Here is a 72089-nt window from a genome sequence, read left to right on the forward strand (position 1 = left end):
TCCAGGTTGGTGGCACAGCACGAAGCATCAGAGACTATCCATGTGCAACTAACTGTGGGTAAAACTGCCTTCCAGTTTATAGCCTGCTACAGACCACCCTCCCAAACACAGGAACCCCACTTGACCTTCCTGAGAATACTGGAAAATATGAAGGTCTCTCCAAACACCATTATATTGGGCGACTTCAACTACCCAAACATAGACTGGGAGCATTACTCTAGCTCCAACACCCTAGCCCAAAGGTTCCTAGAATTTATAAACTCAAATGCTATGGAACAACTTGTTACCACTCCCACAAGAGGGGAAAACATACTGGACCTGATCATCACCAACATGGGGACACTATGCTCCAGACCAGAAGTGTATCCCTCACTGGTAAGATCAGACCATAAACTAATCTCACTGGATATTCACATCCCGACCCCACCCCCTGCCCAGAAAACCACAGTGAAAAACTTCTCTAAAGCAAATTTTACATGCCTTAAAACCGAGGCGAAATCCTTCAAAGCCCCCGGGCCTGTGGAAAATACGGCCCAGACCGCAGAAGCCTTTATAAACGCATTCTATGAACACCTTCAGGAATGCATGGATCATGCAATCCAAAATAAAACCAAGACCCAATCCTCCAAAGGCAGACGTCCTGTCTGGTGGACCCCAGCCATAAACAAACTATACAATAGAAGGAGGAAGCTACTACATGATAGAGCAAAATCCCAAAAAGGGAAGGCATCTCTGATCAGTATTAGCAAAAAACTACGGGCACTCATAAAATCGTCTAAGGCCAGCTTCGAGAGAAAAATTGCACAGGACACTAAGGATAATCACAAGGCTTTCTTTAGTTATGTTAGGAACCTGGGTGGAAATTCCCAGATATGCTCAGAATTAGTCCAAAATGACAAAAAATACACCGAGCCCACAGACATTGCCAACATCCTAGCTGACAGGTTCAGTGCAAACTTCTCCCCCTCTCCCCACCAAAGGGCAAATATCTATCCCAACAGAGTGCTGCCCCCCTGACATCTCAGATGCTCAGGTAAGAGACGCCCTCTCCAAAGCAAAAAACACAGCATCAATGGAACCAGATGGTGTCCCAGGCTGTGTCCTACATGAACTCCAAGAAGAGCTAAACCCAAACATAAAACTACTGTTCAATCTTAGCCTTACTACAGGATATGTACCCAAAGAGTGGCGTACAGCAACAGTGGTCCCTCTCCACAAAGGTGGTGCCTCAACGGATCCTGGAAACTATCGCCCCATAAGCCTGACTAGCTTGCTCTGCAAAGCTATGGAAAGGATCATCATGGACCTCATAAATAAGGATATTGGGGACCTACAGACACTGGATCCTACCCAGTTTGGCTTTGTTAAGGGCAGATCCTGCCTCTTAAACCTGGTCGATTTCTTTGAAACAGTCACCAAGGCCATTGACGAGGGGAAGGTGGTCCACACAGCCTACCTGGACCTCGCAAAAGCCTTCGATACAATACCCCACTCGGGCATTATAGATAAGCTCACCAGCTTAAATATAAACCCCTATGTCACTAGATGGGTTGGAAACTGGCTCAAGGACAGAACCCACATGGTTAGAATTGCTGGAGCCATGTCAGACTCCAAACCAGTTACAAGTGGCGTCCCACAAGGCTCAGTCCTGGGACCTCTCTTGTTCGGTATATATTTCTCGGTGGTACAGGCCAACACGGAAGGACTGTTGCTGACCAAGTTCGCAGATGATTGCAAACTGGGCGCCATAATCAACTCTGCAGTCGACACAAGCATCCTCCAAAAGGGCCTCATAGAAACAGACAACTGGTGCCAGAGCCATGGCCTCAAGCTAAACGCCAAAAAGTGTATAGTCATCCCCTTTGGCAAAAACAAAGTGCCCACAAATTACCACATAGGTGGTAATCCATTAAGTACAGAAGAAGTCATTAGGGACCTGGGGACCCAAGTTGATAGCAATCTCTCATTTGACAACCACGTGGCCAAAGTGGTTAGAAAAACATTTTATATAGCCCACCTAATCATGAAGGGATTCACATCTAGATCAGGGAGGTCATCGCCTCTTTACTCATCCCTCATCAGGCCCATAATTGAGTACAATGCCCCTTTTGGGATGTACCTTACCAGACACCTGCAGCAACTGGAAAGACCCCAAAAGTACCTCACCAAGAGGATCAAAGGGCTCAAACAGATGCCATATGCTGCCCGGTTAAAGAAACTCCAGCTCTACTCAGTGGCATACCGCCTGCTCAGAGGCGATCTGTGCCTGACGATAAAGCCATGTCCAACCCGAAATTAATGGACATGCTGCACCTCAGAAAATCCAAATCCCATCGAGCCACGCTCGAGAGACTTGAACCTCAGCACTGAAATAAATAGGACATGCTGGAGGGACAGATTCATAACCCAGAGGCTCCCTTCACTCTGGAATAAAATCCCAATCCAGGTTAGGCAGAGTCCCACATTGACTCTCTTCAAGAGGAATCTTGATGAGTGGATGGGAGATCATAGGTTTACCCCGGCTATCACTTCTGTGTCACTGTTAGACAGAGGCACAGTATACTAACCTCAAAAAAAGGCATAGCAAAATTAATTTAAAATGGGTGGCGAAAGCCAAACACACTCTGGCTAGGCTTATAAATGCCCTAGGGCAGATAGCCTAGTATGAACCTATGAACCTATGAACCTAATACATACTGTATCATGTAGATATGTGATTACTGTTCATGTTACAACTGTCTTGTCTGTGTGGTGAACGTACATTGACATGCCCTCATCTGTTGTACATTATTGGCGTAACCAGTCAGGAGGAGAAGGAAATCACACTCAGTACAATTCCAGTCTCACATAGAGCTGCTGCTCATCACTCTAACATGTACACTCTGTGTAGGCTTCACGCTAAGCCTACATGGAATTTATTAAATCCCCAGGAATATTTAACCTTCTGTTTTCCATCAGAAAAGCAATGCACTCATTGACAGGGTTCAACAAATTCCAACACATGTGAGAGATGCATCCATATAGCCAAACTGGAGGCTAAGCTCTCTCAACTCAGTACTGGCGTAACCAGTCAGGAGGAGAAGGAAACCACACTTAGTACAATTCCAGTCTCACATAGACCTACCATGACAGCAAACCAAACACATAAACACACAAAAACATACTCGGAGGCTCTAAATAAAAATCTGCCTAAGCAGCAGAGACCTCCAAAGCAGACACCCAAGCAACCGCTACCCCAAAAAAAAACACATGCAACACATAGCTCACAAAGCCAGTGTGCCGAACAGTCACAGCCCTTAAGGCTAAACAACACACCTGATACACTTGTAATAGGTGACTCTATCGTCAGGCACACTGACGTCCCGCTCACCAGGTTGAACAAGGAGAAGGTCACTGTGAGCTGCCTGTCGGGCGCTAGGATCCGCCACATAACACAATCACTCAGGTCACTCCAAGGCAAGTACAAATATGACTCAGTCATTGTCCATGCTGGTGTGAATGACCTGAGACGTACCTCCCTGGACTACATGAAAAGAGACATAGAGGAGCTCTCTGAGCATGTGGCCCAGGCCGGTATGACCCTGACCTTGAGTAGCATCTTACCCTCACCAAGAATGATGCCACAATATGAAGACAAGATGATCAATTTCAACAATTGGCTTAAGTATTGGTGTCATTCAAAGGGGATCCAATGCCTGTCAGCCTGGGATGACATGCTCGACAAGCCACGATGCTTCGCTAGGGACGGCTTGCACCTGTCACCCCTGGGCTTTTGGATATTGGCAAAGGCTCTTGCTACCCCTATAGTGCCTTTTTTAGGCAAGGCTCAAAAGACAAACTCACCTCCATAGGTATCACAAGGGATAAGAAACTAAGAGTAATGCTACTCAACGCCAGAAGTCTAAACCTCAAGATGCATGCACTCAAAACTCTCCTTAGCATGGAGAACATTGATATCTGTACAGTAACAGAAACCTGGTTCAAGGCTCCCAAGAGCACCCCAGCACTACCAGGTTATACCTCATACCATGCTTTTCGGCCCCAAAACTTGGACCGACCCACAAAAGTAGGGGGAGTATCAATATTCATCAAAGATACCCACACCTCCAGGTTGGTGGCACAGCACGAAGCATCAGAGACTATCCATGTGCAACTAACAGTGGGTAAAACTGCCTTCCAGTTTATAGCCTTCTACAGACCACCCTCCCTAACCCAGGAACCCCACTCGGCCTTCCTGAGAACACTGGAAAATATGAAGGTCTCTCCAAACACCATTATATTGGGCGACTTCAACTACCCAAACATAGACTGGGAGCATTACTCTAGCTCCAGCACCCTAGCCCAAAGGTTCCTAGAATTTATAAACTCAAATGCTATGGAACAACTTGTTACCACTCCCACAAGAGGGGAAAACATACTGGACCTGATCATCACCAACATGGAGACTCTATGCTCCAGACCAGAAGTGTATCCCTCACTGGTAAGATCAGACCATAAACTAATCTAACTGGATATTCACATCCCGACACCACCCCCTGCCCAGAAAACCACAGTGAAAAACTTCTCTAAAGCAAATTTCACACTCCTCAAAACCGAGGTGGAATCCTTCAAAGCCCCCGGGCCTGTGGAAAATACGGCCCAGACCGCAGAATCCTTTATAAACGCGTTCTATGAACACCTTCAGGAATGCATGGATCATGCGATCCCAAATAAAATCAAGACCCAATCCTCCAAAGGCAGACGTCCTGTCTGGTGGACCCCAGCCATAAACAAACTATACAATAGAAGGAGGAAGCTACTAAATGATAGAGCAAAATTCCAAAAAGGAAAGGCATCTCTGATCAGTATTAGCAAAAAACTACGGGCACTCATAAAATTGTCTAAGGCCAGCTTCGAGAGAAAAATTGCACAAGACACTAAGGATAATCACAAGGCTTTCTTTAGTTATGTTAGGAACCTGGGTGGTAATTCCCAGATATACTCAGAATTAGTCCAAAATGACAAAAAATACACCGAACCACAGACATTGCCAACATCCTAGCTGACAGGTTCAGCGCAAACTCCCCCCCCCTCCCCACCAAAAGGGCAAATATCTATCCCAGCAGAGTGCTGCCCCCCTGACATCTCAGATGCTCAGGTAAGAGCCGCCCTCTCCAAAGCAAAAAACACAGCATCAATGGGACCAGAAGGTGTCCCGGGCTGCGTCCTACATGAACTCCAAGAAGAGCTAAACACAAACATAAAACTACTGTTCAATCTCAGCCTTACTACAGGATATGTACCCAAAGAGTGGAGTACAGCAACTGCGGTCCCTCTCCACAAAGGTGGTGCCTCAACGGATCCTGGAAACTATCGCCCCATAAGCCTGACTAGCTTGGTCTGCAAAGCTATGGAAAGGATCATCATGGACCTCATAAATAAAGATATCGGGGACCTACAGACACTGGATTCTACCCAGTCCGGCTTTGTTAAGGGCAGATCCTGCCTCTTAAACCTGGTTGATTTCTTTGAAACAGTCACCAAGGCCATTGACGAGGGGAAGGTGGTCCACACAGCCTACCTGGACCTCGCAAAAGCCTTCGATACAATACCCCACTTGGGCATTATAGATAAGCTCAACAGCTTAAATATAAACCCCTATGTCACTAGATGGGTTGCAAACTGGCTCAAGGACAGAACCCACATGGTTAGAATTGCTGGAGCCATGTCAGACTCCAAACCAGTTACAAGTGGCGTCCCACAAGGCTCAGTCCTGGGACCTCTCTTGTTCGGTATATATTTCTCTGAGGTACAGGCCAACACAGAAGGACTGTGGCTGACCAAGTTCGCAGATGACTGCAAACTGGGCGCCATAATCGACTCTCCAGCCGATACAAGCATCCTCCAAAAGGGCCTCATAGAAACAGACAACTGGTGCCAGAGCCATGGCCTCAAGCTAAACGCCAAAAAGTGTATAGTCATCCTCTTTGGCAAAAACAAAGTGCCCACAAATTACCACATAGGTGGTAATCCATTAAGTACAGAAGAAGTAATTAGGGACCTGGGGACCCAAGTTGATAGCAATCTCTCATTTGACAACCAAGTGGCCAAAGTGGTTAGATAAACATTTTATATAGCCCACCTAATCATGAAGGGATTCACATCTAGATCAGGGGAGGTCATCGTGCCTCTTTACTCATCCCTCATCAGGCCCATAATTGAGTACAATGCCCCTTTTGGGATGTACCTTACCAGACACCTGCAGCAACTGGAAAGACCCCAAAAGTACCTCACCAAGAAGATCAAAGGGCTCAAACAGATGCCATATGCTGCCCGGTTAAAGAAACTCCAGCTCTACTCAGTGGCATACCGCCTGCTCAGAGGTGATCTGTGCCTGTCGTATAAAGCCATGTCCAACCCGGAATTAATGGACATGCTGCACCTCAGAAAATGTAAATCCCATCGAGCTACACACTCGAGAGACTTGAACCTCAGCACCGAAATAAATAGGACATGCTGGAGGCACAGATTCATAACCCAGAGGCTCCCTTCACTCTGGAATAAAATCCCAGTCCAGGTTAGGCAGAGTCCCTCATTGACTCTCTTCAAGAGGAATCTTGATGAGTGGATGGGAGATCGTAGGTTTCCCCCTGGTATCACTTCTGTGTCACTGTTAGACAGAGGCACAGTATACTAACCTCAAAAAAGGGCATAGCAAAATTAATTTAAAATGGGTGGCGAAAGCCAAACACATTCTGGTTAGTCTTATAAATGCCCTAGGGCAGATAGCCTAGTATGAACCTATGAACCTATGAACCTATTATGTTTCACCTGTCCTCCTGTGTTTCTTGCTACAATTCATGTATTTGAAACTTTTCAATACACACACTTTCCCTGAATACTTATTTCTAATGCAGTCTACGTACTCTTACTGATTACTAGCAAAACATTTATTCAGTATGCCCTGGACAGGTTTGCGCACTACTCTGTACTGACTACACTTTCATATAATGTGTTAGAATTGTATATATTGCTGTATATTAAACCCTGATAGTTATTGTGGCTTTCTGCACAATCCCACAGACCTATTTTGCCCGTAGGTAAAAAAGGGTAGCATGGCTGCAGATGTTTGGATTGCTTTACACAGTTTCCTGGCTAGTAACACTGTTGTTGGCCATGAAACCCTGCTTGTATCAGTGTAAGTGTGGTGCACAGCATGCATATGTAATTATCGCTGCTGCTCATCACTCTAATATGTACACTCTGTGTAGACTTCACGCTAAGCCTACATGGAATTTATTAAATCCCCAGGAATATTTAACCTTCTGTTTTCCATCAGAAAAGCAACGCACTCATTGATAGGGTTCAGTCCTTTTCAGTTTTGTTTGTGTCTTTCGGCTTTTCCCGGTTAGGGGTCGCCACAGCGGAACTCCGGTCCGCTAATGATTGGCAGTACATTTTTATGTGCTGGCTTGCCGAGCCTAACGCACAACCTTCAATGAAGGAACGCCCATTCACGCATGTCGACACACAGAAGACGCTCTAACTGAGAATCGAATGGGCAACATCTAACTGTGAGGTGACAACGCTACCGCAGCACCACCACCGCAGTAACCATTTAAAATGCTGGAACCTGCAATGCAAAATCTTGAAACATAGAGACTGCATGACCAAAAATCCAAACTTATATTATATGCCAGAGACTATCACAGATTGTTAGATATTGCCAGAGAAACTTGGGAAGATGAGAAAATCTTATTTAAAAGTGTCATTCATATAACATTACACCATTTTACAAGACAGGCTAAAAGTCATACTGTTTTTCATATTGGACCGCATGGAAAGAGCCCAGTCCACACAACAAGGAATAGAAATGCAAAGATCAGAAAATTCAAAGCTGGAGACCAGGTGTAAGTTTTGGGCCACTATGCTGAAAACAAGCTTTTGTCTAAGTGGCAGAGTCTATGTTAACTAGTGGAAACATTAACTGATGTAAACAACAGGGATAATCAGATTGGTAAGGGAAGAGCAGAACACATTTAGGTGTGTTTGTGTGGTTGTCATGCGCAGAACACATTTAGGTGTGTTTGTGTGGTCAGCATGAGCAGAACACATTTAGGTGTGTTTGTGTGGTCAGCATGGTCAGCAGGGAGCTCAAGGAGCTGACTGAAAATACTAAGGTCATTTTTGTTTAATTTCAAAGATTATATTTGGCTGAAACTGCTGCTTGGCTGTGGCCTGTAAGCTAAAGATTTTAAAGGCTTTGTTTTATCCTTTTGTTATTGGTAATGCATGCAACTGATAAATATTGGATAGAAGATTTAAAGGAACATTTTAATAGAATGTAACATTTTGTAAAATGTTTGCTGATTTGAGTGAGATGGCAACAACAAAAAAAGTATATAAAATGCTACACAGCCTTTAATCATGTGCATTATATACCAAACCCTATTATTGCTCTCCATATATTAATGAGAAAGTATAGACAACAGCCAACTCATTAACATCATGTAAGTGGGATCATCATGATAAAGATATGTGATTGGTTAGTTCAAACTGAAATTGTTTTTGCAGTAGTAGACAATCCCGTACACATGAGGAATAAACTAATAACTTTTTAAAGAGCTGCAATTAACAAAGTCTGACATTTTTAAACTTCTCAATAGAGACCGCTTTATGTAGTGCTAGGCTCAAAGAAGAAAAAGCTGCCAGGAAGCTGATGTAACTCAGATCATTGCCTTCAGTGGGGTGGTTGGTGAGGGTATAAACTCCAGTTGTACTTTATAAGCTCAGTCAGGACCTCAAACTTTAGCAGTGAATGAAGTGAAAAGAGTGTTCAAAGAATAGTAAGGCATGGAGAGGTAGAACTAAAAGACAACAGACAGAAGATGAGTCATCAGACCTGGACAACAAAATCTATACCAAATACAGAAAGGAATATAAGAGTAATCTCTTGGACAGACAATTTACTCCCTATAGAAGTATCCTCAGATATTATTGTTGAAGATGATTATATATTCAGAATAACCAGTCCTGCTGTTTGTTAAAATGCTATCAGAGGAAAACCAAAATAAGCAGGTATTGCACAGCTGAGTCACTTAGCATGATGTGACATGTGCTGTTGAGAATTAAAAGACTTAATCTTTTTAGGCCATCATATTTAGTTATATCAGTTTGTGGCTGTCACAAAGGTGTATTAAAATATTTTATTTCAAATGCAAGGTGGTTGAATAACAAAACATAAGAATTAGAACACTGAAGAAGTAAAACATGGTATAAAAATGAGAACCCGACAGTGACTAACCATACCAGAATATCATAAGCATAAACGTGAAAAATATGTAATATTGAGATGTCTTTGTTTGTTATAAATTCCTCAAATTAATTCTTTAAACCAGGGAATTATAAGTACTAGTAGGCTTTAAAGACTGTCATAGTACTTTTTCTGTAACTGACTGAAAATAGATAGGTATCGCTCTCATATGTTTGTTATAAAACTGCAGCAATGTTTTCAAAGCAATCTTTTAATGACTGTGGGATATTTGTACACCCAATACACCTGTTGGCAAAACCTTAAATCCAGGCCTCCTCTTGTTAATCAGCTTCTAAAATGAAGCAGTAACAGCAACTACAATCAGATTGTCAAACAACCAGAAAGGAAAAAATATAGATGTTGCATGAATGAGTGATAAGTATTTAATTGTATTTACCAGCTAAGTGCAATGACCAAGTAACACTTTTCAGGCATGACTCAGGGCTTAGATAAGGGAAACTACAAGGAGTAAATGGTTACAAACAGAAGAAACACACACTAGAATAAACAAATACAACATGTATACTATTTTATTAAAAGTCCGAAAAATACAATGACTATAAAATTAAGTGTAGCAGTCCATGCAGAATAGCTAATGACAGTACTGTATTAAGCAGTAAAGCAAATACTAGCTACACTTGCTAAAATACCGCTTTCAAATTGAAATTTGGTGGTGCTGCGGTAGCGTTGTCGCCTCACAGTAAGATGCTGTCCAGTTTGATTCTCAGCTAGAGTGTCTTCTGCGTGGAGACATGCATGAATGGGCGTACCTTCGTTGAAGGTTGTGCATCAGGGCTGGTAACTCGGCATGTAAAAATCAACTATCAATTATTAGCAGACCGAAGTTCTGCTGTGGCGACCCCTAACCGGGAAAAGCCGAAAGACACAACGACAACTATCTCAGCTGGTACAGGGGATCAATTTCAGTCTTGTATGTGAAAATGAATGCGAGGAGTATAGTTAGAAATGTATACAGATGAAAGAAAGAAAAATTAAGTCAAAGACAGAGAGATAGATTGAGATATAGGGGGAGGATAAAAGAAAAGTTCTGAGTAGTAGAATGAGTAGTGAAGTAGGAAAGGTGTGTAAAGATCTGTAGATAAGGAAAGAAAAAAAACATGAAGGAAAAACATAAGACTAACTTAGACTCAATTATTTTTTGCCTCCATTGACAGGCTGAAGAGTTTATTGCAAAGATATTGGTTACTAAAGGTCTTTTAATTAGCTTGTGCTCCTGAAGCATTTGCAGGAATTAATGGTGCAAAGGTGTTTTTTGAGTTTATACTGGCATGTTGAATACTCGGTTTGTCATCATAGATCTTTGGGGAGATTGTTCCAGTTTGCCATAGGGTAGAATATGAATTAGGTAGCTCTTATCACTTAAGTGCATTCTGAAAAATTCCATTATCCAAACCTTATGTTACAAAAGCAATGTGTTATGGAAGCAACACTATATACCAGACTATGCTTGGGTAGAAAATATAGTTCTGCAATGGAATTTGAAAGAAAGTATTAGTAAATGCAACATTAGTGACAGCTGATTTATGTTTTATGATTTTTTTTATTAACAGGCTAGTAAAGTGCCTGCCCCGGTTGTCCTGTACAAAAGAAAAGAAAAGCATAATTGGGCAGGTTAGGAGATATGTCCAAGTGTTAGAAACAAAGTTAGATACTCCAAATCTACAATAGAAAGAACAACTATTTAGATGTCTGGAAGTAACTATGCATAGAGTTTGACTATATACACTTTTCCCTATAAAAAGGTTTTTTGAGCATATGAAAATAAATAGTAATGCAGGATAATGGAGGGTTGTCTTTATTAATAACTATTCATTTGTGACTGAAACAAGTAAGCAACTTGTGATTTTTTTTGTGATAATGTCTATAATACTTCTATGAAGTCAACCTTCTGTTATTCTGATTTCAAACTGTACTGCAGGTTAATATGTTAATTGATTACCAATGAGGACAAAAAGAGCTAGATCAGGAATAAAACCTAATTCACCTGCAGATCCAATTGAGTTAGATGGCTTGTTTTTGTAAAAGATCATAGATAGTTTTTTTCCGTGCCTTACTCATCTGTTTAAACAATCATTTTACAATAGTGTTATGCCAGGAAAACCTATGTGGTCGCTATTCCCAAAGTGGTGATAAACATAACATTGACAACTACTGCCTCATTAGATTTATTAATATGCTTGGTAAATTATTTGAAATAACCAAAATTATTTTCTAATAAGGTGGTCTTGTATGGAGATTTAAATAATTTTTATTCAACTTTTTTTGAGTCCTTGGATTATAGGTTAAGTGTTGACATTGCTTATCTAGGCATTTGATTTAGTGCCACATTCAGAGATAATTTATGTTATGTTACATCACAATATTAATTAATTAATATATTTTAGCAGGAATAGACAATTGGCTACACAGTAGAATATACCAGGTAAAAATTGCCAGCATTTTATCAGAAGAAAGTTCTATGGAGAGTGAAGCCCCTCATGACATCTTCCGGAGACTCTCACTTATGGACAATTAACATACCATTTTATAGGGATGCAAAAAATATAGGTTAGTACATTTTTTGATAACACAAAAGTTGGAACCATACTGACAAATGTAAACAAGAGGAAAATCTCCAATGATCTGTATACAAATTTTACAATTTATTGAGAGAAAAATATTTGTTTTAATACCTCAAATGCAGAAAGCTACATTTTTTGTAAAACCAGCTGGAAATACCCATTTACATTAAGCAATGATATGTTAGCATTGTTTGTGACTGTCAACGCCCTTGGCATAATAGACAGACATCTAAATTTTGAGGCCTGAGCTGTAATCATCATTAGGAAATGTTACTTAATAAAGAATAATATGTTATGTACAATATTGAGTAGAAAAAAACAATTGACCAAATTCAATAAAGCCTACATGGTCCAGTAGCTCAATGTTTTGGATTCAGTAAGTGGCTGTACACAGTCTGTAGAGCTGCACATAGCTACACAAACAAGGTAAACACCGTGGTGTGCAAATTACAGAATAAGCAGCTGAATTGTATGCTAATCAACCAATCCAAGATGGAGGAGCTATTCAACAAGCTATAAAGTGACCGCATAGACTCAGTGCTGTTTTTTTCTGTGAAATCCGGAACCTATTGGAATACAGTGACAGAAAGAAATGTACACAGAAACAATGTTAGGCGCTGCTTTTGCTTTAATTCATGTCTGTGTCCAACAGGCTGAAGTCTATGCTACTGCTACTGATGATAGACAAAGGCCAAGAAGGAGAAGAGTTTTCACACCCTGGGTAACTTGTCACAATCTACACGATGTGGAAATTGTAGAGCACTGACAGGTGGATAGATGCACACTACATGAACTCTGCAACTTCTGTTGTCCTTGACTCAGAACCAGGGCAAACCAAGGGGAACCCATCTCAGTGGAGATAAAGGTATGTGTAGCACTTAGAATCTTAGCTACATGTACCTTTCAGAGAAGAACATGGAACATGCGGGCGCTGTCACAGGAATCAGCATCCAGGATTCTCAATCAGCTCCTGAATGCTGTGCTCCAACATGTCAGTGACCACATATATTTTCCCTATACTCCTGGGAATAGGGCCAGAAATATGCAGGAGTTTTACCCTGTAGCACACTATCCTGAAGTAGTGGGTGCCATAGATTGTATACATGTAGAAATTAAGGCTCAACTCAGGGAACAGGGAAGGCTCTACATTACTAGAAAGAGCTTCCACTCTATTAACTTCCAAGTCCTGTGTAATGCCAAGGGAATCATCCTTGGCAACCCAGGCAGTTACGATGACTGTGTACCATGAATAGATTGTTTAAGCAAAGTTTGTCTGATTATTATTGTTTAAGCAAAGTTTACATACTAATGCCATAACCTTTTCATACTGCACTGTATAGCAGTAATGATATGAGTAGTTACCTTTAACCTGTTGACATATTGTGTACAGAGCATTCTAAGAAATCTTTCAATGAATGATATTGTTCTAAAGCATTATCTTATGTCTTTGACTTTTTTGTCTTTTCTTTCTTCTCCTACTAGCTTTAACCAATCCTAAACTTTTTATTTTCCTTACCACAGCTAAACTAGCCCACTCATCCACTGTGTATCCACTATCCACCCCCCCCCCCCCCCCATCGGATGATCTACTTGTATTTTAAACTCTTTAAAGACTGCACTGAAACACAGGGAAGCTAAATGCTATCTCAGACTGTGCACAAAATAAAAAACAATGCATGTTTATCATTTTGTTTTGCAGTGATTGTACTACATGTAAAACCCTGACTCTTTCTACATACTATAACTCAAAGCAACGGTGGCATGTACACAAACAGACTTTTGTTTTTATTATGCCCCATTACCCCGTAGTAGAATTAAACTAGTTTAAGCAAGTAAAAAAGGCATTAAGCAACACTTACCAGCTCTCTGAGGTCATTGATATTTTTTTTTGTTTTTCTAGAGTTTGGTGAAAAGGGATTTCTACCTCTCCATTTCTACCTGCTCTGTTCGTCCTCACTATGCTCAGGCTCATTCCTCTCCCCTGCCCTTCCCCAAAATCCCAGTCATCCCCACTACACCCAAACTTAAACACCAATAACTTGTCCTCATATTTGCATCCAGACAATCCTCACCCTCCTTTCTTCCCTAAAGATTTCTCTAGACTCCTCCCCATTTCCAGTCTTACCAGTCCACACTCACTTTCTATACACTCACTATCAAAATACCCACCTATTACTATCCACCTGCTACTGTCACACCTAGATAACTCCTCTCCTCACTGCCCCTCTCAAACATACTCTACAGTGCAATCACCAAATGCACATCTAGTAATCCTATCACTACTCTCAATACTCCTCTTTCCTCTAGCACACTGTCCTGAACCCCATCTCCTTCTCACCTCATTATTTCACCACCTCTACCTCTCATCCTACACACCTTACAAGCTATTCCTATATACCTCCCAACCTTTATCTAATAAACCCCCTCCTCCAGTACAAACCAAAGATCATACCTCTCACTAACAGTATCCCCATAACTGCAACACGCTACATCAAATCCTTTCAACAAACAAGGCCCAAACCCCAAAACAACGCAAGAGCCTTTATCTTATTTATTTATTGTCACTACTCTCCCTCTATTAGGAGACACACATCCAAACCCAGGCCCCACTACCACCAATATGTCCTCAGCACCTCTTGGAACTAATTCACACAAATTCATTCTCATAGAAACCATAAATATTCCAAGTATTTGCAACAAAATCTCCAATTTCATGCTTGGATAGCCCACAACCAACCTGACATAATTGTCAAACCATACATTAATGACTCTGAATGTCTCCCACCAGGCTTTTAGACTATCAGATCTGACAGGCCTAACAAAAAAGAGGTGGAGTAGCACTGCTCTTTCATAACTCATTAAAAATAGTACCCTACTCATATCCTACTCCACAATTTGCAAATGCAGAAATTACCATTGCTCTCCTAAATATTAATAACAAAAATCTTTGTATCATAGCTCTCTACATACCCCCTGGAAACAATATCCCTATACTAAAAGAAATTCTAGCCTGGACCTCTACCAACGTTAATAATGAAACTGTTATCCTAGGCAATGTAAATATTTAATGGCCCAACTTCAGCTCTAACTCCCATAACACTAACATTAACCTATTTAACTTTGCCCAACTCATAAACACCCCTACCAGACCTAACAAGGGTAACACCTCTGGGGTCCACCCATGACTGGATTCTCGTTTCCCACCCAATAAAAAAAACTGAAGTAGGCACCCTTCCAAACACTCTGAGCAACCATCTCCCCACCCATATTGACCTAACTCCCTTAGCCCTCCAAAATCAGCACTGTACAAACAGGCAAGGAACCTAACTAACTTTAACCTTCTAATCTTTACTGACATCCTCAAAAACATTAACTGGCAGATATTAAAAAGTCTCTCAGTAGACAACACAGTAGATTATTTCGACACTGAATTCCTGAACATTCTAAATAGCCTTGCTCCACTCTGCATGAAATGGGTCAAAACTAACTATGCTCCTTGGCTAACCAAACCCACTAAAAATCTAATATATCATAACAATAAAACCTGGAAATACGATAAACTAATAAAAATCAGGACACCCTGACTCACTTTAAACAGCTCTGCAGTCAAGTAAAAAACATGGTGCATAAAGGCAAAGAAGCCCACTACACAAACTGCAGTCTAGCCACAAGCAAAATTCCAAAAAGTTCTGGAACTCCATCCCCTCTCTTCTGATCCCAGACACAAAAATCAATCCTTGCCCAACATGCACATGAAACTGCATCCCTCTTTAACTCTTTCTTTATAAACTCAGTAGCCAACATTACCACTACATTATCTCATAGCAAGAACAACAAAAATGACACTGCTTCACCAAAAATTTCCTCTACCTTTCCCACCTCCTCTCCCAGACCATTCCTCTACTCTACCCCAAATTTCACCATCAATCCCATTTCTACCACAACTATCAAAAGACTACTTCTTAAGTTCAAAACACTGCTCTAACAGGGTCTATATTACCTTATAAAAAAACATAGTTAGCAAATGCCTGTTCGCTGACCAATAAACAGTGAACTGTTATGTCTTTGAATGGCCACTTCAGTGAATTTTTTCCTAGGGGAAAAAACACTTGGCCATCATCAGGAATGTGCCCTTTTCTCTACTATAGTGCAATCTCAGAGTTGGTATATTTAGTTAGGGGGGTGCAGATTGCACATAGGGTTGCCACCTTTTCAAATGACCAAAGTGGGATATTTTTGGTACAAATGTCAGATTTTGCAGGCCAAAACTTACCCACGGCCAGTACAAAGGACAGAACTTCACTTTTTTGCCTGAATAAAAGCTTATTCTTGTAGCATTTTAGTTGCTTATTCTGTTTCTTATAACATTTAGGTGTTTCAAATACAGAATAACTGTTTTATGCAACTATTACATAAAATATAGGAAACTATTTTGTCCTAAAATGTCAGGACATTTGCATTTTTCCAATTTTTTTGCAGGACACAACTGCCCAAAGAGGGACTGTCCCTCGCAAAGTGGGACATGTGGTAACTCTAAGTGCATAGCCCCACACATAGGGGGTGTGGGAGTGAAACCCTCCATTTTGAAGGGTTTGGAATATTGTTGCCTTTTTTTGTTGGCCAAGTGATTGTTTCTCCCTAGGAAAAGATTCACTGAAGTGGCCATTTGAAGACATGACAGTTTTCTGTTTATTGGTGGGCGAACAGGCATTCGCTGACTAGGTTTTTCAATAAGGTAATATAGACCCCTCTAACACCCAAACAATTTGACCTCTACATTTCTAAAGATTGCAGCAGAAGCCATCAATTTCCCTATAAGTAACTTAGTCAATAGGTCCATCTAAGAATCCGATGTGCCCAAGCTATGGAAGAAAGCCTTTATTCTCCCTCTTCACAAAGGAGGCATAAACAATGATATCTCCTACTTTTGACTTATCGCATTCACCTTCAACTAATTCCTCTTCGACTTCTTAACCATTTCCTGTCTTCTGCACAACATGGTTTCAGACCTGGCCTCAGTACTACCACCGCCCTCATTTCTTTCCTGGATACTATTAACATAATCCATGATAATGACAAAATAGTATCTACTATATTCTTAGATTTCTCAAAAACATTTGACACAGTTTCCTACAATTTGCTATTATCACAACTATCCTACTTTGGACTATCTGCCACCACTCTTAACTGGTTCTCAAGCTATCCAAAAGACAGACAACAGGCTATCAAATGAGAGAACTCAATCTCCTCCTATCTTCACACCTCTACTGGGGTTCCCCAAGGCTCCATACTTGGTCCCCTCCTATTCAATATTTTCATTAACAATTCCCGTGCATTGGTGACCAATGGGGCCCTTATTCAATATGCAGAAGACTCTACCATTGTCTGCACATCAGACTCTATGTCTGAAATCCAACATAACACCCAAGCCACCTACTCCACCACTGAGTCCTGGCTGTATAATAACCACCTAGCCCTCAACCCTACTAAATCCAAGATCATGCTTTTCACCCCCAAAATGTTTACCCTTTTGGACAAAGCCACGTTTAATATCTACTCCCAAACTAAAGTCTAATAAAAATTGTCAGCCAAACAAAACTGCTAGGAGTAACCATGGATGAACATCTAAAATTTGATATTTACCCACAACAAAACTTAAAAAAAAAAAAAAACACATCAAAAACTTGGTATGCTGTATAGGCACAGCCAATTCCTTAGTCCTTCCTCCAAATAAATATTTGCCTCTGCTTACCTACTTCCTCCCCTAATGTATGGCGTCACACTGCTCACTAACCTCCAAACCACTCTAAAAGCCAAACTTGAGACTTGTTATAATAAAATTGCTAAATTCACAGCAAATTTCAAAAACTTCCCGCATAACTGTACTGCTCTTCTGTCCCTAAAATGGAGTGAACTTCTTAACTACCTCAACTATCTATAACTTACTACTGCTCTCAGACTTATCTTTTAACCTACTGACAGTCCTGCCCTTCATTCTAGCTTCACTTTTTACCTCCCAAACAGGCCCCTTAAATCAGAGAATCAACAACTTCTTCAGCTTCACAAACCATACCTGCCACCAGACCAACTTCTTTTCTCCTACTCTTTGGCCAAGAACTGGAATACTCACCCTTTAGCTATCAGAACAATCCAAAATTCTGCCCACTTCAAAACTTCCCTCTAGACTTGCCTATCTTCCACCTGGAACTGTACCTGCACTCAGCCCCCTTGAAAACCTGTCTCAAATGACACAATCTCCCCTACTATATATACAGCGTTTTTATCTATAAATAATTTTATTGTACTGAGTAGCTTTTCTCCCCAGGGCTGTAATGAAAACAGGCCTGCATGGCCCAGTGGACATTACTGGTTAACAAACTGCAAATAAATAAATAAATGACTCACATATGTGGCACACCTCCTAACTGTATCAGATGTTCACTAGGGGGTATATCTCACAGGGTCATTTACTGGGGGATACAGGTTATGAATTGGAACCGTGGCTGATGACACCCATCGGAAATGCACAATTATCTGCTGAAAAATGCCATAATGAGGCACATGCTCAAACCAGAAATATCATAGAACGTGCACTTGGGCTGCTGAAGTTGCGGTTCCAGTGCCTAGATAAATCTGCTGGAGTCCTGCTGTACAATTCATGGACGTGTACTGAAATATTCACAGCATGTGTGATGCTACACAACATCATCCTGAGAAAACAGCCTCAGCAGGATCAGCATGGGGAAGGAGCACACATCCCACCAGCTCTGCCAAGGTCACCACAGCCGCACACAGGTGAGGAGTCAGACAGGACAGCAGCAGCTGCTGTGGGTGTAAGCAGATGTAAGCGTGCTCAGTATGCCCTTGCATTTGCTAAAAGACAGAGCATGGCACACTCACTCACTCACTACCTAAGGGCCTAAAACCTTCCTCCTATGCAACATTGATGCCAGGCAGGACTCACAACCTTTACCTACCTATGTATTGGGTGTGTATTGCTTGCATCAGATAGAGTCAGACCTGAACTAAAACTGTTGGAACTGCTGGATTTACAAGGTAAGTGTTGAACTTGGTGTGTATTATGTAATAATATAAATGACTGGCATATGCTTGCATGTTGTTACTTGCTACTGTAAGCAAGTAAAATGTGTGGAATTTGTACAGAAATGACCTTAACATGTGACAGCATGGACTTGCTTTATTTATATGCATCAATTATTAAATAGTAGGCCTCAGGCATCAAAGATTTGCACAGTCATACCTCTTAAAAGTAGTGATGGTCACTGGATGTCTTCAGTTTATCACCATACATTTGTAGTGGAAAATCATTAAAAAGAGACATTAGAAAGTATTGATACATATTGCATTTTCAGACTTCCCAACCCTCACAAGATCATTAACAATAAAGATGGAAAAATCTTGATGCTATTAATTGTGTAAGTTTCTAAGACAAATAGAAGTCAAAGGTACAATTACCAGTTCAACATCACAAATGCAGATATACTAATCCCTAAGTCAGCTATGCACCATGAGCATCAGACACAAAGCTTATGTATCCCTGAATCCAAAAGATACAAAACAGGGATATGGCACAGCTATCTTCACTTGCAAAGAATGTTGTGGGAGGGAGCAGGATGCCTAGGCTGACACAAAAGGTTGGGGAGTGTGTGAATAAGAAAGAGAAGCAGGCAGACATTCAGATAAAGTAACAAATGGCCAGTGAGATGAAATGAGTTTTAAGCTTCATGGCTGAGCCATGTAACTGTTGTGTGTGTGTCTGTACAGGTCCTCCAGGTGAAATTAGTGTGTGAGAGTCTGTATGAACACAGCCAAGCTCTGTGCTAGCTCTATATATTGATATGTTGGACAGGTGTGAACCTTTGGATGGTAGAGGTAGCAGTTTATCATTGTCATATCCAAGCATGAGAACTGGCTCTACCATGTATTGCACTGGCACATTCATGTCCGCAGTCAGATGCACTGATGCTACCTAAATGTGTCTAATGTCTGTTGTGTGAGTTTTCCTCACGAGAGTGCCCAGAACTATGACCCCATGGCCTGCCACATCTGGATGTGGACAGTTGACCCACTAATGGAGCAGTGGAAGTACTTTCACTATGGGAGCATGATCAGGCATGGTTAACAGCAGATGATGTTGCTGACCTACACCTACGAGGATGCCTTCACCTCCCAGCAGATGTTCCATCACAAACACTGCTCATTTCAGTTTGCCATTCATTTGATCCATTGAATCGGCAGCACAGTGGAGGCAGTCACCCATGTCAGCCTGTGCCACATTTGCCACCCTAAGCATTTCTCTGGAGCATCTATGGGAACATACCTGTGACTCCATTATGGCCCTAAACATACACTGAGTGGCACAGGAAGAGACACCTGGATCAAGTTGACAATGGACAGCAGGCCTCCTCTGAGCACTCCTAAAAACCCTCCTGAGTGGCACCCCACACACACCTTGGCTATGGCCAGAATTAACAGACACTGAAGCCTCAGTAACCATACTTCCCTGATTGACTGTCTCGTCCTCCACCTGTCCAATATCTGAGGGCTCACTAGAATAGATAAGCATAGTCCTACTGGCAGTCTCTGATGGAATTTCAGGGGATGGCTGTATGTCAACTTCACTGTCAGATTCAACCTGCACACCCCCCGACTGTGCCTTTGTTTGGCCACCATCATTATCAGAGACTGCTGATGCCCTGACATCAGGTGGAAGAAGTCCCATACTTCCACTGTCAGGATCACCTGTGATAATATGCAACAAACAGAGGAACGATTACTACTTACACTACTATAGTCCAATATATGGTAACAAAATAACAGTGGTGCTACTATTAGACAGTACAGGAATACACACAACAGTTCTGATATTTCTGGTTTGATATTTGTTTGAACTGCTCATCAGTACTGACAGAAACATTTTTGGCTTACCATGTGCAGATGATGGTGTGTTCTGTATGCTGGATGGTCCTGGAAGAAGTTAAGCAAATGGTAAGGGCAACATCATTACAATCAAAAGTAACACAGAGGTAATGCTTTTGCCCCATTATATATCCATTAACAATACTTTCAACAAGAACTTGGATGACAAGTCCAACCTAAGCCCATGTGTAATCAGTCAGAAGGCACCTTCCACGCAGACTATGTTCTTGTACAAAGGTATACATCAACATCCATCTGTCTGAGTTCTATGTATAGATACATTCTGACTCTTCTCATCTGTGAGGTAGAGCAACATGTCTTCATGGAACTTTTATAAATGGACACTAGTAATAACTCAGCTGTGTGCAATAGAGCTGTGTCAGTTGTTACTGCTGCATCATGTCTGTTACATCTGATAGATGTCCTCAAAGAGGTCATTAAGGACATGTATGATGACAACACTATCAGCCTGTTGAACTTGACAAGCCCAAGGCATTTGACACAAATCCACACTGAGGTATACTGTCAGATGTGGCCATAAGCTCCTATATCACCAGGTGGGAAGACCAATGTATCACATACATTGTGTGCAAATATGTTGAAATGTGTGAAGTGAACTATATCTCAGGTCCATTGATGAGGTCCTGGCAACAGGGTTGTCTGCTAGGCCCTTTCTTGTCCATTATTTAAGCCACAGGCATCACGAATGACATACACATCCTATGTAATCATTGACTCCAACTGTGATATTAGTATAATACAGACAATATCAACACACCCCAAAGATTGCTGCCACAGCCATGACAACACTTGCAATGACACAAAAACATGGGGGGATTTGTTACATCAGATAAAGAAACACACAACCCAAGTATAATGTAGACAGCACACCCTATAATCAGACCAATAGGTATGTCACCTGTGTCCTGGGGAAGATGGCATGTAGAACATCCACCAGCATGTGTCCACAGTGCTGACTACTCCCTTGTATGTAACACAATTACTGAGTATGTGAAGGACATCCACATCACAGGCCATAATACCTCCATACTTCACAACCTTCACCACACCAATAACTGAGTACAATGCACCCTTTCTTCATGTACTTCCTACATATCTTTCAGTGATGTGTAACTGACGTGTACCATCTTTGCCACGGTGAGCTGTTACACATCGTATTGGCCATACCTAGGAATTATTTTTGTGGCATAAACATTACTCTCTGACCCTGTGGAACCCCCATCAAGTTGTTACAGCCAGATGCACGTGCTACCTGTTCTGGTGTGCACACAGTGCATATATAGGTGTCTGCAACATTAATGGCATGGGTAACATTCGTGACAGTGTGCATTGTGCCATATATATATATATATATATATATATATATATATATATATATATATATATATATATATATATGTGCATATATATATATATATATATATATATATATATATATATATATATATATATATCACTTTTCCATTAATGGGGCAGCAGGCGTAATGCACGGTTGATGTCAAATACGTCAGAACTGCTTCTTTTTTTATTCTGTCCTGGTCGTAATTTTGGACTTGTTGTCATACTACTACTGATTTCTCCTCACAACTCAGTGAAAATGGGGAGAATCAGTTAAGGGTACAGCACAGAAACTGTATGTTTGCTGTGAACTCACTGCTTTTCTTTTCTCTTGAGTTTAATTTTCTCTTCATTCTGACACTGTTATTTATTTTCTCACGTCAGTACTGCTTAGTGAATTGTTTTGTTGTGATTTGAATTCTGCCTTTCTTGTCACAGTATTACGAGTTTTTCATCGTAAATCAGTGCTGCTTATGGTGCGGTTGTATTGTGGTTCCACTTTTCAGTTTCTTGTGGGACTGTTAGTGATTTCATCCCACTTTTACCAAGATGACATGTTACTTCATAAATAGGTTGTAAATCTAAGATGTTATATTGTGAGAAAATAAGGAAGTGCTCCTGTTTCGCAGCATCGGCTGATTTGTAACAGTCAGTATGTTGACATTTGTAATCGTGTGAGGCATATTTGTCAACCTGCGCCAATAAAAATGGAGACAAAAGCCTTTGAAAAACAACAACATGTGCTGAAAATGTCAACAGCAAAGGGGGACAAACAGCTTTCAAAAAAGGAACAGGGGGGTAAACATGTGAACATGTTATTAGGCTGAAATGTGGAGGAACATTTATTCGTACATTTCACGTCAATCCTTAGGCTTGCCGACAACTGCTGCCCTGTTAACAGAAAAAGTGCCATGTGTATATATATATATATGTATATATATATATATATATATATATATATATATATATATATATATATATATATATATATAGATATGACAGTGTCCGTGATTACCCTCATAGAGTGTGGACATATCATAATAGTTGTACAAGTGTCATTGTGCAGAATCATCTCTGATTGCTCTAAGTCACATATGTTATGTCAGAGGCATGGGATTACTGGTGGAATTATTCTTATATTTCCCATAATTGTGCTTGGTTCTTTTAATGTTGTCCATGATCCTTTACCTGTGCCCACTTGCTGGAGACCCCTGCAGAGATTATCTTCATATTCAGGCACATCAGTTTACACAGCTTCACAATATGCACCATATCCCAGTTGTATGTAACATTCCTAATAGATGTCCTCTGCATTATTTATGTAAAGATGCTTATCTCACACAGACATCCTCCCCATTGTTATGTCACTTTGTGTGACAGTCACATAATAGACATTTTCACTGTGAAATCCCTACTGTACCAGATTGATATGTGATTAGTGTTGCTGCTACAACCATCTTCCATTGACATGCCCTCATCTGCTGTACATTAGGTTTTTTCACCTGTTCTCTTTCCCTGTGTTCATTCCTACAGTTCATCTGTGCATCCCTATTCAATACACACACATGGCTGTCCATGTACCCTTACAGATCATTTACGCAGCTTCAATTCAGCATGCCAGGAATGGGATTTCACAATAATCTGCACTGTAGATACACTGTCCTGTACTGTGTTTTGAACATATACTTTTCAGGCATACCTCTCAACTGTCCAGATTTTCACACAATGTCCAGATTCTTCCCTTTATATATTTTGGTGTGTTCCTTATCAAATTTGTGGTTTTCTGCCATATCACTGGAATGATCTCAGGACTGATGTGACTCAATAATTACATATATTTGAGTTTCAGACTTAAATCCTTCAGAACATGTATCTTAATCCAACCCCTTGATTATTCTAGCACATTTGTAAAGAGTAAATATGTCAAATATGTCCCAATTTCTGGGTCATTCGCCCCCCCCCCATTATGTTGGCCTTTGTCCAGATGTCTTGCACTACAACATTGAGAGCTATCGTTTAAGTACTGGTGATCATTCTGATATTCCATGCAAAACCACAGACCTTCAATGCTCTGATTTAAACAGGATTTCTATCTGTCTTCACTTACACAGTTTCTTGCCCAGCAACACTGCTGCCAGCCATGAAACCTCACTTATTTATGTTTAAACGCGGTGCGCAGCATGAAAATGCAATAAGTGCTGCTGCTCACCACACATCACCATGCAACACATTTAAACTCCATATAATCTTCACACAAAGCCTACACAGAGTTTATTGAATCCCAGGGAATGTCTTTATTCCATTGTCATCAGACTAATATAATGTTAGACTAATAGAGATTAGAAAGGGTTCAGAGAATTTTAAAAGGAACTTTAACAGACTAAAGTTCTTGTACTATGAGTAAAGTATATATACTATAAGGATAGATTAAAGATAAGATGATTATACTATATTCATTTGATTATCATAATTAAGACTTGATTTGATTATTATTTATAAATGCTGTCATAATGAGAAAGTGGCTCCAATGTTGGGAACAATATTTGTGCATAATGGAAATGAATCAAGAATAAATATTTAATGGTGACTATTCCAATGTTTAAAACAAATTTAAAAAAAGCATAGCTTCTGTTGTTGAACCTGTACAATGTTCATTGTTCCCCAACAAACAAGCTCTACTATAGCTTGTGTATTGTGAAACTTATTACCCAGGTTGGTTAGGTTATGTCAAAGCTTAAATTAATTTAAGGTTAACTTGGATGCATGGTTTGGAGAGAAAGTATATAACTGGACATACTAGTTATAAACTCAGTGATAGCTTCATTTATGGCTTGAGGTTGAGCAAATTTATATGGAACATTGTGCATTGATATACCATATAAATGTTCTTAAAAAGAAGAAAGAAGTGTCAGCCTCTTTAGTTAGCTTAAATTCAGAAACTAACAGAAGTGGTAGAGAAAGATCTCTAAACACACATACAAACTATGTTCATGTGTAGGTGGGTCTGTGTGCATGAAGAGATATAAATATAGACTTGCATACCAAATCAAAATGAGTTGATCAACTGGAATTTTTTTTTTTTGGAGGGGCTGCTGCAAGAATATGTCATCTTTTCTTAATTATGTAATTCAAAAAGCACCATCAACCCCGATGATAACTGTACAAACAGCCACCTATGATATTAGTGTAGTAGTTCTGGAATTGTTCACAGACTCAGCAGGTGGACTTGACATGGGGGCGTATTTTGGAAATTAATGCTTTGCAGTTCCCTGGCCTGAGATGCAAACTTGTAGGACTCTGCTAGCCTTTTTAGCCTCTCTTGGTTTCCTATAAAACTTGCACTGGCTATTAGCTACATTTTAAGCAGCTTTTGTGAACAGCAGAGGGAGAGAATTGTAGCCCCTCATCTCCACATGTGCAGTCTCATTACCTTCTGTTGACAGTCTAGGTGTATCTGCTTTGCTCCTGTCCCACATTCAGTTCTATAAGCCAGTAATGTGTATTTTGTAAATATTTTTGATTGTTTCTAAAGAATTCTGCTTTTGCATTGCACTAATTTGCTCCTTCAAATTCCAATTTACTATATTTCTGTACTTTGTATTTTTACAACTTGCTTTTTATTATGTAATTTGTATTTTTCTGGAGCTTTTGTCCCCGGGACTCCATTGAAAACAGACTCCTCACGGCCCAATGGACCATCCTGGAGAACAAACTGCAAATAAATAAATAAAATAAATAAAGTTCGCCTGCTGAGTCTGTTAACAATTCTAAAATGACTACACTAATATCCCAGGTGACCATTTCTATGGTTATCATCAGGGGTTGATGGTGCTTTTTGGGTTACAGGTGTCTTCGCCTTGTCCAGTGTCTGTGTGTTTTTGGTTTTCTTAGTTATGTATCTTTTGATCCTTCCACTACTTGCAGATTTGGGGGTTGAATGCAGAAGCCAGCTTGTATTATCTGCACCATCTCTCCAACAGTTGATATCCTACTTGAAGCCCTTTGGGCAAATGGCTAATAAAGATCACAACCTGAACAGAAAGCTGCTGCTAGCAGTTAACACTCATAATAATGTGCTATGTGCTATTTGGTTCTTGTACTACAAGGACTAGCACATAAAACATGAACAATAGTATATTTTATTTTGTTTGCAGCTCCCACTTGTTCTTTTTTTGTGGCTGTTCAAAACCTCTAACTTCCAGTCATAAGATATTGCAATGCACCTGTGAGAACCACTTATATCTGTAATTTTTTTGCCTTATTTGTCCACATAAATTTCACATAATGGCTGTATCATCAGACAGACTGTGAATGTAAAAGAAACAGGGAACTATGGGAATGTCATGTTACAGTGCTTCCTAGATATTGCTGACTTTAGAGCCATGTCTAGAGTCTGCTGCTGCTATTGCTCCTTTTAATTAATATTTCCTTCTATTTTCTGCTGCCATGGCCTGGATGAGCTGGCCAGTAAGGAAAGAAGATGAATGGTAAGGCTAAGCCCACAAGCTTCCTCCTAGTTGGTGGAAGTCATTGTGAGCCTCAGGATATAGATCTCAATCATGCATTTCCAAAGGAGAATAGGTAGTTACATCTAGATTACAATGGAGATACAGCACTCCTTGGCCATACTGACTGCATGTCTACCACTAGGATGTCTGTAGAACTGTGTGCATGGGTTAAGGCTGAGAGGTAAGAAAATGTCCTAATGGCTGCCTGCATAGATGAATGGTTGGCAGAAAAAAAATGTGAATAAGATCAGGAAAAAAAGCAAGGCCAAGGGAAAAGAATGACTCCCACTAATATAAACATATTGCTGTTTTTGGAAGGATTACGTTTGTGTTTGACACTGTAACTTGCAAAAATGAGGAATTTGTGTTTGTGAGAAATAAATGACTAATAAAGGACAGTAAGGTATGTGGGATATAAGTAGGTGAAATGCCGTATATCTTGGTCTACCTCAGAAATGTTATTGATTGCAGCAACAATCATCTCAGATGTACATTTCAACATTTAAGTGAAACAAATGTTTGATAAGGAACTGTCCATTTATAGTCATAATCAATGTCTATTTTACAGATAAAGAGGCAGTGAGTGACTGGGAGGTGTACAATGCAAATAACTTCTAAACAAAAATAGTCAAAATATTTGAGAAAGTATGGTGTGCGTGTGTGTGTGTGTGTGTGTGTGTGTGTGTGTGTGTGTGTATGTATGTGTGTTTATGTGTCTATGTTCTTTCTGAAAGAAGCTTTAGGTAACAGCCATTATTGAAATGGTGTACATATGATAATTCCTGTTTAAAATACTGTACTAGCTGGAGGTGAAGGAATTGTTTTGACACATTATGAATCCTGAATGTATTTAATACTCATAAAATAAACTGAATGAAAAGAGCTGAAGGCTAACAATATGACAGAACTAAAGTATTATAGTTCAAAGTAGTTTACCATTCATAGACATGATAAAAAAGGCATTAGATGAATTTTTATTTTTGAGCTTAAAAAAGAGTGACTGGTGTTCAACTATCTACCTATGTTTATGCATTCATGTTTCTGCCAGGTCCTTTGCAATGATGGTATATTCTTTCATGACATTATGTGCTAAACATTTATACTTTATGAACTGAAATTGTTGGGACACACAATTTAAATTTCATACTATACGTTTTCTTCAGGGCACGTATCCAACAGAAATAAATAAACACCCTTAGCTTGCCTCTCCCATGAGTGGTATGCTATAATCTGTATTAAAACCTGCAGACATTATACAAAAACTGAATTAAGATACAGATTGGAATTTGCCTCTGAAGTGAAAATGCATTTGCAGATTTGTGTCATTGTTACTTCATACAACGCTGACATCAGCTGTAAGTTCACTGATAACAGAACGCTAAATCAGATCTAGTGAATTAAGATGTCAGCTATTTAAAATTTATGGAAAGATATTTTAAACTTTACAACCAGCAACACCTCATATACATCCATGCCTTCAATTGCTCAATAGGCCTTTATTTTTATAATACAAATGAGGTGGAAACATGTATTAAGCTTAGTGCAGTCTGTAATATATAGTAAAACACAAAAGTGTCTGCAAGAAGAATGGATCCACTATATTTGCAGTGGTCAGACTGAATTAATAGACTTCAGCTCCAGTAATTAGCTTGCATTTTAAAAGTAACCCCAGTGTTTTAGTGACCACATTGCACGCCTTTACAGGGAGAGGATTCATGGTCAATGCATGTGCAAATCATTAGTCTGTCTTAGGGAAATATTAATAGCCAAACTGTATTTCAGATACTGGGGGATAAAGCATTTTATACATGATAACTAATGGGCATAAGGCACAAAGTGCAATATTTATCACAATATATGCTATTACCATTGGATAAGCTATAGTAATGTTGTATATCTTTTTGTGTCTTATTATTTTCTCCGGCTAAGACTCAAGCTACTTACCGTCTTAGAGAACAAAGTAATAATTATGTTCTAACTATTGTAAAATGTCTAGTAATGTCATGTACTACCATTTTCACTTACATTTCTTTACTCAGTAGCCCACTTAAAGTGTGCCTTTTAATATTCTGCCATAATGCAAGTTAATTCTCAATGGTGGAAGTAGACACATGGAAACACAAAACAGATTTCATTGTCAAAAGGTAGAGAAATGTTCAAGGACTGGAGTTTTTTTTTTTGCAAGAGGTTTAAATCGTTGGCTAATGATAATCTCACCTCACTGGAAGACAGTCTCAGAAAGGATCAGATGTCATTGTTTTTGGTACTCATTTATATACAGTGTTAATCTATACGATGCTTGGGAAGAATGCAAAACCATCCATGATTAGGCAGCAATATTGAATATCTTTCTCAAAACAATAGAACGTCTGTTGTGCTTCGCTGTGCAAGGTTTCACCTTAAAGATTCAGTCCTATTGACAGTGACATTATTAGCCGTTGACAGGATTTTGCACCAGAAAACGTGTTCCATTGGTCTGATATCTCAGTTGTCAATGTGGAAACATTTTCATGAAGGTTATCTGTAAGTTGTAGGAATGTGTAACAATCAGTGCAGTCCAAACAAACAAAAAATGGGACTTCCTTAAAAAAATCATAGCACTGATTGAAACTCAGATATATTTATTATCTAAGGATATATCAAAACGGTCATATTGAAGTTGTTAAGCAAACAAGAATGAAGAAGCAATACATTTATTTTGAACCAACAGATGATATTGGACTGTTATAGATATCAGAGAGCTTAGCATCCTAGATTCCTTTGCATGATATAATCTGGCTTAACTCAAAAATAAAGAATTTCTTTTCTGAACTCATCAATTTTTGAACTTTGATTCATATCTCATCAAAAATATTATGAAATCTCTGCAAACTAACTTATTGCCAGTCTGTGTTCCTTGCTTTTTGCAGTCTTTATTTCTCAGTGATCTACTTTAAAAGTAAAGAATAAATATAGCACATCATTATTGATGTAAACTACAAGCAAGCTCTCTCTGTCGTCATACAAAAAAACAAATCAAGAGGTTATGCTTTTTGGACTTTTCCAAAAGCTGAAATGAAATTCAAATGGGTTTCCAGAAGTTCTCACCCCTACCCTTATTACAACCCATAAAGCTCCTCTTCCTGCAGTAAATTATTATGTTAGTAATTTGAAAAGCTAATGTTTGCCATTGGTCATATGAGCGAGTCTAGGGCTGTTACTGTAGACATTCACTGAGCTCTTCTATTTCCCATACAATCCCTCTTATCCAGGCTAGAGTTAGTGTGAAAATAGTATGTGTTTATTCAAGGTGGAAGCCTGTCTTATATTGTGGCTGCAGGAAGGCATTTCTCCTTCATAACATAGCTATTTTGTGACCATTAAAATTCCATTATGTTGGGAATACAATGATTTGGTTCTTTAGATAATTTTGTTGTGATCAATCTTACACTGATAACAGAAAAAAAAATGGTCATGCTGAATCCTTAGTTGTGATATGTCTTTGAGTTATTTATACAAAAAAAATAATTTATTGCTGTGTCTGTTATGAGATTAGGAATTTGAATTTACTATAAACGATGCTTTGCAAAACAAGATTTATATTTATGTTAGCACTTCACAAATGTCTTATATGTAGCATGTGATTTTTAAGTTATTTTCTTTGAAAACAATCTTTTTTTCTTTTTCTTTCATTTTGTTACTGCTCAAAGTACAGCTTTTTTCTAAGTCATTTTTGTTATGTTGCTATTTTTTGATTCTCCTGTTACATCTTGTATTTTCTAATGCACAGTAATGAATCAGTTAAGGAGGTGTTAGGAGGTGCCCTTGCTTCAAGTATGATTATCATGATTTTTCTTTTCTCTGATTGTAATGCTTGCACTTTTATATTTTTATGGCAGAAATTTTATCACTGTATAAATGACTGCATATTTGCTTATATTCTCTAAGGATTTTCTCTGTCTAGTGATAATTAATAAGTAAGAAATTGCTTTTTAGTCTTTGATTTATTAGTTTGGAAAACAATTTTATTATGTGTATAGGATTTTTGATGAATACTAGGATAATGATCCTGGGGGTGCATTTTAAGCTTAGGTATGCTCCCCAAATGTACCTGGCAAGTTTTGGTACCCAAGGGTTACTTTAAGGGATATACATAGGCTTGGGTATTAGTGGTCAAGCATTTATAGTATGCCTCTGTTTAACAGAAACATAATGTTAATTTGTCCCAGACCCCTTTAATAATCCACACTGACACCAACAGAGATTTGATGACCTTTATTACATTCCAACATAAACCGATAACTTTATTCAAAAACTGTAACAAAATAACTATAAAATTATAGTCTTCTTAGCATCCATCAGGGCAGCATACCCAGTCACCCTGTCTGAATAAGAAGAGCCCATATTCCACTCGCTTATTCTTATCAAGCAGTGTCCTGCAGCTCACTTGATCCCAAACTCAATAACATCAGCACCATCACCAATATGGGGAACAGAAGAGGACAATCCTGTCCCTCTTCTCCACTCCATAAATGCTGTGTAATCCAACCAAATAAAACACAAAGATAAGAGAGAGGGAGGGTTGCAAACTCATTCCAAAATGTGACACAACTTCCCCCACTATAAAACCTAAACCCCACCCTAATTCTACCCACTTCATCTAAATACACACACAATTAACCCATAGCCACCCAAAGCCCAACTAACTTATCTGCTATCACGATACTTAATCCTTTTATCCTTGCACCCCCCCCCCATCCCCCTTTATCCTAACCCTCATAAAATGGTCCTGGACAAATTAGTCTCAAACCTTATTTGTTAATAGAGTTTGATTACTTTTGTATAAATGTAACTTTTCCTGAGTCACAAGTGATAATTCAATAAAGGTGCTAAAAAATAAATACCACATCAGGGGTAAATTTTTGATTCCCTTGCCACTCCAATTTATGCTTGAACATGGTTAGGGAAGAGCTCTGGTTCGCATTGTTCATTGTTCCACAGAAGAGGTAGTCTCTGAGACACAAGCCTGTCCTTCCACATTTCCTATTTATATTGCAGATAAGGTTTAGATCCTTGCATCTGGTAATGTGAATGCTATTTGCTTTGCTGATGTGAAACAGGTCCATCAGAGTGGAATCAGAGGATGCTTTGTAGGCCAGGTGTGATCCATTTCTCAGCATTCTGTAGGAGACCAAGTAGGTGGACTGGCAATAAAGACCATGTTTATCTGTTACTGCTTGGATGGTGTGGGCATGATTGTTCTCACTGAGGCAATGTGCAAATAATTTAGATGAATTATGACTTGACCTTCTTAGTCCAATAGAAGAGTTTTAACCTTTCCTATTTTAGTGTCGCAATGAATATTCTATTCCTTTTAGGTCTTTTTTTTTTTTGTTCAGGTCACTGTTTTCCCCCTGTAAGATTCTGTTTTTACCCTTAGTCTCCACATATTATTGTATGATTCCATCCAGTTTGTCAGTTAAATATTTCAACTTGGCATGCGCACCTTGATTTCTTTCCCTTACTTGGAACCTAGCAGTCTCCATGAGATTGCATTTAAAGATATCCCAGCCATGCCAGGTTATATATTATATTACCAGAATGTTTTACACCAAAGAATAAGGGATTGCACAATCCTAGGACTTTTCACTATTAATTGGTCAATCCTAGATGCAGGATGGAACTGGGGCCAATACTTAGAGATACTTATGTGGATATTGAGAAAACTAAGCTATGACCAGGCAATGTTTCAGGCAATATTACCACATATTTGCTTCCTTCCAAAAATGATGGCTCACTTGGAAATAGTTCAAGTCAGCTAGCCTTCACATTCTGTGCCACAAAAAATAGTATAATTTAATTTTGTGGGGTTGAGAGATCTCTAGATATCGACTAAAAATAATTATTTCATCCATCCGTGCATGACCTCTGCATACTTCCCTAATCCTAATCTGCCTCCTTGGTATCCTATCATTGATACTACCAATGCTGGATTAAATTCTTCAGAATAATAGGAGTATTGTATCCTCCTAGAGCAACACAGACTGCATGAGAAATCCTGAAAGGGGGAAGCATCCACCTCATTTGGTTCATAGAAGGTGGCAAATAAGAGTGAGCCCTGTGTGATTCACCTCCAACCCCCCATCTATCTTTGGGTCTACCAAACTCCATCCCATACTGCTCCAACAAGGATTAATGCATCTTTACAGAACTGTGAGCTACATGCATCGGCAAACCATCCTTATCAGATATGCATTCAATGGGAGGCACTGGTCTATTTAAGTTTCATTTTCTGGAGACATGCCACATGGGCTTGCTACTGCTGTATTTATGTAGTACACAAACCAATTTAATGTTAGAGTTCAGCCCCTAATATAATATTAGGAGTCTATAACATGGTTAAAGTGACAGAATAATAACTGAGGTAAGGCTATAACAAAAACAAAATGAAATTCAAACATGAAGAGAAACAAATTAATCAGAAAATGTGGCTCTTCCCTGTTTTCCACTTTTGGTGCCTAGCTCAAGTTGCTCATGGAGCAGTGGAAGGAATGAGCACCCAAGTCAGTCAGAAAAAGAACAATGTGAAACCAAGGCTCAATTGATACAAAGGCCTATCCTTACCTGTTAACCGCATGAACAGTCACTAACTAGTTGAATAGTTTCTCCATAATATGTCTAAGAGACTCCATTTCAGTGGGTCTCTTAAAGCCCTGCCTCAGATTTCTCCAAGGAAACCAGCATGGATGGAGCCTCTTGCAACCTCCATATGTGGTGTATCACTTGGATCTTGTCCCATATCTGACAGGGTGTGTAAGCATGGTGGGAGATAGATGTATATATATATATATATATATATGTGTGTTAATTTAAAATAAAGCAAAGAAACTGAGTACTTAAACTTTAGTAATTGCCTATTAGCATTTCCTACATAACCTCCACCACTGTGAGATTAAAATCTCTTGACATCATACCTAGTAATTATAAGGACAGTTCTCCACATCTGTGCAGTATTCACTTCTGCAAACTCTCAGGGGTCATACAAATCCCAAAAGGCAGAAGCAACAATCAAAGACATTATACATGTTCACTGAGTTAGACTGTCCCATAGTCATACAGCAGTAGGATAGCTTGAGTAACATCCATAATATTCATTCACCAATAATTATCTCATAATGTTTGATGTATCTAACCATGTCAGAAGTACTTGTCCAGTAGTCTTACTGGCAATATCTGTGACCTCAGTAACCCCTTGCAGCAGAGCCTTCCTATCCTGAGCTTGTTGGGTCAAGGGTAGAGACGTCCATTTATGCCATTTCTTTGTGGTCTGAGAGGTCCTGTAAGTGAAGATATCTATTTTCTTGACTCTGTGCTGTCTGTCAGCTGGGACAGGATATTCTTTGATTTTTTCCTTCCTGGTGTCTTGCTGGTTGCTGTAGTAGATTGGGGAAGCTTTCTCTTTCTGTCCTCATTTGTTGATTAAAGACAGTGGGAACAGTTGCATGGTGCTGAGAATGCCTGATGTCCTGGAGTACCTCTGCCTCCATTGGGGTACATCACATTTTATGATCCCTTCTGTATTGCTAGCATCACTGGAAAGTGAAGCTGTACCATGAAGCCATTTTTTTAGAGCACTGGGATGCCAGGATAAGAATTTTCCACTTCTGGTACAGTGAAGGACTGTAGTCGGATACAATGCATACATCGACCTCACTCAGGCAACAATTAGGCCCCAACTCCCCAGCTTTATTTAGTGTCTCCTCCCTCTTTTGGATGTTAAGACAGTGTAGTACCTCAGGGTTTGAGGTTTGGCTTGAAATTTTGCTTGAGGATCACTTACTAGCAGTTTGATTACTAGCAGGATGTTTGCCTTAAAGTATTGCCTAAAAGATTCAGGGTTAGCTGGGGTTCCGGATTTTATTTTTGTTTCAAAGGAGACAGCTTTATGATCCAAGCTAACATTACTCTTGGGGGGAGGGAATTCTCCTGTGTTTAGGAGGGCCAAGTCAAGGATGTTAGCACCCCTAGTGAGTGTATAGGCTATCTGGTTCAGGGTATTTGTGTTTACAAAGTCTAGTAATCTCTGGACCTGAATGTTTGGGGTTATATATGATTCCCAATGTATACAGGGTTAATTCAAATGACCCATGGATATGGTGTTGGGTTGAATGGAAGTGCCTACAGTATGCTTAAATATGTGTTATGGGTTTCCTGGGTCATAGATAGGGACCTATATGTTGTAAGGATATGGTTCATAGGTTCACAGGTGCTTCGTAGCTAATGACCACAATGGCCTTTTTAAGCCTAGCCATGCATCCCAAATCTTTGACAAGTTCTGATACCCTTGATATGTGGTATGAGACTTTGCCTATTATAAGTTGACTAAACATAGGGAAACCAATTAAAATGTAAAAAAAATAAAAATAACAGCAACAAAATTAGCACATTAACAAGCTCATACATTTATAGGTATAAAAGATGAATCAATAGTTTCCAGAAGAAAATAAAAAATATTAGAAGAGGGCACAAATTCAAGTCTCTAACTTCCTGAAATATATAAACTGTACAAGTCAATATTACATAAAAAATACAACCACAGATGTTAGAATCACAGCAGTCGATGTAATATAAAAACTGCAGTCTTAGAAGTGTGAATCACGGATTCATGGAATAGTTATAGAAGTAATAATGCTAACAAACTAATCAGTATATTAAAAATAAAGGCAAAAATCTAAAAAAGTCCTATTCAAAAGAAATTCACAAGTTGCTACACAAATGAAAAGACAAAAAAACAAACAGAACAGCTGTAGGCACAAGAATGAATTTCTAGAGGCAGATGTAAAGTAAAAAGAACCCTGTAAAACAACAGGGTGAAAAACAAAAGCAGTAATTGTCTTTCTTGCTTTGTCAAAAACATAAAAATAATCAAAAAAGCAGTTTTGACAAATACTATATTAGGCCTTAAACAAGATGACTTTTGCAAATGGTTAATGCAATATCATGGCATGCTACAGAAAGCAAATATGGAACAATGGCCTATAATTTTGCTCTCAAATTTTCCTAGATCATCCCTAAGTAAATATAAAAAAGTTAGAAACAAATTTCACTAAAATTCAACTGCAGCCAAGAAACCCGAATGAAGAATCAGCATTCTGGAACATGATCAACAGAATTACTAGAAAACCAAATATTTTACTTGCAACCAAAGATATATACCAAAGGAAAAGGAAATATTATATAGCTTTGTGGACAAACAGAATATGTTATTAGAAAATACACAGATAATTGCTTCAATGGCAAACAATCTACAAGCAGGAAAGCAAGGAAACAACTCAACAGAATCAAGGAACATGAATCTGCCTTGTTAGGCAACTATCCACTCTTATAGCTATACCAAAAAAAAAATATTCATTTATATTGCACGCACAATAAATCTTAATCTAAATCTAATTTGTTTGTGTCTTTCGGCTTTTCCCGGTTAGGGGTCGCCACAGCGGAACTCCGGTCCGCTAATGATTGGCAGTAGATTTTTACGTGCTGGCTTGCCAGGCCTAACGCACCACCTTCACCAAAGGAATGCCCATTCATGCATGTCACCACACAGAAGGCGCTCTAACTGAGAATCGAACGGGCAACGATCTAATAATAAACAAAATTCTGAAAGAAACAACCTTCCCCAAAATCTAGAAGTTCTCCAAAAGCATACCCTGTTTAAAGGTTGGGCTAATACTGTTATGGAGAATCACAGGCCTATTATTATTCTAAGTCCACTGGAAATGTTTGTTCATGTTCATGTTCATCTTATAGAATACATAAGCCAACACATAAAGCTAATGCCGATCCAATATGGATTTTTATCTGGGTATAAAACCAAACTGCATTAACTCAACTAACAAAAATTAACCGCACTTTGCCTATGACACTGGCTAAAGTGCTAGACTTTATTTCTAGATTTTTCAAAAGCCTTCAGTGGCATAATCCTTCAATACTGTTTCTTATTAGATGGGATAGATGGGAGCTAACCTGTAGGTTCAAAAACTATCTGTTACAGAATGCAGTCATCTAGCACAATACAAAATTTGCATTGATCAAACAAAGGAATACCTCAGGGGTTTATTACAGGACCTCCAACTTTCACCAGCTTTATATACCAAATGCATGAACATATTGTATCTATAGATTTCTAGTAGTGTGATATGCAGATGACTTCACATTAATCCATGTAGCTCAAAACCAAAAAACACTCTCATAACAGATAGAAGCTGCACTGAATTAACTGGTTATATGGCTACATCAAAGCAAGCTGATCCATAATGAAAAAAAATGACATTTGCCCAAAATACTACATCTGACAAAATAGCTCTAAAAAGAGAAACTGGTACAACATAATATATCAGTCAAATAGAGTAACTTGAAGTCACCTTAAACCAAAATATAACCATTGAGCATCTGGCCAACAGTGCAGTTAGAGATATAATTACAAAAGTTATCTGCTTCTATAGAATTAAACAATGTTTTGCACCATTATCTAAACTAAGCATCACAAACACATTTCTCAATATAAAATTATGCTATGGCATAATAACAATAGTAGACGTACCAAACAAAACCTACAGCTAACTTATTGCCATATGTTTATCTTAGAGGAGTAGTCCTATTCACTACCGAGGCTCTATCTCAAACAAATTCTGCAGCATATTTAAGTAACTTAGCTATCCTTTGCCCACAGACTACTAAGTAAATGGTAAATGCCAGACCGTTTTCTGAAGAAGTTCTAAATTAAAGCAGAATGAATGTGCTAAATCTTTGACTTGAGTCCCATTCCTGCTGCCATTTTCATAGTAGGATCATAGGATCATAGGACGTTACAAGGCTAATGGGCCCAGGGTCCTTACAAGCCTAGCCAAGTTCAACCCATATTCCCAATGGTGTCTGGTTCAAGCAGACACTAAAATGAGTACCTATTACCCCTGTCCAAGAGGGACACAGGTGGAACCCCCAGAGTGAATTTCCAGTTACTCATCCAGTTGTCCATATTGTGCTTAAATAGGGCCAAGGAGGGGCTTTGTTTAACATAAATAAGAAGCCTGTTCCAAAGGTTGGGCAGCTTCTGTGAGACAAATCTGTCTCTCCACCAACTTCTGCTGATGTCACATACCAGGTTAAGATCCTTAGAGTGAGTGACCCGTGTGTTATTTGACATGCAAATGTGCAGCATTTCCATCAAAGCTGCATCAGAGATTGCTCTATATGCAGGGTACAAATCTCATTTGAGCAGTCTCTATGACACAGAGTAAAGTGACAATTATTTCATTCTGTCCACATATGACAGATCTTGAAGACACAAAAAACACACACACACAGTACCTGGTCCAATAAATGATAAAAACTGGTATTTAAATAAATTGACCCACAGGCCTCATAACAATGTCACAAGATGATAGAAAGATCTTATGAACAACCACCACGACTCCAATGAATAATCAAGTTGTCCATAAATCACATAACTGTAGACATTGATTGCCAAGTGCCAGGCCCATATGTAATGTATTGTAAGCCCCAATTAGTAAAGTTGCTAATAACAAATGAAACGCCCAAAAAACAGAATCAAGCTTTAAACAAAAAGCTTTGAAAACATCTAAACCCCTGCCATCTTCAAAGCTTCATATGAAAATTACACTATAAACTATAACCCAATATAAATGATTATATATACATCGGGTTAGTAGTCCAGTGAGTTATTCAAGAAGAGACGCCAAATTAGCCTGAAAATACGTAGACAGGAACAAAACCTTGTAAATACTTGTACAAAACAAATCACACATCCCAACGAGTCTTACGTTGTAGTAAGGATACAAATATAATCCAGATGGCACTTGAAAGCAAAAAATGAACCAAATGGAGACGAAAAAAGAAAAAAAAGAGATGGCTGCAGATAAATCAAACAGCCAACATCGGATCCATGGCACCCAGCAGGAAGTAGAATGAAGTGTACCAGTCAAAAAATCCTCCTGCATGAAGAAAAGTTGCACGGCAACTGAAGCAAAAGCATCCACACAGCCAAAATGAAGCCAGCAACCAAGATGGATCCAATAAAAAATATTTAATGTTGAATAAACATCAAAAAAGCTCAGACCGGTTTCGGCTGGCAAAAAAGCACAGCCTTCTTCAGTGACAAATAACACAGGGTCAATTAATTCAACTTAAATAGTGTTTAAACATATCCCATTGGTTCAATTAAAAATGTTCATTTAATCCAGGTGAAAAAAGAGCACCTAGTTTAATAATCCATTTCTTTTCTTTTGTATCTAACATTGAGTGTACACAGGTTTTCAGGAAATATCCTGAATACAACACAGTCCTTCACGCATCCAGCTTTCATCCTCCACATATTGCCAAAAACATACCGAAATCACAGTTTATACGTTTGAGGCGTATATGTTCTCAGGAGGATACTTTCCAAGAAGATAGATGTGATTTAATCAACAGATTTTGCGTAAGGGGATATTCTATGGGACATGTTTTGCGGGCCAGCAATTGGACCAATACTTTATCCAGGCAGGAACTGTTAACTTATAAACTTAGGGATCAGAGGACCACACATCCAATCAGGTTTTTAACAACATATGCTAGGAATTCAGATGTACTCATGAATAGTGTACAGAGAAATTGGAACATTTTGTTAAGTTTACCGGAATTATCAGATGTATTACCGGACAAATGTTTATTCTCATTTCGCAAGGGTAAGAATCTAGCCTCATGTTTTAATCATTATAAACATACACATCATGCTAGTATTGCACAATTTTCACAAACAACTATTACTGGGGAACCTCTGGTGGGGTGTTTTCCCTGTGGTCATTGTAGTAATTGTGGCAAAATTGTCAAATCTAAGGAATTTACTAGCAGGAATTGCTCCAAGGTCTATGATATTTCATTTTTTGCAAATTGTAGCAGTGAATGGCTCATTTATTTGGCAACATGTATTTGTGGCTCCTTCTATGTTGGTCAAACATCTCATCCTTTAAGACTACGGATATCTGAACATATGAGCAATATTAAAAATAAGAAAATAAATAATGCATTGTACAAACACACTTTAAAACATCACACTGCTAATTTTTCTTTTATGGTGATTGATTTGGTTAAGGGTATCAAATTTAATAAAACAGGATGGCACTCAATGTTAGATACAAAGGAAAAGAAATGGATTATTAAACTAGGTGCTCTTTTTTCACCTGGATTAAATGAACATTTTTAATTGAACCAATAGGATATGTTTAAACACTATTTAAGTTGAATTAATTGACTCTGTGTTTTTTGTCACTGAAGAAGGCTGTGCTTTTTTGCCAGCCGAAACCGGTCTGAGCTTTTTTGATGTTTATTCAACATTAAATATTTTTTATTGGATCCATCTTGGTTGCTGGCTTCATTTTGGCTATGTGGATGCTTTTGCTTTAGTTGCCGTGCAACTTTTCTTCGTGCAGGAGGATTTTGTGACTGGTACGGAGTAATACCCAAGCTGAATTATTAAATGTAATCCAAATCTATAAGCAAAAGCCGGGGAAACTGTTTTAGTGTGGTTTCTTCGGGTTTGGGACACAGGGGGAGAAGCAGTGTCTCTAAATGCAGAAGAGATGCACCAATGTGCATGTCTGGTGTTCCACCCACGTTTAAAGCAAATAGTAAACAATGTGAACCATAATGATCCTCAGGTGAATACACTGGTGGTGTGGTTAGCCACGGCTTTCCAAGCTGCTTGGCCGGATGCTACAGCAGTAGCTGATGAACATAAGCCTTGGAAAACAATAGCAGAGGCAATACAGCAGATAAGAGAAATGGCTATGTTGGCTGCCATTTATTCATTGGAATTAAAGAATGGGGCAGTAGTGCTTCCAAAAGGACCAGATGCACAAATAATGACCAGCAATATGAGAAGTAAATTGATCAGAAATGCACCACAGTGGTGGAAATGGCAGCTAATGGCAGCCCTAGCAGGCTGTGTATGTCAGCAGGTATGGGATGTAATAGTCACTCTAAATCAAATGGCAGAATTAGTGGGAAAAAAAAGAACAGAGAAGAGCTAGAAAAGCAAATGCAGAAAAGCCAAAAGATAAATCTGGTGAAAAGGTCACAAAAAAAGCAAATGCTTCTGGATCTATTAAGGTGGGGGGTAGAAGTTGCAGAAATAGATGGGATAGCTACTGAGGAATTATATAAAAAATGAAAGCAAAAACAAAAAGAAAAAGGATCAAGCTCTGCAGGCAAAAAGCAAACCCTACAAAAAGTCCAAACAGAAGTACCACTGAAGGAAAGGTAGAGTAGAATCAATTATATCCTGACATCCCTACTGATGAGGAGCTAGCACAGTGGCAAAAGGGGGAATTTAATGATGAGAGAGATTGGGGAGAAAAGGAATGAAGAACCCCGGTTGAAAAAATAGAGACAAATTGGCTAGGAGGTGGGTCCTCTGTAACTAGGGGTATGGTAAGAACAATTACACCTGGGGACCGATGCCCTTACGTACTTCTTACCATTTTTTGGAGGGAAGGGCCACAACATGTAATGGCTCTGGTAGACACAGCATCAGAAATAACCATTTTTGCAGGCAACCCCCGTAACTTTCGTGGGCAATATGTACAGATTGATGGTTATGGGGGGGGGGGGGGCAAAAACACTAGGTACCAAAACCAAGGTTAAGATAGCTTTCAGGGATGGTGTTCCTGTTTTCATTGAAGCAGTAATAGTTCCAGTACCTGAACACATTTTAGGAATAGATGTGTTAAAAGGTAGAACTTTGAAAACCACTGTAGGGCCATTTAGGTTTGGAGTGCGGCATTGTTCAGTCAAGGCAGTCAAGGCTGTAGTCCGAGGCAATGCTAAGTGGGAACCACTTTATATTCCCACACCTAAAACAATAGTAAACATCAAACAGTATCGTATCCCAGGTGGGCACGCCGAGATCACTGAAACAAGCCAAGAACTGCTTCAGGTTGGCATACTTGAGCCAACTGTGAGTCCATTCAACAGTCTGGTGTGGCCGGTAAAGAAACCTGATAGGTCATGGTGGATGACCGTAGATTATCGAGGTCTGAACAAGGTGGCTCCACCTTTAGCAGCAGCTGTTCCAGATATTGTTATGATTGTGGAAAGGTTGTCTTCATCTGCTGGGCCATATCATGCAGTTTTGGACTTAGCAAATGCTTTCTTTTCCATTCCAATAACATGAAGAAAGTAGAGCCCAATTTGCTTTTACTTGGGAGGGGAGGCAGTACACCTTCCAAGTGTTACCACAAGGATATCTACACAGCCCTACCCTGTGTCATGGACTGGTGGCTAGAGATCTAGCCAAGTTACAACTGGGCAAAGTCACTGTTTTTCATTACACTGATGACATAATGATTACCGGAGAGAAGTCTGATGTAGATATTGCATTAAAAACTGTAACTCAGCACCTTCAGAATAGAGGGTGGCCTATAAATAAAAATAAAACACAACATGGGACATCAGGAAAATTCCTTGGTATGATTTGGAATAGAGCAAAAAGAAAAATTCCTGCAGTGGCACTAGAGGCTATTCAGAAAATTGCAGTCCCAAAAATGAAACAGCAGGCACAGGCCTTCTTGGGAGCAATGGGCTTTTGGAGGGCATTTGTACCTCACCTTAGACTAATTTTGCGGCCCATTCACTATGTAACATGGAAAAAGTGTGACTTTCAATGGGGTTCCAAGCAGCAAATGGCTTTTAAAAAAGCAAAAAAGGCCCTACAGCAGAGTGTGGGGCTGGGCCTAATTGATCCACAGCAACCCTTTATCCTAAAAGTAACTGTTGCCAATAATGTTATGTCTTGGGGACTGTGGCAGAAGGATGACACTGGGAAAAAGAGACCATTGGGATTTTGGTCCAAATCCCTAACTAGAGCGTAGGCTAGATACAGCCCCCTTGAGCAACATGTGCTGGCAGAGTACATGGCATTAATTCATGTAAAAAAAAAAAACTAAACAACAAACAGTGACAGTTAAGATAGACTACCCAATCCAAGGGTAGTTACGAGATAATAATTTAATAAAAACTCCAATAGCACAATCTTCAGCTGTACAAAAATGAAAGTGGTATTTACAGGAAAGGGCCAACATCGCACCTGGAGTATCTCAAGTACAACAACAGTTTGCTGGACTGGTAATTTTGGATGATGCTGATGCGATAGAACAACAGCGACATGAGCTTCCAAAATCACCAATCACTGAAGCATTACCATTTGATAATTTAGATGCAGAAAAACAGAAACATGCATGGTTTACTGATGGTTCTGCTAAAATTGGATCAAATGGCAGGACCTGGACTGCAGTGGCTTATTGCCCATGAAGAGAAACCGTGTTGTTTGATGAAGGTACTGCCGGTTCAAATAATCAGGCAGAATTACAAGCTGTTGCCCTAGTCATTGATAGTTTATCACCTGGAGGTGAAGCGTACATCTATACTGACAGCTGGGCAGTTTTTAAAGGCTGACTACCTGGTTACCTGTCTGGCAACAACAGAATTTTAAGATCTATGACAGACCTCTATGGGAAGGCTCAGAAGATTGGCAACAGATTTGGGAAAAAGCTCAACAGTGCAAAATCAGTGTTGGACATGTAGATGCCCATGCATCACTTGTGACAAATGAAAGGAGGCATAACCAGCAGGTAGACAAGATGGCTGTGGTACGTGTTTCCGAACAGAAGATCAAACATGCTAGTATGGCACGATGGGCCCATGATCGGAGTGGGCACTTGGGAAGAGATGTAACAGTAGAATGGGCACGAAGGCATGGTATGCAGTTGAATAAGGAAATAACTACAGATGTTATAAAGCAGTGTGAAATCTGCCAAAGAAATAAATGAAAGCAACTGCAGGCAGAAGCATGTGGACACATTCACTGAGGCAGTCGTTCTGCACAAATCTAGCAAATAGACTTTATTGGTCCTTTACCACTGGATCAAAATCAGCAATATTGCCTAACGATGGTGGACACTTATTCAGGATTACTAATGGTGTCCCCATGCAAAAAGGCAAACCAACAAGCAGTGTTAAAAGGACTGAATAAATTATGTGTGACATATGGGATTCCCAGTGAAATTCAAAGTGACCAAGGCAGTCACTTTATCGGAGCAGAGGTTCAAATATGGGCGAAGGAAAATGGAGTTCGATGGGTGCTGCATATCCAATATCATCTTCAAGCTGCTGGTTTGACTGAAAGGTATAATGTGTTCTTTAAAGAACAAATCCGAAAGAATACAAATTATGGAATGTTACGAGGCTGGGCAAAGGTATTAGAATTAGCTGTGAGCCAGCTGAATAATAGGCCTCAAAAGCATCAAGGAACCCCTTTGCAAATGCATATGAATGACATTCGGTCCAACTGTTGTATTTTGAAATTGGAAAAGCTGAACCCAAATGCCATTTACCCTCTTTTGACAAATGCTGATCAAACCCGGTTCTGGCTATGCGCATTGACTAAACAAAGAGTGCCAACACAAAATATAGTAATAGTTGAGACAGGTTGGAAACTCTATCTCCCAGAAAATTGGCACTGGGGGCAAAAAGGACTATTAGGGGAACATTAGGAGGTTTTTACATTATGGAAGCCAGAACGGGAAGTGATAGTAAAGGCTATCAATTTAGATAAGACACAGATAATTCAAAAAGGACAACCTTTAGTAGAAATTTGTATGCATCAAGATGCTGTTATTTTGCTACAAGACTGTGATACTAAATCAAGCAAATGGCCGGGAATGAGAGTTATAGTGACCACACCCAATCAGCCAAATGAACATGGGACTGTGATTTGTGATGGACCTGGTGATACTGTTTTAGTATTACTTGATTCTGTTAAACAACCATTGTACTTTCCTCTCCATAGATTATTGCCACTGTTTGGGAAGGTGCGAACCATTTCCGACGACAACACGTAGATGGGCCACATGACTGTCTTGATCCTATCCCTCTGTTTGATGAGGAAGATGTTGCAAATCTAACAGCAGACCATGACTTTTATGGGAAATTAGGGGATGATCTATATGCTGTGACACCAAAATCAGCCCTAACTCGGAGCATCACTCAGACGGAAAACATCACAACTGTATGTAGACTAAACTGTGATAGACATCCTGAAAAGTGTGCTTCCAACCCTTTTGGAGGTCTATACCAAAAACTAAATGAGTTGGGATTTCCACTAGCCAAGTCTCCATTAGATTCCTCCTACATAGCTGAATTTTAAAGGGAAAATGACACCTCAGAAACCCTATCTCCAAGTTTGAAAATATATGCCATGGACAATAGTTCAACTGTATTTGATGGTTTGGGACATGTGGTAAGGTATACAAAAGGATGTAAATTTATTTTTATTTATTTATTTATTTATTTTATTTAACATTTGTTGACCGGGAAAGTCCGACTAGGTTCCACAGATCCTGTTTTCAGCGGAGGCCCGGGGAGAAATGCTCCAGAGTATGTCCCATGTAAAACTGTAAGTAGTGCTAGAGTTATACAACGTATTACAATGATAATTAACATGACAGCAGTTGATATCACTACCAGGTATCCACATTGTAAAATTGTAGAATTATGGCCAGTTAATCCCTTGCATATCAAATATAAACATTACAAATATAAAAGGAATAAACGTGATGTTACAGGTATTCTTGGTACTGCACTAGGTGCAGTCGGAACAGGGACTGGATTCTTAAACAGTGTAGATATAGATACCCTATGTAGCACATTGGGCCGTTTGGGTACTGACCTAAATATGGCCTTTAAGCTACTAGCAGATCATGATCCCGAGATGGGACAAAGAACAGTAGACAGTATTTTAGCTCGAACTGTCATGTGGAGGTGAATTGAACATGCTAATACATATACAGAACAAATTTTAAATAACCTCACAACAGAAGTAAATCAAACCTTTTGTATTCTATCTCAATTGGCTGCTAATCAACAGTATTTGCAATTTACTCAAACTTGGGGGGTTAAAAAGGCAGCCCATTGGCAAAGGGAACTGCAACTATATCATTGGTTAAAGCCAATAGACTTTGCATGTGAAAATAAGTCTTGTATACTGATTTTTGACTGTCTTGCTAGTAAAAAAGGGACAAAGCAGGTCTGTCCATTTGTTACATTGCCCTTTCAATTTGGAAATAATTAGTGGGTACCTCAAATTGAGTCTACTTTGATTGATTATAATGATGTACCCATTGATTTGGCAGGTTGTGAGACATGGCCCCAGGGGTGGGTATGCATGATGGTGAAAAGGAAGCCTCACCCATGCTTACATAATAAAACTGGAGAATGCACCTGGCACAGATATGTAGTAAATGGTACAGACATCTACCAACTAAATGATACCACTGTTTGTGTGATATCCTCCTATAAATTAGCCTGGAGTGATGGGATAATCACAAACGGTGGAGCATACTGTAAAAGTAATATCCATGCAATTATTGATTTTTGTACTGGAGAACTTATTAGATTGACTAGATGGATGGACATCACATTTAATGCTAGCATACAACCATTACGCACTTTTAGATGGCTATCTCTAGTCCACCCGGACTTTCAACAAATTAAGCAGGAAGGACAAATAGTGTTGCAACTATTAAATAAAACACTAAATGATGCGCATCAAACAGTGATTAAAATGATTAAAGATAAAGGTACCATTGTAAAAATTGCAAATGAAGTACAGGATATAACTGTTTCGCATTGGTATGATATTTTATGTGGTCATCTAAGGCTTCATTGTGGTTTAATTTGTTGTTGCATCCCTTACTATTGACCACAATAGTTTCAGTGTTATTTTGCTTAATATTCTGCTGCATTTAACTGTAAAGTAATGAGAAGATACAAATTAATGTTGTCAGTATTAACTCTCATAAGAGATACACAGCGTATGTTGCTCGATGCAAGGGGTGGCCTGTGACGGAGCCATACAGTCTACCAGGGTTTTGTTATGCCTCGAGCCACATACCACTGTGTATGTTTGATTATCTACCTCATTATATGCTGCTAATATTGTAACAATACAACATGCTTAAGAGCAGGCCTTGCTCACTGATTACTGGTATAACTGAACTTTTGTTGACCTGTATCAGCCTAAAAGATATTTACCAAAATATGGGGGATTCCAATGAGGAACTATATCACAAGTTTGTGAGCTAACTGTTCTTTAGAAAAGGGAAGTAAGGCATAAGACAAGACATTACGAGACGTGTTTACAACTTAGGAAATGATCTGTAATTTTCTAAAATATTCCATCAACTCATGATAAGCTTGTGATCTATATGTCATTAGTTGAACCTATTGACCCTATTGTTTGTTCAAGACTATAAAAAGCTCAAAGGCTAAAATGGAAATCATCAGCATCCAGATTTGATCACAGTACCAGCCTGAACTGAGCATAGAGACATTTTGCCAGTGTCGGCCTTGCCATCTTCTCAAAATAGTCTTGTTTCCACATGGGTTGTCCTTTCTTTGTCCTATTATAAGAAATAAATGGCTGATCTGCTTTCCTACAGCCTTAGGACTATCAAAAGTATAGCTGAGCTGCCTCTCCAGAGTATGGCGAATCCTTTCTCCCTGATTCTGAGGATTGGGATAGAGCACTGGGAGACTTATGGCTTGATTAAAAGTAAACTTTGAAATAACTTTAGGCATAAATGAGAGATTTGTTCTTAATGTGACCCCATCTCTACGGAAGAACAAATAGGCTTCACTCACCAAGAGAACTTGTAACTTGGATATTCTTCTTGCAGATGTCAGAGAAATAAGAAATAAGGCCTTCCATGTGATGAGCTTTAAATTACCCTGATGAGCTGGGTCAAAGGGATACACAGTTAACTTTTCCAGCAAAGTTAAGATCCCAAGAAGGACCCACCCATATTTTCAGTGGCTTAACATGCAAAACCCCCTTCAAAAACTGTTTTACCAAAAACAGAAATAAAAGTGGAATATCTATTGGCAGACATGCTTAAATTGTTGCTAGATGAACTTACACGGAGGAGGAAGAAGAAGGGGCAGAGGAAAGTAGCTCTTACATTTTTTTTAAGAAACAGTTATACATAATCCCTAATAGGGCCCTGGTTATTGGCTAGACACCAACTAGAAAATATTTTCTACATACCCATATAAACATTCATAGTAGCAGGCATTCTTGCCTTCTTTGGCACCTGATGCAAGTCCTCATGAAATATGACATTAAATGCTAGCAACATAAGACAATAAAAGAATACAGGGTATAAGCAATATGTTCTATGCAGACTGCCTCAAGGGTCTATCCCTGTATTATGTCTCCTACAGGCTTTTGAGGAGGAGATCTATGCCTGGCAAACAGGGCACTGTCAGATCCCACACTGGTGGACCTCCTGCATAGCCACAAAGCAAACAGTACCAGAATTACCTGTTCTAAAGACTTAAACCTTGCCTGTGATATAAATAGGACCTGCTAGAGAGAGAGGTATGTATCCCAGAGGCTACCCTGTCTATGGAACAGGCTCCCCATCCATATGAAGCAGAGTTCCTCCCTTATCCAATTCAAGTGCGACTTGGACAATTGGATGGGAAACCAGAAATTCATCCCTTGTTTGGCACCTATGTCTCTGATGCAAACAGATAACTTGTAAATGGTTCATCTCCCACTCCCATGCTTACACTTACCAAGGGTATCAGAACTCATCAGAGATTCGGGATGCATGGCTAGGCTTAAAAAGGCCCTTGTGGTCGTTAGCCTAGTAAACACCTATGATCTACAATCATCTAGCCAGTTAGTTGAAGTTATTTGAGATTGAGGTATATTAAACTGCCTTTGTCTTGCATGATTAGGTCCATTTTGTGAGGAATCATGTTGTAACTGCCCTTGGTCAAGGGAAAAAGAACAATTGTCTAAGCTGCACTTACATATAACCCATAACCTATCGATGTTTGAATTCCTCACTGCTTCAGTAGCTCTTAGGTTATATACATTGTTTCCCTATCTGGAAACAACAAAAGGCCAGCTTCAAAACTCTCTGACCCCTCCCCAACACCCCCGAGACACACACACACACACACACAGACACAAACACACACACACACAAAACTGGACACAAACGCACACACAAACACACCCATACACACACACATGGACACACACACACACACACACACGCACACACACGCGCACACACACACACACACACACACACACACACACACACACACACACACACACACACACATGCACTCCTTCACTCCTACTGTTAATTGGCTAACCCCATGGAGGGAAATCAGCGGTCAGAGTGGAGCATTCTTCTGGACTTTCGTGCCCATACATTGAGAGAAGTGCCTAACATCTTGAAATAACCAAATCAATATTGGCAGTAGATCATATAAAGTAGAAATAGAATATATTATATAGAAACCAAACACAACCCTGCTTTATATCACAACTACAACTATACACATATAGGGGGGTGGAGGGTGGTTGTGGCCACTGCAGCACTGAGGAATTCTAATAACCTCTGTTATGGGAAATTGCAGGTTACTGTACTGTGTTCATCATTCCCAGTAATTCAGTAGTCATTAGGCTGTATGGGAATAATAACAATGCCTATCCATTGTGGGAGGAAGACTGATATGGATCCAGAAGCCCCTAGAGAGTGGTCCTAGCAATGTCTGACATGTACCTAAAAAAGGAACCCAGCTTTTAATGCTTCATAAAAGTCTGTACAGAGAGCCATGGTACTGCCTCTAGAATGTTTACAGACTCCAGCTCTTTCCAGTATGGCATTGACGAAAACAAGGCTCTAAGGGAATGTGCTTTGATACTGTCTGGAATGGATAAGCCATGGTGGGAAAACAAAAAACAATAGGTGAGGACAACCAATGGGAAATTTGTGTGTTTAGATGCAGGATGTCTCTTTTTTGCCCACTGATAAGAAACAAATGCTGATCTTCATTTCTAAAGGGCTTAGTTCTTGTCGAAATAGTAACTCAGCTACCTATGCACATCCAGAGTATGCAGACTCTGTTCTCGCTGTTTTTTAGGTACTAGATAAAAAAAAATTGGGAGACTGATGGCTTGATTCAAAGAAAATTCTGAAACGTCTTTGGGCATGAATGAGGGTTTTATTGTTAAAAAAATATCCTTTCTCTATGGAAAATTGGGTCTATATTATGATGTCGAAACACAAAGTAACCAAACACGTCTTTATCGACAAATCAATATTGACCTCTGCAAATGCCAAATGACCACTTCAGCGAATTCTTTCCTAGGGAAAATTATCGCTCGGCCAAAGACAAACAAACCAAACCTTCAAACCCTACATAGTGGAGGGCTTCGCCCCCACACCCCCCCTAACTAACTATACCAACTCCGAGATCACACTACAGTGGGGAAAAGAGAAAATCCCCAATGACAGCCATGCGATTTTTTCCCCCTGGGAAATAATTCACTGAAGTGGCTGTTCAGCAATTGCAGAGGTTGATATTTACCTGTCAATAAAGACATGTTTGGTTAGTTCATCTTTCAACACCGTAATATAGACTCAGAAAATCAGATAGGATTCACCCACATTGAGAGCTTCCAACTCATTGCAGATGTCAAAGCAATGATGACTACAGTAGTAGAGAACAGAAGATGTGGATTCAGTTGAATTTGTTGTCTCCATCAGAGCAATTCCCTTTTTATATATACCAAAACTGGAATTTGATACACCAGAGAATGCAAATACTGGGTCCATATGTTTTTAGAAACCACTTTATCTTTCTCACATGTAATCAGACAAGAGGTATCCTGAGAATCATAGAAGTTATGAACCCCAAGGTCCTGAATCCACCTTGTGTTGCATTAAAAAAGGTATTTTGAAGAGAATAATCTGTAAGGCATCCCAGATACAAAATCCTGCCAGACAGAGTCAAGAAGGATTTGGTAATATTTTATGAAAGCCCAGATTGGACGAAAGAGACATAATCCATGTTAATGGCTCTTCACATCTGGCTAAAGCTTCTGCAAAGATTAGTATGCCATCTAAATAAGGAAAGATGTGAATGCCATTTAGTCTGCAATAAGCTATGACTGGGGCTAGCCCTTTTGTGAATACTATTGGAGACTGGAGCACATGGGGTAAGGTAGAGAACTGATAATGTGACCCAGGAACAGAGAAAGCTAGACATTTCTTGAAGCTTGTGGGTATGAGAATATAGTAATAACCATCTTTTTGGTTTACAGTTGCCAGGTAACTCATTTGCAGAATGAAAGGTAACAGGTTCTATAAGATCAACATTTTGAACTTTGTAACTTTTACATAAAGGTTTACAAATAAAAGATATAGTACTGTTCTCAACAAGGCTTCTTTGTTTAGTACAAGAAACATTCTAGAATAGAAGCCTTTGCCCTCTGAGTTAAAGGCACTGGCTCTATATCTCCCTGGATGTGTGAAGGCTGAAGAATTCTGTTTAGTTTGGAGGGAGGAAAGGTATTCCCCGAAAGGACGTTTGTGTATCCAGTGCAATCTGTAGCCCTCCTCCACCACTGTTAACACCCAGGAAACTGAGCCAATCTTTTGCCAAAGGGAATGCTAAGGGCCAGTTTCTGGGACAGATTTAAAAAGATATTGGCCAGGTGGAAGAGAGAGAGAAGAGGGTAAGCAGTGGTGGAATAGTCATTCTGCATTGTTGGACTGACTCTTTTTCTGAAAAAACCCTTGTATTTTTATTGTTTTTACCCTTCAACCATCTCTTCTTTGCCTTTTGCTTGCTAGAAGATGACTGATGCTGTTTATTTGACTATTTTAGTGTAAAATAAAGGCTTATAAGATTTGCATTTGGAGACGTGTAATATCTTAGGAACTCTCTAAATTAATTTTTCTCTTTCATCATATTGTTTGAGAACCTGCATAACAAAACACCCGTACAATACCCCCTTATCTAAATATGAATGCAAGATTTCAGCCTTTACCTCATCAGCAAATTTTTGGTTATGAACTCAAGAAAACCTTCTCAACACTGTAGCAGTAGTTGTATCAGTGGCTCTAGACACATTATCTGCACAATCATACACACTCTTCAAACATGTTTAGATAGCATGTTGGTTCAGAAAATAGCATTCTTTTGTAGGAAGAGTGGAAGGTAATTCCCTCAGACTGTCTATAATATTATAGCATAAATTTCCACATGTACATCTGGCAATTCAGAATTATGAAGGCTAATATAGAAGAAGAAAGCATTCTCTTACCTATACATTCTCACATTTTACTCTTCTTATTAACAGAAGGGTTGGTAATGAGCACCAGTCTGTTGCCAAAATGAGGCATAGTAGGAATGGTTCCAGGGTTTGACCTAAGATTAGAGAAAAGAAATGTATTAACTGAAGGTCTTATACAGCTTATCTGCTTTATTAGGGACTAATGTCTGTGTATTAGGATGGCTACAGGCAGCATTAAAGACACAATTCAGGGCTGGCGGTATAGGATGAAAGGGAGTGGAATCAAGTATATCCATTTGTAACATATCATAATACCTCCTCAATTCAGTGGTAACATCTATTTATTCCTACAAAAATACCTCATTCATCCTGGCAATGGTCTGATTAAATAAAAATTCATTTTCGTCATAATCAGATAATTGGCTTGTAAATCTGCAGGAGAAGAAACCCTCTCTTGGTTAAAAACAGAATTATCAGATGCTGTATTCTCACAAATAATTTGATAGGGACACCTATCTGTAAAGGCTTCTGCATGCCAGGATTTACTCCCTGTGATGCCTATCTACCCAATGCAAGGAACCCATATTTTTTAATAGTAATAACTTCATCAGAAGAACAGTGTTTAACTTTTTGTTTTTTTCTTAATAAGAGTTCCAGCATAAGAGGACCAACTTGAAGGAGGAGCATCTGACCAGTGTCTCTCTGACCCAAAGAAGATGGTTCTCTCCTGTCCATAATAGACAATGGAAGAGCTGAAAAGGACATGGCTGATGTCCTGTTTCATGCTGGCTGAAAGGACTGCAACAGAGGAAGATGGGGAGGAAAGTGAGTAGTCTGAGGAATAAACAATAGCCTCTGTATGCTCATCCACTATCAGTCGAGATGTCAACTGAGTCCTCAGTTATGGTAAGTGAGATCTTCTTTCTAGGTACCACAATAGAACAGATAGTCAGACCAGAGTGAGTATCCATGATTAAACTGGGGATGAAGCACCAAAGGCAGTAAGTGCTGCTAGAGAAAACTGGTCAAAAGGTAAGTTGTCACTGGGTGTTCACAAGTAACACATGTATACCCGCACCATTTTAACCAGTCCCTTAGGTTATAAAAAATAAAAGCAGAACACAATTTCCCTATCAGTACTGTTTAAGCACTCACACACTCACACACTGACGAATCAAATTAGCAGGTAAGTTGTCATTTAGTAAGCATAAGTATTAGACTGACAAGCAATGACTGACAATTTCCTGCCTGTTCCTCTGTCCTCCATAATCTTTTCTATCCCAGAAAATTCAAAGCTTATATAAGCAGTACTCAATTTTTAATAAAATTATCCCCAAATACTAACATAAACACTCCAAATACAAATTAGTGGTAGTTGGCAGGAAACTTCCAATTTTGTAAAAAAAAATACCAGGTTTCATAAAAGGGAAATACTACTTTTAGTTAAACAACAGATAAATTGCTAATTTACTGAAGAAGATAACTTTTTCTGAGTGGAGGAGCTCCCTAATAGGGACCTATCTGTCAGCAATGAAATCTTAGCCCAATTTCTGCTCCTGAGATGTTTCTTCTCAAGACAGCAAGAAGGTACCAAAAAAAAAACTTCAGTCTGACTGCTGATTTCCCTCCACAGGATTAGCCATTCAGCTGTTAGAGTGAAGGAATGAGGAGGAGCCAGAGCTGTATGAAGCTGGATAGATGTTGTTTCCAGGGTGGGAAACAACCCATATAGCCTAAGGGCTACTGCAGCACAGCGAATGATGAACACCCAGTGTTGTCTAGACCAAAAGGAAGTCACCACAGTGAATTTTGGAGAGTCCTTCTTAATCTTCAAAATTACGTTGGAAATCAGTTTAAAGGGTGGAAATGTGTAAATGAATATTGAAGATCATAGTAATAAGAATTTTTGTGTTTTTCAGGACTACTTTCAAGGAGATCTGGTAAAAAGACCTATTTGAGATTTTCCCCACAACTGGATCAATTCCTGGAGGGTAATTTCATTCAATTTTTATTTGTGAGGGTTTGTACAAGTCCTACTGAGATTTTCTGCCACTACATGTTGCTCTGACAGAATGTAAGATGCTTGGAGTGTTAAATCATGCTGAAGAGCTACTTTCCAAGTCATCAGAGTCAGAAGGACAGAGGGTAAGACTTGGTGCTCGCCTGTTTGTTTATTGTCTGCATCATTGTGGTGCTGTCTATAACCACCCATAGAGGTCCTGTTATCAACTATAATGGACAGATTTTATGACATGGATCATGGCTAATGTTTCTTTGACATTTATGTACTTTGGTCAATATGAAGAGTACCGCAGGTCTTGCATATATTTCCCATAAAAAATGTTCCCCAAGCAAAATCTGAGATGCCTGTAGTTACAGATTGACTTGGGACAGGAGGAAATTTTGAATTATTTGCCATCTCCACTAGTGCAGTTACTTGTTGACAGAGCTAAAGATCCCCAGATACTCTCTTGCCAAAGTCTGGGACTGAGTGAAGAAGCTTAGGATAGTTTGAGATAAAAATACACATTTTCCTGGATAAGAAAAGCCTCTTGCTGTGAAGTGTCTAGAAGGCAGTCCAGAACCACAATCCTGTATGATGGAGTCAAGCAGAATGTTTGAACATTTATCTAGAAGCCCCAGATGGTAAGGAGAGACAAGATCCATGTTAAGGACTCCTGACATATCGGAAAAGACTCTGAGAAGATAAGCAAGTCATCTGAATAATGAAATATATGAATGACTTGCTATCGCTGAAGCTAGACACTTACATATTTGGAGCTGTATATAACCCAAAAGGTAATGCAGAGAAGTGGTAATGTGACCCAGACACAGAGAATCTAGAAACATCCTAATGCTTGAGGCAATGCAGATGTGATGATAAGTATACTTTAGATCTAATGTTATGAAAGTCAAAGGAGGGCTGCGAGGTAACAGACTCTGAATGGTCATTTTCACACACAGGTTTTGAAAGGAAACATTGGGAACTGATCTCCATGAAAACTCTTTCCTTGGAACTTAAAATATTCTGGAATAGAAGTTTTTTCTTTTGAGCTAAAGGCACTGATTCTATGACTCCTAAGATCAGCAAGTGTTGAAGAACCTGAGAAAAAAACTCTGTTTGGTTCTGAAGTTGGAAATAAATTCCCCTCAAAGGAGCTGTGTTATTCAGTAAGAGCTCTAACACTCCTGAACTACTTTTTCTCCCAAGAGCCTGATACACTCTGTAACCAGAAGAGAATGTTGCAAACACGTTTTGGGTACAGATTTAGAGAGATGAGGGAGAAGAGGAAATGGGGGGGACTGCTGTCATAGCCTTTTAATTTATGTATTTATTTATTTATTTATTTTGAGATTTGTTAACTGGGAATGTCTGACTGAGCGTAGTTCTTTTTCAGCAGAAGCCCATGGAGAAAAGCTCCACAGGACAGAATAAACAGTGATGATACAAATAATAAACAAGATTATACAAAAATAATACAAGGCTTAAAAACGGTGATAAATTTAAAATGCAGAATTAAAGGTACTGTACATGCAAACTGCAATGTATATAACACTGTCCCTTTCTCTGAAATGATCCTTATTTTTTGTTGTTTTTCTGCCATCGCTTTTTTGTACACTGCTAGGTGGTGGCTGGGATTGTTTATTTTGTCTTTTAAAGGAGTGTGGAGGTTTTAGAGATTGTAATTGAGGACTTCAAAAATCATAGGAACTTCATTAATTAATTTCCCTCTTTCGTCAAATTGTTTCAGGATCCATTTTAGCAGAAGGGCAAACCTCCTTATCTAAAGTAGACTTTAAAATCTCAGACTTTACTCCATTAGCAAACTTTGATTATGTATCCAGGCATACCTTTTCACTCTTCAGAGCATACTTACATTATTGAGACTAAGCAGAAATAATAGAATTCAGATATAGCTACCCTTCTGAAGGAAGTGCAGCAGACCATTCTTCCAAAATAAGCCTCCATATATGTACTTGGTAGTTAAAAACTCTGTATGATAAAGTGGAATATGAGAAAACTCTCTTACCAACTCTGTCTAATACCTTATCTTCAGTATTCACAGGAGAAGGTTTGGGAGTGAGTAAAAGTTTGTTTCCAGCTGGTGAAGAGGTCAAAATAGAAACTGAGTAAGAAATAAGATGAGAAAACACAAATATTTTTAGCTTGAGATACTTTATAAAGTCTATATGTCTTTTTGGGGATTGAAGATTGGGAGTCATATTATTACAGGCAGCATTTAACACATCTTTCAAGGCTGGCAAGATAGGAGGGATGGGAGCAGTATGCAGAACTTCCACTTGCAACATCCCATGGTATCACCACACTTTGGGGAAACATCCACCTGTTCCAATAAAAAATGCATCAGTCATCCTGGAAGCAGTTTCTGAAAAGGAAAACTCCTCAAAGGGAGTTGGAGAAGACCACTTTTCCACAGAATCTGAGTTATGGGTGTAGGAATCTCCAGAAGAAGAAGCCCTGTCTCCATTAATGTCAGAACCGGCTGACAAACATTCTTCAGAAATCTGAGTTCCAGGATTAAGAGCCTATAATAAGATCCTGGCTAATGTAAGGAAATCCTTTTTACAGACATCATGTCCTCGGATGAGCAATGTTAATCCTGTTTTTTTTTTTTGCAGGAACCACCCTGGAAGAAGACTGTCTATGGGATGGCACTTCATCGCCGGCAAGAGGTCATGCTCCCCAGCCACTAGAAGATGAGCTTCCTAGAGTATATCCGAGACCCAAAGAAGATGAATCTCCCATGCCCAGATTTGAAATTGGGGCAGACCCGTAATCCATGGTGGCTGAATGCGCCATACCAGCAGATTCCAGAGTAATACATCTAATGAACAATGGCTGGCCAATTCAGAATGACCCACTAATGAATGAGGCACGGTCTTCGCCCATGGTGGTGGCAAGCTCTCTCCAATGTGTTGCTTTTTCTTTGTAATTTCAGTGGGAGAAGAGTCTGCAGGACCAGAGTAAGTATTCATTCTGTAGCTGAGGAAGAAGCCTGATTGAACAAGACAGTTGGAAATTAGGTTGCCAGATGATTGTTCACAAGTAACATATGCATTTACACTTCCCTCCACAGCACCCTCAAAAATAAAGCACAACCAATACACAAAAACTCTGTTAGAACTCAAAGCTCCTTTTCAAAATGCCTTGACAGAAAGGACTGAAGGTAAGTTACCATGAAATGTACACAAGCATTTAAATTAAAATATTTTCTTACCTGTAAAACACTTCCCAACTGTTAAAATTTGCACACACAAATACAAATTTTGAAAAGCAGCACACTTTTAGCACAAAATTAGCCCCTGGTACCTAAAAATAAGCTCTGTTCTGAAATTAGTGTTTCCCGACAGAAAACTTCCAATATTATAAAAATAAGTGTTTTTAAAAAAGGGAAAGTGAAGTTTTACTCAGCAAATAAAATATATAAATATTTTCTAAAATGGGCAATAATTTGTGTGCAGAAGGGTTCCCTAGGAGTGCTTATCTGCCAGAAATGAAGTCTGAAGCCGATTGCGGCTGCTGTGAAGCTTCAGTACTGCTTCCTGTCAGGGTGGCAAGAAAGTCCTGAGATAGTCTACGTTCTGACAAGGTGCAGCCAATCTGCAGTCAGTATGTAGGTGTGGGAGGAAGGCAGAGCATTATGAAGCTGGACAGTTGTCATATACTGGGCAGGATACAACTCATATGTCCAAAGACTACTGCAGAAGTGAAATGATGAACATCCACTTTTCCATGTACAATTGTCTACAGCAGTATGTAGTAAGCTCAGTTACTTTTCTGTGCACAAAAAAAAATATTTATCCTGTTCCTTTAGCTAACAAAAACTCTGAAACTGTTTAATACAGACCCAACCTTACAGTATCTGAAACATGTTTTTGAAATTCAAACTGTAGATATTTCAAATAATTTTTATCATTTCTTAATCTATATAGCTTATTATTTGTACTCTGCAGGGCAATCCACTTTGTTGTTCTCTGAAAATGGTTCTGGTCCAATAGGTTAATATGATAAGCTAAATATAAATAAAAACACAAACATGCAAACAAATCATTTCTGTAAATGATATAGACAGAGGTCAGGTAGAGTATCACAGTTCTCTTAGTGAAACTGAAGTGATATGCATGGTATAAAAATATTTAACTATAAAATATTTACTAGCTCACATTCACTTCAGTTTGTTTTGATATCTTTAGTCTTGAATAATATAGGTTCATAAGCTCATAAAGTACTTCAAGGAGTATGACAAGTTTGCTAGTATTAGCTCAGCAGATGTAAAGATGCAGCTGCCATGTCACTGCTCAAGCATGTACTAAAACAACACTTTACTGTGTGTACATAGGCATTTTTAAGACTAAGAACCTTAAAAATAAACATGAAATGATTTAGAGAATGCCAGAAAAAACCCTTGTACTGAACATCTTATAAACAAATCAAAAGAATGTAATTTCACATTCTGCAAAGTAAATGAGAGATAGCCTAGTGTTTGCTTGAAGCTGCTCTTCATGCAGAGGCAGTTACTGGTGCCTTATATATATATGTGCAATCACCAGAAGTTGAAATTTCCCTATAAAAGCAACCTTAGAACTTTACCTAAGTCCTACGTTATTCACAGAACTACTAGACTGAGTGCTGAGCAGCATTTAACACCTTTAGTTAGGACTGTTTAGGTCTACCTTACCTTATTAAGGCACCCAGGACTTTCACTGCTCAGTGAGCATTTAGTTTGGATGGGTCTATATTATGTGATCGAATGATCACAATAGCGAATGCTCTAAAGAGCAAAAATGCAGCACACCGAAGTGCTTTTTGTGGGATCACGATACAGTGAAGAATGGAAATTTTGCCCTTTCCTCACTGTAGTGCGATCTTGGAGTTGGTATATATATTTAGTGGGGGGCACAGCCCCACACAATAATGGTTTCGATGTGCTGCATTTTCACTCTTTAGAGTGTTCATTATTGTGATCATTCGATCACATAATATAGACCCAGTTTGGAAACATGGCAGCATCATTGGATAGGTTAGGTGACGATTTCTCCAAGAAAACACCCTTCCTGCATTCAGTTACAAAGATTGTCCACTCTTATCCTTTGCAAGGACACATTAGGACCCCAACCATCATTCTGAGACAATATAGCAAATGCCTTATGTACACTGACAACCATTTAATTCTCAGAGATACAGTTACAGATTAGCACTGAAGGCCAAACTCTCCCATACAGACAAAAAAAGGAGCAAATAGGTTTTCAGTGACTCACACACATCACTCACTGCACCCAGAAAGGACTACACACATAGACCCTCATATGCGACGGTGCTCAGATGTAACTTACCAGAACCTCAATGGCCTCTCAGCCACAGTCCTCAGAAACTCTGTATGCACACAGACAGAGCAGTTTCCATCACAACACATAATGCCACATCTCATTTTGTCTCAGCTACCAAGCTCATAAGGTGAAACACACCACAACCCAATATTTTGGTCATAGGTGACTCCATTGTGAGACACACTAATATCTCTCTTACCAGTCTAGATAAGGAGACAGTTAAAGTTAGTTGACTGTCAGGGGCCAAGATCCACCAGATCGTGCAAGCACTCAGGTTACATACACCTAAGTTCCAGTATGACTCAGTCATAGTCCATGTCAGCGTGAATAACCTGAGATGTACCTCCTTGGACTATATGAAGAGAGACATGATTGATTTCTCAGAATATGTGTCACAGGCAGGTATGAGCCTAGCACTAAGGAGCATTCTGCCATCTCCAAGGATGATGTCACAATACCAGCAGAAAATGATCAACTTTAACAATTGGCTTACCTACAAGTGTCATTCCAAATGGGTCCAATATTTGTCAGCCTTGGAGGCCATGGTTGACAGGCCACACTATTTTGCCAGGGGTGGTCAATGCCTGTCACCTCTAGAATTTCAGATACTGGCCAAAACATTATCCACCCCTAGAGTGACAAACCTTACAATATAACAAAAGCTACTCAGAACAAGCTAAAGGTGTTACTGCTCACTGCTAGGAGTATCAATAAGAAACTGTACTCTCTAGGAGTCCTCCTCACCCTGGAGAATTCTGTTGTCTGTACAGTTACTGAAACATGGTACAAAGCCATGGAAAGCACTCTGGAAGTCTAGGGCTGTAACACCTTTCATATGTTCTGACCATCCACTGAACATGAAAGAGCAAAAGGTGGAGGTGTATCTATCTACATAAAGGTAAGCACACCTCAAGGTTGGTCAAACAATGTGACATGCTTGAACTACTCCATGTCAAAATAACCATGGGAAAGATTCATTACCATATTCTTGATAGTTAAAGGTCCCCCACCATGAACCTTGAAATCCATATATCATGCTAGAAATTACTAGAATTGCTCAATATCTAGCCCATTTGTAATTTTAACTACCCCACTATTACCTGAAAGGCATACATGACCACTAATATGCAGAAAGTCATTAAGGACATGGATGAGGGTAAAACAGTACACATCTCCTACCTCGACCTGGCCAAGGCATTTGACACAATTTCCCACTCAGGTATCATAAATAAACTCACAAAACTGGGCATAATTCCCTACATCACCAGATAGATAGCCAGTCGGCTCATGGAAAGGACATGCGGTTAAAGTGGATGAATACAGATCCAGCAAGAGGTTATTAGTGGTGTGGCAAAGGGCTCAAGTGCTGGAACCATTCCTGTTCAGAATATACTTCTCTGAAGTCAAGGCTAATGTGGAAGGTCTCTGGATGACAAACTTTGCCAATGACTGCAAGCCGAAAGCAATCAGTGAATCTCCCAGTGATGTAGATTTCCTTCAGAACTGTGTAGATCAGTCAAATGATTGGTGCCAGAACTATGGCTTAAAACTCAATGCAAAAAATGCATTAGCTTACCCTTTGGGAAGTCAGATACCCATGCAAATTACAGCATCAATAGCACACTCCTAAGAGTAGACTCAGAACTGAGAGATCTTGGTACACAGATAGATAGTAGCCTGAACTTTGACCACTATGTGCCCACAGTGGTGAGGAAATTCTTCTATATGGCACAACTTATAAGTAAAAGTATGGCATCCAGCTCCAAGGAAGTGATAGTTCCAATGTATTTTGTCCTCATTAGACCAATAATCAAGTGCAATGCACCACTTGGCATGTACTTGACTAGGCACCTATAGCAACTGGAGTGACTTTAGTGGTTCCTCACAAAGAAAATACAGGTTGTAAACAAATAATCTTATGCAGATAGACTAAAAGCCCTATTCCCTTACTCTGTATCTTACTGACTATTAAGGGGTGACCTATGCCTGACCTACAGGGCACTCACAAATCTAGCCCTAATGGAGCTGCTACACATCTGCAAGTCAAACAGCATGAAGGTCACTTCATCTAGGGACTAAACTTAGTCAGTGACCAAACAAAACATGCTGGAGAGAGAAGTGTCTTAAATAGTGTCTCTTCTTTGGAACAGGCTTCATATTCAGAGTAACCAGAACCCTTCCCTGGCCATCTTCAAATGCATTTTGGATGAATAGATGGGGAATCACAAATTCACACCTGGTGTAGCACTTATGTCCCTTATGGACAGAGGCAATCTGTAAGATACTCAAGGCATAGGTACAAACCCATGCCATTCTCTTTCCCTTGGAGCCATATATTAGGTAAAATCTAATTATACTGGTTAGGCTTTTAAGGGCTTTTAAGCTGTTAGTCTAATAATCTCCTATGAGCCTATAAACTTATAAGAAAATAGGACAGAGATATATAAACACATAAATGTTCTTCAAAGTTGTGGTAGTCAACACTGCTGAAAGCAAACAGTTTTCCACAAAAGGCTATGGCACATGTTAACATAACTGATGATGCAAGCAAGCATTCTTGGACATTGATCATCTACTTATATCCTATGTTAGAATCAAACTTAGAGAATGAATCTAACACTGCATCAACAACACCTCAATTACTTTATGTCTGCAACTGCCATAATAAATACTAACAGACATTTACCTGTTTTACCCCCTTTTGCAGGGCATCATAACTGCAAATCATTGCTTTTCCTTATTATTTGAGTATGATTAGTAATCAATGCATTAATGAGCGAGGATCTGCTCTGGCAATCATAAGGCCTTCTTCACATATGTTTGCAATCTCAAAAGAAGCACACAGATCTGCTCAGAACTGATGGTTAAGGACACCACATACACAAATGCTTTAGATATAGTTTTCAGTGAAAACTTCTTCACTCTGTCCCCCTATCAGTAAATCAGGGCATCCCCAGTACTTGGCCCCACCCCTAATCTCTAGGGAACAGGTCATCACTGCCTTCTCAAAGGCAAAAAATACAGCCTCCATGGGACCCAATAACATCCCAGGCTGCATCCTACATGAACTCAGGCATGAACTTGCAGCACCATTAGGCACCCTATTCAACCAAAGCCTGAGTACTGGCTTTGTCCCAGCTGAGTGGAGGACAGCCACTGTCATCCCTTTACACAAGGGTGGAGCGTCCACAGATCCAGGAAATTATAGACCCATCAGCCTAACTAGCCTGGTCTGCAAGACCATGGAATGGATTATAATGGACCTCATTAACAAGGACATTGGCAACCTTCAGCTACTCGACTCCACACCATTTGGCTTTGTCAAGGGGAGATCATGTCTGTTAAATCTGGTCAACTTCTTTGAAACAGTCACCAAAGCCATGGATGAGGGGAAGATAGTGCACACCACCTACCTTGACAGAGGTCAAAGACTTTGACACTATTCCCCACTCAGGCATAGTAGATAAACTCTATCAACTAGGCATCAATCCATATGTTACCAGATGGGTAGCAAACTGGCTCACTGATAGAACTCACCTAATTAAAATAGGGGAAGCCACCTCAAGCAATAGACCCGTAGTGAGTGGCATACCCAAGAGATTGGTCTTGGGTCCTCAGTTATTTGGGATATACTTTTCTGAGGTGCAGGCCAAAACCAGTGGTCCATGGCTGACCAAGTTTGTATAGACTGCAAGCTGGGTGCAGTCATCAATTCCCCAAGTGATGTGGAAGTCCTCCAAGAGGGTCTCACTGAAACAAATAACTGGTGCCAGAAATATGGCCTCAAGCTGAATGCCAAAAAATGTATCATCATCCCCTTTGGGGAGAGTGATGTCCCCATATATTATCACATTAATAACGTCCTAAGTACACAGTCAGTAGTGAGGGATATGGGCACCCAGGTTGATAGCAAGCTGACTTTTGACCACCATGTTGCTTCCATTGTACAGAAAGCTTTCTACATGGCCCACCTCATAAGTAAGGGTATCTCATCCAGGGACAAATAGGTAATAAGACCCCTGTATTCTTCCCTTATAAGGCCAGTTATTGAGTACAATGCCCCCTTCAACATGTACCTTGCAAAGCACATGCAGCAGCTGGAGAGACCACAGAGATTCCTCATCAGGAGAATACAGGGCCTCAAACACTTACCTACACAGATAGGCTAAAAGCCCTGTCCCTCTACTCAGGTTCATACAGACTCCTCAGATGTGACCTCTGTCTGGCATACAAAGCAATCTCAGACCCCGTCTTGATGGGACTGCTGCATATCCACAAATCAAGCTCCACTCATGCAACCTGTACACACAACCTCAACCTAGTCTGTGATATCAATAGAACTTGTTGGTGAGACAGATTTGTGTCCCTGAGACTCCCCCATCTGTGGAATAGACTCCCTCTCCACGTCAAGCAGAGTACCCCATTATCCCTTTTTAAGCACAACCTGGATAACTGGATGGGAAACAGAAAATACACTCCTGGGATTCCACCTGTGTCCCTGCTGGACAGAGGCTCTGGGTGCTGACTTGTCTAAACATGGGCTAAACTCTTGGCTAGGCTTATAAGGGCCTCAGGGCTAATAGCCTAGTAACCTCCTATGATCCTATGATCCTGTGCAAATGCCTGGTGTATAATTTAGAGAAAGATTAAAAAAAAAAAAGACCATCTATTGAATTGTACTTTCACAATCACAGGAAAACTATGTATGCATTATTTCGCTTGGCACACGGTTTTGTTAACTGTATGGAACAATGTTTTTGTTTTTTTTTTTGTCTTGAAGTGCATTTCAGTGATAGGTAAGAACTATTGTGCTGCATAAAGATGTCAATAGTTCTTCAAGCTATAACAAGTGAGATTCCAGACTGCATGCTCATTGATGAAAAATCTTGACTTATTTTTCATAAACAATAATCCAACAGTTTCATTTCCATATGACACTGCCTGCTACATTTATTCATTGATCACATAGGCAGATACTTTAGTGCTTAAGTAAAGGGAAACATAATGACATTGTGTCATTCAGGAAAAATTTGCACTACTCTTCAGACTGTAGCTAATCCTTGGTCTGATCATCTGAACAAGTGTTTGACTTTCCCTTTTGCAGGGCCCTAGGAACTCAACATAACTGCAAGTGGGACTTGCTCCAAGAGGAAATGCTATCCACCTCCTAGCTTGAAACATCAATAAAAATCACCCAAATCACTGACATGCAAGCATGCATCTGTTATTGTGGACATTTATACAAAGAATACTTGATAAAATGATAACTAAACACTACTGAAATCTCAAGGAATTGTAACATGAGAAGGAATATGAATCACTCATTTAGCTAGAAAATGCAAATGCCCTCGATTTTAACACATGGATGCTGAATGTGAAAAATATCATGCTGGTATTTCTCCTACAAAAATGCATTCTATCATAATTTAACCCAAAAATGAATAATGTAAATTATTCATAACAATCAAATGCTTATTAGGGTAAGAGATACAGAGGAGGATTTTAATTTGTGCTTTACAGCCACAGCTGGTGTAACAGAAGGATCTGAAGATTATCCATATAAGATAAATACCCGACAGAGAAAACTGGAGGAAATACAGGTGGGGCCAGGAAATGTGTGGGAAGGAACTGTAGTTTAAGTTTTTCTTTTACATTATTCAGCACACTTCAAGGCAAGAGAAGTTTTAAAGTGATACCAGACAGCATGTTAGCAAGAATACTTAGTGCAGAAAATATCAGCTTCATTGTGACTCTGTTCAGTACATATTATTGGCCAATATAAATAATTTTACACATATTTTTGTCAAATTTCATACCAACTAATTGAAGGAGTGCTCACTTTAAATATTTATTGTTGCCTTGCACATGTTACAGTGGTATAGTTATTTCTATTGCTATGATTATAATGCACACAAACACGAGACAAATGTTTTTAGTGCCTTGGGAACATTTCTCAATGTTAAGAGTTATTTGCATGCATGTAATTTGCAAACAATTAAGTGATGAGTTCTTAAGTAAAAGAAATACATCTGAATATAGCAACCAGTTCTGTGAAGAAGTACCTAGTAAATACTCTAGAGGTTTGATGCTTGGGAAACTCTTGCTGTAGATGTTCTTCATTTCTTCAGCAAGCACCTAACAATACAGTCTTTGAGAAAAGTAAAGCAGGCAGATTCAATCCTAAAATAAAGATTCTCTCTCTGCACAACAGCAAACAGACAGATTCCTGCAGTGCAGATATATGTGTGCTTATAGATAGAGAGTACACTGACACATTTAACTATTTAAGTCCACTCACAAACTATGGTGAAATTCTTTAAACATTTGACATCTTTAGGCTAGGTAACTTTATTGTCTATACTTCAACCCCTCTCTTATTTTATTCTTTATTTATTTATATAAAAATGATTACAGAATTTATCAGAACTGCTAAAGACAAGAAAAAAAGAGAGCAAGTTAATTTTTGTGTTGAATTTAGCTGTGTAGCCTTAAAAGAACAATATACAATGTAAACAAAGAGAGACAGAGAGAGGGGGGGGGAGAGAGAGAGAGAACATTGAGACAGACGGAGAATGAGAAAGTGAGGGAGAGACTGACAGGGAAAGTGACATAATTACATTAGGAACATAGGGGCCTAACAACAGCAACAAGTAGTAGAAACCTTATTTTTGTATAACCATTTTTACAGTTATTGAACTTGACTCATAATAACAAGAATCACAGGATTACTTTATGTCATAAAAAGGGGCGGAGAAAAGCGAATATTAAATATTGCTTTTCTCCTTTAATCTTGTTTTTTACAGGGGGGCAAGACACCCTGCAACCGCAATATGGATGTAAGCCCCCACCACGCAAACATGTATATACCAACACCAAGATTCCCATGTCTCCCAGAAAAGGAAATATTGTGAGACATGACCATCTCAGACTTAATGTATGAAAGTCTGTTTTTCAGTCATTCAATCTCCCCAATACAGGAATTGCTGCAGTGGGTCCGCACATTTCAAATAGTTATCTTACTGACTTGTAGATGTGTTATTGTTTAGATGTCTAACTTACATCTCCAGTGATTTGTTTATCCTGTTTAACCTTATGTTCAAAAGGCAATGCGAACTATATCTACTAAGAGTGATGTTACAAAGATCAACACTTATAACACTGACACCTCTGTGTGTATTTATGTATCAGGAATTGGGTATAATGACAGTTTCTGTGACTTTTAATGGAAATTTTATATAACCATGAGAGATAAACCGAGATTCAAGTGAAAGAAGTGAACTTTTATTTTTAATATGCCCCATCTTATAATTGGGTTCAATTGAGTTTGTTCAAATCACAAAATACATTTTTTTTGTAAGTACCATTTTAAAGATTTCTAATTTGCATGTATAATTCTTTGCCAGAGCAATAGTATTGCCTGAGACACCATGATTGTTTCAACATTTATCAAGTTGATGCACTCAAACTGAGCCAATAATAAATAAGCCTCTATAGTTTGCTTGAGTAATGCATGACTGCCATAATATACTTATTTCTTTGCATAAAATACTCTGTATAATGTTGCAATACTGTGTTTAATGTTGTCAGTTTGCCATAAAATAGTTATATCTTTACAGGAAATAGTGTGATCATTGGTGAAATAATTACTTCCAAAATACTAGCAGCAATTACTTATTTGAATGACAAGTATATAACAAAAAAAAAATGATAACTACAACCAGTCACGTATTATTGTTATTATACAATATTATTTAAGAAAGAAATTGATTACCTTTCTTAACTAATGTCATTGTATAATGGGACTTTAGTGTTGTTCTGCCTTCTGTGCTGAAAACTGATGTGCTGCACGTGTGTGGCTTGTACATCCACAAACATGTACAGTACACCAATCAAATACAAAAGATGAGAAAAAGAAGAGTGTGTTGGTTCCCTCTATTTTTGTTATATATACACTGTTTTTGTATCATCTTGAGGCTGAAAGTTTACATTAGTTGTTTTTGTTTTTGCACTGTTTCCTGGTCTGCTTCTGTATCATGACATGATATAATAGTGGTCACTTCACTGTATCACAAAGTGATATGGTAGTGGCCACTTCTTTCTGTTTTACTTCACTCCCACACTTACCTCAGAGGATTAAAGTTGTGAAGTTTTAATGAGCTGCTTTCTGTGGCACACTGGCTTCCATAGACTCAATTTCTTTAATTGTTTTTAGATGAGCAAGTTACATAATGAGAAAGAGGTTTGTTCCAACTGGGAAGCTGAGCTGGGCTTGTGAAATGTTTTACTTAGGATGTGAGGGAAAGGTTAGTTTGCTTTTTATTTGTTGTATTTGTATTACTTTATTGCCTTTTTCTATTTTGGACTCTGTGATTTGTTTTCTTTACACTGAGTTTTACTTGTATTCTGCTTTTAACTGCATATTAAAATTTGAAAAGAGACCACAGCTCTGTCTCTTGTGAGTCAAACAGAAATTAGAAAAGATCAATTAAGGAGTCACACATAAGTTACAACAGGTCAGTTAAGGTTAATCATCTGTGAACTGAGGTGGTGGAGCTAGTAACTAAACCTTCTATTTAAGGGGTAAAATAAAACATTTCAGAGCTTTACTGGAAAGGATCACCCAGACACTGCTATAGTTTGCTGCGAGGGAAACGTTAGTTTGATTTTTATTTGTTGTATTTTGTATTACTTTATTACCTTTTTCTATTTTGTATACTGTGCCTTGTTTTCTTTACACTGTGTTTTACTTGTATTTTGATTTTAAAACTTGAAAACAGACCACAGCTCTGTCTCTTGTGAGTCAGACAGAAATTTTTCCCACCCAGTTGGTGTTGTGTTTTTAAACAACACTGTCTTTCTAGTTGCCTGCCCCTTATGTTAATTTGACCGTATATCACATTTTGTCTCTGCTTTCACTGGCTGGTGTGAGTAAGCACAAAATTATCATTTTGTGAAATCACTCCCATTCAACTATTTCAATTTATTGGCCATCCTACTGTATTCCATAGTACCAAAATACAAAAGTGACCACCCCCTTTCAACCTGTCTTGCTATTTTAACAATAGTGAATCTCCACTAAAACCTAACTTTTTAGACAGATAAAATTTAAGTTACCTACTTTCACATCTAGCTCCTCTAGTGTACACTGCAGTGTTTAGGATAAACCATTTTTTTCATCTTACCTTTAAGCATCTATTGCAAGACAGACCACCAGTTACTGGAGAGCCCACATTCTGCCTCTCAGTAGTCATCTTGGGATTAGTGCTTCTGTTTTCTCCTGGTGAGAGAAGGAGTGCAGTTACATTATTTCCTGGAGACTGCTAATCACCAGAAAGCTTAATAACTGCTTTATAGGTGACAGCTTGGAATCTGTGCTTATATTCTGATTCTGGTGAGAGTAGGAGCAGAATGCATTGACTCCTGACTCTTTCTGGTGGGAGGGTGAGTGTCTATGCTTAACATACCTGATTGGTCTCGTTGCTATTCGAGGCATCTGCCAGAACAAGGCTACAAGCCTGCAGACCCTTGCATCATCTAGGACAAGACTGTGGATCACCAAACAGGCCGTGGCCTGCTTCTCTTCTTGGGATTGTTGCTAACAGTTCTGATGAGAGAAGAGGCAAAGGAGTATTGTATCCCAACAGAGTGAAGCTGTGCTGAGACCAGCATTAGTAATAGCCAGACAGTAGCCATTCATTCGACTCCCCTCTTTTCATCATTCATGACAAGCTAATTCTTTATTTTTCAGTAAGTAGTGCTTGATTTCTTTCTAACTTCAGAATATCTGCCTAAATAATTCATCTTTAAATATTTAGGGTCTGCATATTAGTTCCCCGCAAGTGCTTGGCAGTGCTCTGTACAGACTCAGACACCTAGAGTAACATTTTTTCTGTAAATAGACTATATAAAGAAACAGCTCCAGTACTTAGTAATAATGACCATCCCTCCTGGCATGTCTAAAAGTCAGTTCCCTGTGCTTTCTCCTATTAACCTGGTGAACTTGGGCATCCTAAGGCAGTGTAGCAACTGCCTCATGTAAAAGGACAACCGTCTCCTCTTACTTCCAGACACATAGATTTGTGAGAGGTGCACTTATATATCCAAACTGGAAGCAATGCACTCTCAAGCCAAGACCAGAATAACTGGTCAGGAGGAGAAAGTTAATACCTGCACCACACCATATGCAAAACATAGCCCTCCAGAACATTCACCATCACAGCTCTCACATAAAAACACAAACCACGCACCCACCTTTTCAGAGGCTCTCAATAGAAATCTACCCAAACAGCAGAGACCTCCAAGGCAGAAATGCACTCAACCACCATAACACAGCACAAACCACAAGACACATAGCTCACCTGCACAGTGTGCCCCTTCAACCTAAGCTTCTAAGGCAAAACAGATTGCCCAATACACTAATCATAGGTGACTAAATAGTGAGTCATACTGATGTCCCACTCACTAGGTTGAATAAAGGAGAAGGTAACAGTCAGCTGTCTATCAGGTGCCAGAATACGACACATAACACATGACTCAGGTCACTCCACAACAAGTACAAATATGACTCTGTCACTGTCCATGTGAGAGTGAATAACCTGTGATGGACCTCCCTGGACTACATGAAGAGAGATATGGAGAAGCTATCAGATTATGTGGCCCAGGTAGGTATGACCCTAGCCCTAAGCAGCATCCTACAATTGCCCAAAATGATACCGCATTACAAGCAGAAAATGATTGACTTCAACAATTGGCTAAGTTTCTGGTATCATTTTAAGGGGATCCAGTATCTGTCTGCTTCAGATGACATGATTGATAGACCTCGATGTTTTGCCAGAGATAGCCTGCATCTGTCACCCCTGGTTTTCCAGATACTGGCTAAGGCTCTTGCCACCCCTATAGTGCCTTTTTTTAGGTGATGTTCCAAAGAACAAATTACCACCGTAACAGCTATAAATAAATGCAAATTGAGGGTCATGCTGCTCAGTGCTAGAAGTTAAACCTCAAGATGCACTTGCTTGAAGCACTCCTCAAAATGGAGAACATCTATATTTGTGCTGTAGCAGAGACCTGGTTTAAAGCAGCAGAAAGCACCCCTGCGCTACCAGGCTATAACTCATTCCATACCTTTCAGCCCCAGAACATGGACCGAAGCTCCAAAGCTGGTAGTATCTCCATATTCATAAAGGATATGCACACCTCCAGACTAGAAGCCCAGCATAACACATCTGAGATACTTCAGGTACAACTAACATTGGGTATGATGGTGATTCAGGTATTAGCCTGCTATAGGTCCTCAACCATGTCCCAAGACTCTCACTCTCATACTAGGTGACTTCAACTACCCCTCCATCAACTGGAAAAACTACTCATGCACCAATACACTGGCCCAACGCTTCCTGGAATTCGGAACAATTGGCATATTTTACAGGTTGATGGGAGGGACGCAGGACTTGGGGGCTTGCACCTTAGGTTTGTTTATAAAAATATGAGGACATTGAAGCAAAGACTTTGTTACCCAAAAAATCACAATCCACCTGGTGGAAGCCCCATGGGCACTAAGAAATGTGAAGCATGTGCTTTCTGTGAATTTATAGATGAATCCCAGCTTTTCAAGCACCCAGGAATAGGTTCCCTATGGCAGTTGAGAGTTTCAGCTGACTGTAACACAAAGAATGTTTTTTATGTAGAACACTGTAAAATCTGATTCAAGTTTTATGTAGGGAAAACTAACTGTACGTTAAGGGAACACATAAGGGATCATCTATATTGCACTAGGAAGGGTTTTGAATACAGTGCTCTGGCTAAGCATAGATTACTTGTAGAGGAAGAGCATGTTTTTACTTTTAAACTTTTACATGTTTTGAAAGAGATCTGACAAATAGAACTGAGAATATTGAAATGAAATGGATTCTGAGGCTTGGGGCTCATCGTGGGCTTGGACTGAATGATTCAGTCCCATTGAAACCTGTTTTGAAATCCAGGAAGCTGAAGTATCGGGGGCTATGCTTTAGAGTAATACAATAAGATTTTACTTTAAGATTCTATGCTTCTTGATGAGGGTGTGTGTTTTTAAGGTGATTGTTACTTGTAACTGGTTTATTGTGTTATAAAATTGTGTATATAACTGACTGTTGAAGATGTAGGTTGGTCTGATGAAGCAATGTTTATCACTGTGAAAGCACTGACATATTTTTATATAAATCGCTGTCCTGTAGCAGTTTGGAGTGAATTGAAGTCTTCAGCAACTTGTTTCTGCCTTGCTTCAACATGGATTATTAACTGGGTTTTCTACTTTTTTTAATGGAGTTCATCACTGGTTTGTGGGATTTTTTTCTGGCTTCCCAGAATTCATCAATTCAATGCCTTTGACCAGCTCATTCTTACCCCCACTAGAAGAAGCAAGATCCTTGACCTGGTTATTACTAACATGGGCTACCGTTGCTCTACACCAATAGTCAATTCCTCCCTGGTAAGATCCGACCACAAACTAATCACCATGGAAATCCACATCTTATCCACACGCAAGGGTATCCACCATGAGAAACTTCTACAAACCTGACTTTGGGATCCTAAAAACAGAGGTGGCTAATATCATGGGGCCCATGTCAATGGAAAATAGATATATGACTGCCAAATTATACACCAATGCACTGTACGAACACATACATACATACATGCATGGACCTACCATACCCAACAGAACCAAGATGCTCTCCTCCAAAAAAAGGAAGGCAATCTGGTTGTCTTCTACCATTAATAAACTACAATAGAAGGAAGAATCTGCTGCAGAAGAAAGTGAAGTCCCAAAACTGGAAAAACTCCCTTATTAGCCTTAACAAAAAGTTGAGATCCCTTATCAAAAC

Source organism: Protopterus annectens, chromosome 3.part1 (genome assembly GCF_019279795.1).
Source record: "Protopterus annectens isolate FY-2018-M chromosome 3.part1, PAN1.0, whole genome shotgun sequence".
Classification (NCBI taxonomy): domain Eukaryota; kingdom Metazoa; phylum Chordata; order Ceratodontiformes; family Protopteridae; genus Protopterus; species Protopterus annectens.